General features: G+C 44.9%; 1 protein-coding gene across 1 annotated transcript; it reads left to right on the forward strand.

Annotated features, from left to right (window-relative positions):
- The first annotated feature begins 5530 nt into the window (after positions 1-5530).
- On the forward strand, positions 5531-50185 carry LOC147113826 (M-phase inducer phosphatase 1-B-like). Its single transcript, XM_085995188.1, has 16 exons — positions 5531-6586; positions 8938-9149; positions 11714-11796; positions 13099-13147; positions 15239-15272; positions 17911-18012; positions 21708-21815; positions 22803-22925; positions 23900-23983; positions 25642-25830; positions 30088-30177; positions 31760-31822; positions 38201-38299; positions 39568-39701; positions 43103-43214; positions 45080-50185. Exons 2-16 carry the CDS (start codon positions 8959-8961, stop codon positions 45218-45220), a joined length of 1602 nt encoding a protein of 533 aa, XP_085851314.1. The 5' UTR covers positions 5531-6586; positions 8938-8958; the 3' UTR covers positions 45221-50185.
- Positions 50186-72089: the final 21904 nt, after the last annotated feature.

Consider the following 72089-nt stretch of genomic DNA (forward strand, 5'->3'; position numbering starts at 1 on the left):
GTTGACCAGATCATAGAGTCATCCGAAAAGGGACAACCTACTCCACAACTCTATACGCCTAATGATGAAGCAGAGATACCCATAGGATCTACCTCCGATCCGGTGATACTGGAATCAGATGAACCCGACACTGGCATTCAAGCCGAATCGACCTTGCCAAAAGAACCTACTACACCACCGAAAACTACTACACCACCGAGGCGTTATCCGGACCGAGTCAGGAGGCCTCCGGAGAGACTGAATCTGTGAACTGTTTTTACATGAAGTTGTGTATATATGTTATTATGTTATGTTAATGGGGAATATATACTGTTAAGCTAAAAAGGGAGGATTGTGGTGTATGTAACCGTTCCACCTTTAAGAGAACTATTTTAAGAGTTGCACTACTTTATCTTGGCTGCTGTATACTGTAATACCGGTGGTGACCACACCGGTATATAAGTGCTGTGTAATGATTTATTGGGCAGTTCAGCCCGGACCTTCGGCTAGTAAAGACCTGTTAAAAGTTACTCTTGTGGTCTGTGTAGTAATTCTCATTATAACACACAGACTTAACAGAAACCAAAAAATCTAGGGCAAGGTAAGTATAAAAAATCAAAAACATAACAGACACTTTCATCCTATCAGCCTGGGTTGGATTTGAACACAGGTCAGAGAGTTAAAAGGCCAGTGGAATAACTATTTCCATTTTCCCCAGATGTTGCCCTTTAAATCAAACCTGGATTTAAATGCTCAGATTTTGTAAATCCTGATGATTTATTTTCTTTGAGAAACTATGGTGACAGGCCAAGACTTTTAGCACAGAACACCACCAAGTTTGAAAAGAGTGAATGAAATAATAAATTAAATCAGGAAATAGCGACTCGATGATGCTGAGCTTGGTTTTTAAAAACCAAAGGAGGAAGGGAAAGACTGAGGCAGATAAGGAGTTTCACAGCTCTGAGTTACTTTCAAAGAATTAGAGTAGAAGATGGTGTCATAACAACAACAATTTGCTTTTATGTAGCACCTTTAACAAATTAAAACATCCCAAGGTGCTTCACAGAAATGTGAGGAAAAAATTGGATCCCGAGTCAAAGAAGAGATTAGGAAGAATGATCAAAAGCTTGGTCAAAGAGGAAGATCTTAAAGAACAAAAGGGAGGCAGAGAGAGTCTGGGGTTTAGGAAGTCATGGCTGTCAATGTTGAGGCGAAGGAAGGGCGCAAAGCCATGGAGGGACTTAAACTCAAGGAGGAGAATTTTTAATTTGAGGCACCGGTGAACTAGGTGTCAACATAGGTCAGGAAGGACAAGGATGACAGGGAACTGGGTGTGAGATAGGTTACAAGTAGCAGAATTTTGGATAAGTCGTGATTTCAACAGTGTGAGGATGTTGAGAGGAGTAAGAGTGTATAGGACAACCTGTTTACAGTTTTGGGAGAAAAATTCAGAGGAGTAATGACCATTGAGGTATCAATAAAATAGACAAGGAAGGTTGAGAGAAATTGGGGACTGGAAGTGAAAGAGGGATTATGTAATTAACATTATGACTTTCAATGGTTTTAGTAATTTTCTTCTTACCCCTGTTGAATGTAGTGATTCGTACCAGCTCCACAAGCACAGACCCATACCTCACCCAGGTGGCTATTCTCCAGCTACGAGCAGTCGGTCCATGAAAAGAATGAGTCACTGTTTGAAAGACTGTGATGTAATCACTGCAAGTTTAGTGACTGACAATTGACTACCAGAAAACAAGATCAGTATAACAAACTGTTTAATTATTTAACCATATTACAGTGTTAAATGTGTTTCCACACTTAATTAGCTTTGGTTCACCTTCCTTATCTTATTCCAAACTAATTGTCCTGAGTGTCAAACTAGCTATTTTAAATATTTTCCTGCCATTTTGTTTCTTTTTATCCCCTTTCTCCTAAAGACAATGGGGGAAAAATTGAGTCGTGCCCCCTTTGGTGCGCTAACTTCGCTGGGGCACTACTTTTAGCGCCCCAAAAGAATTAGCGCCCCCACGGTCGTAATTGAGTGGTAGCGCCCCAAGAGGGAAGCGGGGTGCTACTGGAAGCTCCCCACCTCCATCTTGGGGTACTGTGAGGGAATATCGCGGTGCAACGTGCTGGAGCGCATGGCGCTGCGGCACATTGCGCCGCGGTAGTGCAGGCCTTCCTCCCCTTCTTAAAGGGGAGGGGCCTTGCGCAGCACGACCCGGGGCCCAGCTGGGCCACCGTATTCGGAGTACCGGCAAAAGAGCCTGGAGGCAGGCGCTGGCAGGCGGCCAGCAACAAAAATGGTCGCCTGGCACCTCGCCTTTAAATAGCGCTCTCATAGGGCACTAACGGGAGGCGCAAAGCAACCGAAGTTTTCCCCCAATGACTCTATCTTGGGTAGGAGCATTCCTTGGGCACCAACAGCCCCCCTTCTTACTTCACCCAAGTAGTTAATTCTTCAGTTGCAAGCCTACACAGTCTGAATAAACGTTAGTTAAGAAAAGTCTGAACATCGCAGTTTAAAAGTTTGTACCGCAGCAGGTAAGCATATCTGCAGTAGCACAGACTATTCTGATGGTGCTGTCTCAGCAATCAAATCTGTAAGAAAATGCTGCAAAATTATGGCATATGTTTGGGGTCAGTTGACTTTTGTGCCAGATGGACCACCCACTAATATTTTTACTGCTAAACGTTTCTTGGCATCATACATCTCCATCATACATCTTCGCACAGACCCTCTGCTCCTTGTTCCTCCATGAATAATGTTTGTTTCCCAGTCCACCATTGGTGGCTGCACTTTCAGCCACTATCCTCTGGAACTCTTTATCTAGATCCCTCCGGTTTGCCACCTTTCTCCCTGCTTTCATAAACCTCCTCAACTTTTTCTTTGGCTATTCCTTTGCCCCCAGTAACCTCTCACTACAATGGGGAAGAATGAGATCATGGCTTGAGAATTCTGATGTTTTCCTTGAAACATTGATAACCAATGCTTCCTAGGGGAATCAAGGGGAATCAAGGGATATGGAGATCAGGTGGGAAAGTGGAGTTGAGGTTGATGATCAGCCATGATCTTATTGAATGGCGGGTAGGCTCGAGGGGTCATATGGCCTACTGCTGTTCTTATTTCGTATGTTCTCATGTTCTACTTCACAAGGCATACACATATGTGGGTAAATGTACTTTGATGCTTTCTTCCCTTCCTCCTACTCCAGCCCCCAATTGCCCCTCAATCTGCCACCCACTCTAGCTCAGGACCTTCTTCTCTGTGCAGTTTCTTGCCCAGTTGCCCCACCCTATCCAAGCTCCCCTCATCAATTAGATCTAATTCCTGCTCCACCAATGCCCTCCCCATTTAAGTACTGACTACTCCACTTCCCTTCCTGGCCTCCATGATAGCTGACATTGTTAATGGCTCCCTTTCTTCAGGTATTTTTTGTTTTCCCTTCAAATCTACTGTCATTATTCCCTTCCTTATAAAAAACACCCTTCACCTATCCATTGTCTGCCTTTATCTCCCAATCCCTAATCTTCCTTTCCTCTCTAAGGTCATCAAAAATGTTGTTGCCTGGCAGATTGGTGCCCTGCTTTCCAGAAACTCCCTGTTTGAGTCTCTCCTGTCTGCCTTCTGGCTTTCTCACAGCACTGAAAAGGCCTCAACCAAAGTCACAAATAATATCCTCGGTGACTGTGGTACATTATTCATCCTTGTCCTCCTTGACCTTTCTGCATCATTTTGATCCTTCTCCCACACCTCTCCGGTCACCAAGTTATGTAGGACTGCACTTGCACAGTTCCATTCCTAACTATCCAAACACAACCAGTGGATCTCCAGTATTGGCTTCCCTTCCATCGCCTGCACTGTCAACTCTGAGGATCTATCCTTGCCTCCCTCCCTTTTGTTATCTACATACTGCCCTTTAGTGGCATCATCCACAGGTACAGGGCCAGCTTTCCTATGTACACTGATGATATCCAGCTCTATCTCTCCACCACTTCTCAATGTTCCACCCACCCCACATCCCCACCCTCTTATGGCCTTCATGCTGTCAGACTCATTGTCCAACATCAAGTCTTAGATGAGAGGAGCCACAACTTCCTCCAGCTCAGCATTGGGAAGACCAAAGCCATCGTCATTGTCTCCCACATTAACTCTGCTCCCCTGTCACTGACCGTTTTCCTCCCCAGCAACTCTCTCAGGCTGAGTCCGAGAATTCATAATTATGATGTCCTGTTTGTCCCTGAACTCAGCTTTATGTTGACATCCTATCTTTCACCAAAACTGGTTCCTTCCATCTCCGTAACATTGCCCAGCTTTACCCCTAATTCTGGCCACCTGCTTCCATGTCTTTGTCATAGCCACATTCAAGTATTTTATCTTTCCTTGCTCTCCCCCCATCTTCCATAAACTACAAATTGTCCAAAATTCTGCGAATGTATCCTTTCCCACACTAAATCCTGCTTGGCCATCAACCCCATCTCCACTGACAGTCCCTGGTATATTAAATTCAAAATCCTGGTCCTCATCTATAAATTCCTTCATTGTCTTTCCCCACTGATCTCTGTAAACTCCAGCAGCCCCATATCTCCTCCCAGGTGCTCCTTTCCTCTGACTCTAGCCTTCTGTGCATCCCTCCTCCCTTTGGCCCAATATTTGTGACAGAGCTTTTAACTATCTCAGTTCTACTCTTTGTAACTCTCTACCTCTCCATGTTCAAAAAACCTTTTCAAAATCTTCCATCGAGCTTTCAGTCACCCCACCTAATCTCTCCAATCCTGGATCGGCATTGATTTTTCCTTACATCTATTTAGGAAGCACCTTGTGATGTTTCTTTATATTGAAAGTTGTTTTTGATTATTTTTAACAATGGACTTTTGGTGTCCAGTTTACCTTTTAGGAATTTTTAAACAGCCAATTCAAAACATGTATGGCCCAATCCTGTACAGGGCTGTGGCAAACCTGGGAGAGATGTGTGTGGCACAGGCTGCACTCGACAACAGCCTGCTGAGACTTCACCACCCTGGATGTCAGTGTAATTTTTGACTCCAGCAGATGTTGTAGCTGCATCTGCTGTAGTGCTAACTTTTTGGAATTATTCTTGCTTCGTTCATTCTAATGTAGTGTTAAGCACTTTGTCCCAGATCTTTGGTGACATGATTGTGTCTTTTTCCCTATGCCATCTACATCATTGCATGTGCTTTTGTTTTCACATCTACTAAACTGTTTTTTCAAGAATATTTCACCACACAGGGCGAGGTTTGAGAGGATATAATAGGAAGTCACCAAACTACACTCAAAAGCCAATTCAAAAATGATTGTACAAGTACACCTTTAAGGGAGCTGAGGTTTGATTAGCATTCACGTTATCCAATTATACAGCAACGGGAAGCCCATCAATGGCCAATCAGCGAGTCTAAGAGGCGGGTCCACAGCCTCTATGACGCACCCATGCAGCAGGCCACGATTGGCGGCTTCCGAAAACGGAGACGACATTGGCTCCTGGGGTAGCCGCGTCATTACGGTAGATTTAAAATCCATTTGAAGCCGGAAGTGTGGAAGCAGGGGCTGTTGTTGGGCAGGATGGTAATGAATGTACCAGCAGCTGGGGGAGAGATATATATATATATACACTAGACACTAGACCCTGGACCCTGAGTACTGGGCTTTAGGGTAAGAGAAACAGAGTGGACCCTGGGTGAGAGAGAGAGAGAGAGAGAGAGAGAGAGAGAGAGAGAGGGGGCTCTGAGATTATGTGCTGAATTCGGATAAGAGAGTGAGAGACCCTGTGTACTGGGTAAGAGAGAAAGACGCGATCCTGTTTCCTGGGAGTTGGGATAAGAGAGAGAGAAAGAGACTAGACCCTGTTTACTGGGAGTTGGGTGAGCAAGAGAGAGACCCTGTGTGCTGGCAGTTAAAGTGGGAAAGGGAAAGACTAGACCCTCTGTACTGGGAGTCAGGATAAGAGAGCGAGAGACTAGACCCTGTTTCCTGAGAGTTGGGGTAAGAGAGAGAGAGAGAGAGACTAGACCCTGTTTCCTGGGAGTTGGGGTACGAGAGAGAGAGAGAGACTAGACCCTGTTTACTGGGAGTTGGGGTAAAAGAGAGGCACACACTAGATCCTGTACATTGGGAGTTGGGGTGAGAAAGAGAGAGAGACCCTGTGTGCTGGTAGTTACAGTGGGAAAGGGAGAGACGAGACCCTCTGTACTGGGAGTTAGGGCAAGGGAGAAACTAGACACTACTGGGAGTTATGGTGGAAGATAGAGATTAGATCCTCTGTGCTTGGTGTCTGGAGGAGACATAACTGAAACCTTTTAACTTTTAGGAATGTGGGTGTGAGAGAGGGGGGAAAATTCCCTTTTATCAGGTGGTGGACGAGCGGGAGCAATAGGCCCTCTGTACCAAGTGTTGGGTGGATACTATTCAGGCCAACAACAACCCTTGACTGTTCCAAGCTGTGCCAGCTTGGCTTGGTGGATCATATAGATTGGGGGAAACCATGTCATCTGTCTGAGCCAGGAGGAAATCCGTCCTTGTAGTTGATAGTCCTGTAACCTAAATGCAGCCTTGACATTTGCCCGCACCCTACTTCACGAATCTGAAGAGGTAAGTGATTTTCAGTGTTAAAGTAGTTCTATTTTAAACACTTTGAAATTCAGAGAGATGGACCGACTGTAATGTTGCACAGTGCATTGGAACATCAGTGTCTGGTGTCAGGACTGTAGGATCACAGGTTCAAATGGCCCCACACAGCTGTCAGAGCTGTTGTACATGCTCATCACGCATAATAAAATTTGACCATCTTTGTTCTCCAAATAAGGTTTTATTAAAGGTTAAAAATAACAGAAAATGCTGGAAAAACTCAGCAGGCCAGGCAATAGCAAAATACTGCGGATGCTGGAAATCCAAAATAACAACAGAAAATGCTGGAAAAACTCAGCAGGCCAGGCAATAGCAAAATACTGCGGATGCTGGAAATCCAAAATAACAACAGAAAATGCTGGAAAAACTTTATTAAAGGTTATCTGGACTATACATATTTTGGACTGGTATAGCTAAGTTCTCATCTGACTGAGCCTGTCTCTGCTGTTGCTGATCATTTCACAAGGCTATGTCTGTATTTATACATCAATAATACCAGCTTCTCTGGTGAATCTTCCAATCTAAAATGTTGGTGACCATGTTGGTAACCAAGTAAATAGCCCAAAGGTTCCATTGGAGACTCTACAGTTTAAAATTTTTTTTTTTTTTCCAGTTTTGCCCCCCTGTTCTCCTGATCATGCCTCATGCTGAGATACTGTTCCACCTGCGCTGGCAGTTGTCCAGCACTTTTCCCAAATTGCCATTCTTCATGAGTGAGCTCAGTGTTGACTGGCTATTTGATTGTGAGAAGCACCAAAGCTGAGCCCAACCTTGTCCTCACTGAGATCTGCACTTGCTGTGTTTTCCAGTGGAGGTTACTGGCTACTGTTCAGGAACCCTGGCTCATTTCATGCTCCAAACCCAGGGGCACTGAGGAAACCATTGCACTCCCACTGCCACCCCCAGCTGAGATCTCACAACTCAGTAATTTGGTCTCTGTAGCTCAGTTCCAAATTGGGTCCTCATTTACTTACTGAATCATCTGACAAGTTTTTTTTCTCTCCTCCGTGTTCATTCAAAATAGGTTTTTATTTTAGATTTAGCTGTGGGTTTAACTTGTGATTTAAAAAAAGCTGGCTCAGTGTCTACTGCCCTTGTGGCACCTTGTCTTCCAGTGTGACTGAAATACATTAAATTAAGTTGCTTCCGTTGTGCCAGCAGCGCACATTTCTCCTGCTGATTTTGAAACTTGCAGTCTGTCACATCTGTGTGCACAATTGTATTGCAAGTTTAAGAAGCTGGAATGGACAGTACAAGCTAGCCCTATGTCCATTTTTAATTCTACATACCCAGCGCATTGTCTAAAGAGTCAAAACTTGTGGAAGTCGATGGGTACAAGTGACTGCCGTGTTACACATTATGAAGTGAGCTAGATTGTGGGATACTGCCTTCGCTGCTGGCTACTACACAGGGCAGGGATGGTATTTTTATTCCACAACTGGATGGTCAGAGCTGTTGGGATTTTCATGCTACATTTATACTTGTAGTTTAAAAAAAATAAACAACCAGCCATCTTAGACTACCATGTAATTGCAGCCAGCAGTGATCCATCTCCAGAGCAGCAAATAGCTGCTCTGTGTAGATACCAGGATAAAGTAAACAAACTGGTGTCGGGAACCAGGTGGAGGAATGTTTGTAGAGAATAATGGATACCAGCTGAGAGATGCAGCTGTGATATAATGGGAGGGGTTCAGATGGTTTATTGGGAATGGACAGAGTCTGAATTCCTCTCCTATGTTGTGCATCTCTCTGTGTCTTGGGGGATGGGGTTTTCTGGGATATGCCAATCCCAGCCTGTAACCAGGTCCTGGGAGGGTGAACAAGTTGTCCAGAGTGACCAGCCACACCTTTTTGTTTCTCCTTACGGTGAGTGCTTGTCCTGAACTTGGTTGAAATAGCTCATCACATGGGATGACCGTGAGTGCAGATGTACATCTCTGTCTGGTGCAGTGATTTGGAGCCGCCTTGGGATGTGGGAAGGGAATTACTAAAAATTCCTGAATTCATCCCCAATTATTTCTTATTTCGGTTAACCACATTGACTAACCATTGCTTTTCAGTATCGAGCACTGTTGAGCGCTGCTTAATCTTTTACAGAATAACATTTTTAAAGGGTGTTGTGGAACTACAAATCCAGTATATGTCGACGGTCACATCCCAGGAAATTTTGGATGAATCCATTTCATGGAGAGAATGGAGAAGGAATCATACCTATAGAAAGTAGTAAAGCATTTCTACCTATGTGACTGAATCTCAACTTGCATCACTGGGATAAATGAAAGTTCCCCTCACTACTTTGCTTTTTCCTCTCCCAGGTATTTGGGGCCTGTATTGCAATGATGGATGAGTGTGAAGATATTTCCATGGCTCTCAGTCCTGACTTCTGTCCAAGTTTCCGACTAGGATGCAAGAAGTTGCTGTCTATCATCCAGGACACCAACTCTTCGATGTCCTTCTCCCCAGAGCCGATGACCTCGCCTGTGCCTAATCGTGCACTCAACATGAGCAACCTTAGCTCCTGTGATGGGTAAGCAGGTAGGGTGAGGGGTGCTTTCACTTCTAGCAAGTCATCCCATGATGGTTGAGTGGAGAGGGAAGATTTTGTCTGATGTATTGGTAAGCTGGGGTGAGGAGGAAGCCCAAAAATCTCCTTTCAATGGGGTTATGAGAAGTCTTAGGAAATGGGGAGCTGGATGATATCTCTGCCTGTTGGATTCAAGTTTTGGGCACATTTAGGAAATGTATAGGATTGTGCCTGCTTTGTGCATCCTCCTGGCATTGGCTATAGTTCCGGGATTTGACCTGCCAGAGCTGTTGACGTCAGGAGTATGTTCAATGGAAGAGTGGAGTGGACAGGATGCTTCCTGTTGTGTGGCTGAGGATCTTTCCTCTTGGAGGTTGATCCATCAGGACCCAGCTGGGAAAAGTCAATATGGAAGACCATGGCCGGAGTGAGGAAGGGACTGTGTATGATGTAATGACATCTGATGGGCTGTTCACATTCTGAATTTTCAAATTTCTCCGTGACCCAGGTGACACCCTCCCTCTTCAATCTTCTCTAATCCTGTGACCTAGCTTGCTCGCTCTGCTCTTCTGACTCTGATCTACTGTGCGTTCTTGTCCCCCAACCCCCTCGCAGAACCCCATCAGCAACCGCATCCTGTATTCTGGAATTCTCATCCTAAATTCCTGATCTTGCTACCCTTATCCTTGCCTTTGGAAGCCTCCTCAAAATTTATCCCATGAATTGTGCTTCAGCTCACCCCTCGTAACTTCTCTCCCACTTCCTGTTCGGTGTCGAGTGCTCTTTCTGTCGAGAGTTTTGGGGATTAGGGTTATGTGAAAGATGCTATATAGATGCACATTGTGTTTTTGTTATACAGGCTGTGCGATTTGACTCCTTTGTTAGACAGTCAGTCATAGCAGCTCCATACTGAAACCCTTTTGTCATTGTGGCTGTTCGGAGCATCCCTCACTCAGAAGGGTAAATACTGGCCCAAGGCCAAATGGGAATGCGGTGGTTTAATGCAGTAAGGATGGTGTTGAAGAAAAGAGAAGGAGGGAGCTTACTGCAGTTGACTCTAGCAGACAGATTCTGTTTTTAACTAAATAAATAAAAAGCACTCCGGTTTGGAAGATTTGATTTAAACTATAATTGAGTTTCCTGAAGACAAGTCCATTTTATGAAGTGAGCTTCAAAAATGCCCAGCTGTTAAGAGTCCTTTGGGACCGTTTTAATGGAAAAAAACCAGCAAAGAAATGTTTATTACATTCCTGGTGGAAACCCTATTGGATAGGGAAATGACATTTGTTACACTAAAACTGTACAGTGGAGAGGTACACAACACTTGACACTGAATCATCACCACCTGTTGTGGGGTAGGAAAATCGAAAATTCAATTAGCACCTGATCCCAAGTGAGCCGGGCTCAGTTAGACACCTCCTGAGTAATATTACTTTTGGCTTAGTTCAGGGCTAGGTTATGTATCTGGGAATGCTGAAATTTTGTTGGAACTGTGGACAATTGGGTCGTTTGGTAGCTGGCAATCTTTGGCAGTGTTTTAAGACTGAAGAGAGTGGTAGGAAATGGTAAAAGGAAAGGTCAGATTTTAAGGAGAAGGATGTTTAGAAAAGAGGCTGCAGCATTTGTGTCATGTTGGAGAGATGAAATAAGGCAGTTAAACAGCTTTATAGAAAGAAACAACAGAAGAAAGCTTTCAAGCTACATTGCACAGGAGATATAGCTGGTGTTTTTATAGGCAAGCATATGTGATAATTTCTGCAAGGTGGTAGTAACCACAGTTAGAAAATTATCTGCACACCTTTTAAAGGTAAGCTTGAAGATCTGAGGTCCTTTAGAATTGGATAGAGAGGCTGATGTCCGAGAAAGTGGAAAAAAATGACAATTCCCCTTGGGCTGAAGTTAAAGTGTACCCCAAGCAGTGCACTTGTTTAAAAAAAATTTTTTTTTTAAATGATGCGAGCAGATGGACTTTGGATGACATTTAGATCACTGTAATTGGGATAGTATGGGGATCTAGAATGAATATTCCAGATGTGAAGCATTGGCTTTAGGGGAGTGGGCAGAAGAATCCAGTGTTAGTATTTTTTTCACTTAAGTCAGAAGGAGTCAACCTTCATAGCAGTATCGTTTAAAGATGTTTCTCAAACTCCGGTAAATTGGCTAGAAGTACAACCAAGTTGAGAGGAAAAAGATATTTGTGTGTAAAAGGGGAGATATGGTTCAAAATAGTTGAAGCATTTTGGAGCTGTAATTTGTTGTAGCTGATGCTGGATTAGTCCCATAGACCAGCCAGGCCCATCCAAGCGGTGTCTTCCTGTGTCTCTACGCAAGAAGTAAAGAATAAAATTTAGAATCTGTTAATTACCAAGAGGTGCTGCTGACCTAGCAAAATTATATAGTTTTGATCCCCATTTTGTGGCGCAATTCTCTGTAGTCCAAAGGCCCAAATGAAAATATACTTGGCCGCCTTTTACCAGTAAGAATTAAAAGTTAGCGATGATGCTCAAAAACTGAGTGGTGAAGGCATCGTATGAATTGCAGCTAAGTGGCTCTGGTTCTCTTTTCAGTGACACACCGAAACGTTGTCTGGACATGTCAAATCTGAGTAATGGAGGTGAGATGTCAGCATCTCCAGAGATTGTACACAGGGGTCAGTAACACTTTTTTTTCTTCAAATTTATTATTCTCATTGCAAAAGCCAAAGTGTGTCTTTCCTTGGGCTATAACTATATATTTGAAATAAATACAGAGAATGCTGGAAAACACTCAGCAGGTCGGGCAGCATCTGTGGAGAGAGAAAGTGTTTCAGGCCGATGACCTTTCATCAGAATATATATTTGAGTTCTTTGTTTTTCTGAATGCTTTGAAAAGAGCTGGATGATGAATATTACAACTTTTTGAGGTTAAAACTTTACAAGAAAAATCATTTTTTTTTTAAAACTTCAGTGAAAGGCTGGTTCACCGAAAGCAAGACGGGGGATAAGTGCCTTATTTCTCAATTCTCAATATAAACAAAATAAGGATTATTTGCATCAAGATTTATTTCTGCAGTGGTGCTGTCTATTTATCCAGCTGTGGTGAATAGGGTACGAATTATTTGTTTTCCAGAAGCAAATCAAAATATCCTCGCTTCACTATTTTTGAGCAGAAGTCTTAAACTTCTTTCTAAATTCTTTCTCTGGAGATGTGCACTACTTTCACACTCTGGCAACCCCACCCCTGAGTCAGAGGAGCAACTTGTGCTTCACTGTGAGTAACACCATGGCGGTCCACCAGTTTTGTATTTAAAATGGTGCATCTTGCATGCACAGATATCTCACTTCTGTTACAAATGCAAATCAATCTTAAAATACCGGGTGTCTTCTAGCCTCTGGCCTGAAAAAGGCCACGCATTCCAATCTGCAAAGCCTCCTGACACGCAACTAACCTGTGATTGATCTGAGCTTTTATTTACTTCACAACAATTAAGTGTCTCTGTCCTTTGAACTTCAGTAGTTTTAAAGCAAAATAAAGATATGCAGAGGTGTAATTGTTTGATTGGCTGCTGCCATCATGCGTCAAGTTGTCCTGCACATTGTGCTCATTGAAGTCTTTGCTGGAGTGACATGGTTACAATGCATAAAGCTGGAGATTTCATTGAGGGGGTGAATTGATGGTTCCATAGGTTAGAGCTGTGCACTGAGCCGGAACTAATGTTCACCTCTGACCTGAAGTCATAAATATGAATGCTCCATTTTGGCCTTTGCTGGCCCTCACCTTCTCCAAGGCTAGTTGTGTGATGGTTCTGGCTGTGCCTTGGCTAGAATGAGGGGAAGAGGTAGGAGAATCTGACTCCGACCAGCTCATTCTAGCAGAAGTGCGTCTGCTGACAGGCAGTGGAGGAAATTTCCATTCGTTAGAATGGTAATGAGGGAATAACTATATACAAGACAGTCTCTTTTTTTAATTTCAGTTTCGTACCTTGACTCACCTGGTCTAACAAACGCACAATCCGGAGAATCGTAAGTAACGTTCAAAAACTCTGCCACTGACTCGATGAGCCCTTTATCGGAATACACTAGAGAAATCCACAGATTGGATAATGAGAGCTACACATAAATTCTTGTGGATGCAGCATTCTAGACTGGAGAGCTATCAAAAATGCACTTACAAAGGGAAAAGTATAACTTTTTTTTTAAACAACACGAGAAGCTAAAGATGAGGAAAGGTGATTTAGCCCATCCAAGTTTCCAAATTTACTACTTGATTATAAAGTCTTGAATTTGTTTCAAGACTCACCCCTGCATGCATACCAAACCCTTATCCCTCTGTTCCCTGCTGAATCGGGCATCTGTTCATCTCGTTTCTGCATGATTGATCCAAGTCCATGTGATGAGAAAGGCGATGTGGGTGGTTTGTGTCCGTTGATCTCTTTTCCCCTCACCCTGCCCATTTCCAGAACGAGATGGACCATTGATCAACAATGGGAGTGTGAAGATGCCAATGGTCGTGTGCGATATAAACCGTTTCCGCCCTCTCTCCCTCTCGATACTGCTTGCTGGCAGCTGCATTATTCAGATAACGTCGCCTCCGAGAAATCAAATGCGATCAGTGATGCTGATTGTGTTAAAATTGGCCATTGCGTTACTTGTTTAATATTTGGAAGAAATTGTGTTCTCTTTCCATCTACCCACATCCCTCCCCAAAACATGGCAATTGAGTGGAAAGACGAACTCCTAGGGACATGTTCTGGGAAGAACTCTCCTCTTCCTAGACTGCTGATTTATGTGTGCAGTTACTTGGTGAGCTTGGGGCTACCATTAATTTCTGCTCTGTGGCAGCTGTTCAGGAGAGGCATGTTCTCCTGGACTGTTGTCCCATTACTACATGAGCGCTAACCATTGACACTGCCCTTGCAGGGATTTCTGTTTTGAAAATTGTTGTGTAATTTCCTTTTAGGCTGAAGACCACGCCTGATTTGAAGAACATGAAAGCAAATGAATGATGTGTGTCGTTCTAAATTAACGCACTCGATCCTAATAGGCCTCCGCAAAGCGGTGTGGACCCCCAAACCAGACTAAAATCCTCCTTGGTTTGGGGTCTGCACCTCTTTGGAGATTCCTATTGGGATTGAGTATGGTTCATAATTAACTTTGGGACTGTTCTGCCCCACTCCCCCTCCCCTTCAGTGGCAGAGGCACTCTGGGTCAGGCTGGACAATGCAACATCAGCTGTAGCTACCACAATATCTCTGTAGATTGTGGGGGACAAAACCGTACTTGATTTGGCCACAGCTGCTCTCGAACCACCTGCCAAACGTGTCTCTCCAAAAGAAAAGAAAGACTTTATTTATACAACACCTTTCATGACCTCAGGATGTCCTAAAGCGCTTTATAGTCAATGAAATACTTCTGAGGTGTAGTCACTGTTGTAATGTAGTAAGCGTGGCAGCCAATTTAGGCATGGCAAGATCCCACAAAACAACATTGAGATAATGACCAGATAATCTGTTTTTAGTGCTGTTGATTGAGGGATAAATATTGTTCCGGGCACCAGGCAGAACTCCTGCTCTTCTTCGAATAGTGCCATAGGATCTTTTACATCCACGTGGGATGGATGTAAATTGGTTTAACGTCTCATCCGAAAGTCGACATCTTTGTCAGTGCAGCACTCTCTCAGTACTGCACTGAAGTGTCAGCCTAGATTATGTGCTCAAGTCTGGAGTGGGACTCGAACCCACAAACTTCTGACTCCGAGGTGAGTTCGTTCCCACTTGCTGTGGGGAGATGCTGACCTCTTTCTGAGCTTCCTGTTGATGCAGGAGAGATCAGGAGCTTATGTTATTACCCCTGTGATGCAGGCATTGAAGCTGCTCCATTGGTCTTTACTGGAAAAGCTGACAATTCAATATGGAGCACTCAAAGATTCCTATTTGTATGATGGCGCTTCTTACCCTGGACAGTTTGATTTATTGTAGAATTTGATTCTCTGAATTTGCCTTTGTGGCTTCAGTTCCTGCCTCTTGTCTCCCCAGTATTTAAATGGCCCTACCGCTGGCTGTTGCTGTCTCTGTTGTAAAGTGTAACTGTCTCCTCTGATTTTTTTTTTTACAGCAAGCAACCCATGGGAAGAACCCAACCACTTCTGGTAAGAACCTGCATTTCCAGTGAGAAGTAACTCTTCAGAGTATGCAGCGTGACAAGGGGCAAGGAACAGAGCTGTTCATTCTTGGAGTTCCCCCCCCCCCCCCCCCCCCCCCTAAAAGTAACTGGCACAAGAGCTGTCTAATTTGGAGAGCACACTGTTTAGGGAGATGAACACGGGGCTCTCGGGAGCTGTGCTTAGCTGTGGTGAGGCTGTTTGTAGCATCTCAGTAGGAGAGGGGTAATATGCCAGGGGGAGGGAGATGGGGAAAAGGGGTTTTTAACATTCATTTCTATCTTGTATTTAAATTTTCCCAAATTTATTTATTGTTTTGCATATTCTCAATCTGTGAAAAGAATTTCCAAGAATTCTAATTTTACCATGGATTTTGGAATGTCGGGTTAACTGAAGTAAACCAGCGGTTTCAAATTTCCCCAAAAATTGGTTTGGAAACCTTTGAAATATTCCCAGCCCTTCCTTCCAAAAAAGAATCAATTTAATAAAAGCCTTGGTTATCTGTGCGTGGTCCCTCGCCCCTTCGGTCTGCGGCCCCCTCGCCCCTTCGGTCTGCGGCCCCTTCGGTCTGCGGCCCCCTCGCCCCTTCGGTCTGCGGCCCCCTCGCCCCTTCGGTCTGCGGCCCCTTCGGTCTGCGGCCCCTTCGGTCTGCGGCCCCTTCGGTCTGCGGCCCCTTCGGTCTGCGGCCCCTTCGGTCTGCGGCCCCCTCGCCCCTTCGGTCTGCGGCCCCCTCGCCCCTTCGGTCTGCCGCCCCCTCGCCCCTTCGGTCTGCCGCCCCCTCGCCCCTTCGGTCTGCCGCCCCCTCGCCCCTTCGGTCTGCCGCCCCCTCGCCCCTTCGGTCTGCCGCCCCCTCGCCCCTTCGGTCTGCCGCCCCCTCGCCCCTTCGGTCTGCCGCCCCCTCGCCCCTTCGGTCTGCCGCCCCCTCGCCCCCTCGGTCTGCCGCCCCCTCGGTCTGCCGCCCCCTCGGTCCTCCGCCGCCCCCTCGGTCCTCCGCCGCCCCCTCGGTCCTCCGCCGCCCCCTCGGTCCTCCGCCGCCCCCTCAGTCCTCCGCCGCCCCCTCGCCCCCTCGGTCCTCCGCCGCCCCCTCGCCCCCTCGGTCCTCCGCCGCCCCCTCGGTCCTCCGCCGCCTCCGCCGCGCTCCGCCGCCCCCGCCGCCCCCTCGGTGCTCCGCCGCCCCCGCCACCCCCTCGGTGCTCCGCCGCCCCCTCGGTGCTCCGCCGCCCCCTCGGCCCCATGTTACTGTCCAGCCAGAAGGTGCCAGCCTCTGCCACTGAAAGTTAGGCCAGGCAGCCCAGCTAGCTTTCATTGCTGCCCTGATGACTCAACCGATTTTAGAGGGTAAATAGCTGAGTCATATGGAGCAGGAAGGCCCTGGGTTCAATTCCCATTCTCTGCTGATTTTAATTCATTATCTTGATTGAAGGTTGACATTTCTGGCCCATCCCTAAGGTTTGATACAACTGAGTGGCTTGCTTGGCCACTTCAGAGAGTAGTTAACATTCAACTGGAGTCACATATAGGCCAGCCCAAGTAAGGATTAGTAGCTTTCATTCCATAAAGGACATTAGTGCACCAGTTAGGTTTTTATAACAATCCAACAGCTTCGTGGTCACTTACTGATTTTAGTTCCAAATTAAAATTTTTTTTAAACTGAATTCAATTTTTCCACCTGCCGTGGTGAGATTTGAACTTGCGTTCTCGGGATTAGTCCAGGCCTCTGGATTATGTACAGTCCAGCAACATAACCACTACACTACCGTACCTGATTACAGCTGAAATGGGACTCTGGGTGCAACAATTGACCTCGGCACCCCATGGTTAGGTAAGGAAAAATCAGGCAGGGTTCCCGCTTCTCATTGATATCCAAGTTGCCCATGCTGAAAGTGGATGAATGTTCAGTGAGAACAGGCACAGGTTCACTGAGATGTGCCCCCTGCGCTGCCCCCCCCCCCCCCAACGATTCACATAGCTGTATAAGTTTTGTTATGAAGAATAACCACTCGAAAGAGGTCCTGGAGGGTAACTAGCAGGTGCAGAACTGCGCACAGGAGGAGATAGCACCTTTAGGAGAGAGAAAAGCCTTTGGGAGTGGGGGAGGAGGAGGAAAGGGAAGAAATTGAATCAGATCATTTTTTAAATTATTATTTGTGTATGCTAAACAGTTGCTGTAGTAACATGTATATACTGGAATTGTTCAGTTTTCTGTGACACAAACGCCTTGAATTGATACAGTAGCGTGGTGGTTATGACCCAGAGGCTGAGAGTTCAAATCCCATCTTGACCAGTTGAGAAATTCAATTCACTAAATCAAGTCATTGTGGGCTGGTATCAGAAATATAGCCCCTGAAAGCGGTCACTTTTTTAAAAACTCAATGGTCTCTCTAATGTCCTACGTGTAACCCTGACTTCCACAGCACGTCCCAAGGACAAACTTTTGAAGAAACCTGTAAACGCTGCTGACTGTTGAAGTGTAGAACTCCATTTTTTTCCTCGCCTTTCCATCCCTAACATTTCCCCAACACACCAAGTAAGATTGAGGAAAATAAGGTGAAAAAATACATTTAACAGAAATTCCACTTAAAAAAAAATATATACATTTACTGTATATAGATTTGTTGCCTTGCAGCCGAAGATTCTTTGCAGCAGTCCTATGTTCAGAGTGTCTGGTTCTCGGAACTTGCTCCAGGACCACATGGATTTCAGAAGCCTGGGCCACGACAAGGAAAATGTAAGGAGTGTGTTCATTTACTTTTTTTTATATTCTAAATTGGTTTCATTTGAAGCACCGCCTATTGCATCGTCTGTGTATTTTTAAATTATTGCTGCAGTTTGGCTGTTGTGTGTCAAGATGAAGGATATCATTTGGAATATTTTTTTGTAGCTGGTGTGACTGGAACGTGCTTGCTTGATAAAACTCCATCTGCATTTCACTTCCAGACCATAGAGATGTTGAATTTTACAGAACAAGAGGGTGCTCAGCCCACAATGCCCGTGCTACCATCTACTGAGTCCTAGATACAGCACTTATTAGGTGCACAATAATGCTTGCTTTGCACTTCCCCTCCCTCCATCAAACACTAGCTGGTCCAGTAATAACATGGATTAGATACAGAGTGACTTGCTTTCTATTGCGCTCCAACCTATTTTCACCAGTCAGACATTTCTATTTCTTTCTGCATCCATCCTAATCGCCTCTGAGATGTGGTCAGTTTTATGCTGTGGGTTCATTCTCAGTAAGAACTGGCTTTGGAATCCACGCATGAGCCTAATTTCATTTAAATTCCTCCCTCGGAAATCTTGTAGAGGCAAAAAAAACCCCAAACCTTTTTAGCATCCATTTTTTGAATGTTTTTGCGTAAACAGTAACTGCTGGTGGGAAAATTGAGCTAAGTTTAGACATGCAGTTGATGCTGCAGCTATGTTAGATAGTCTCCACTATTGTTAATTCCAAACCCCTCACTGTTACATGACTAACATAGACAAGCTGTAGAGGCCAATTAGTCTGTTGGTGTTTAACTTTCACTTGAGCAGTTGTTCTAATCCCATGTGTCCGCCCCTTCCATGTCCCTTAAATGTTGACACGGTCTCTGTTTCAGTCACTAACTCTGGCAGTGCATTTCACAGCCTCACAGCTCTCTTTTTAAAAAAAAAAAATTAAAAAAAATTAAAAAAAATAAAGTTTCTCCTACTTTTACTCCTTAGATACAGGGGTGGTGCCAGAGGACTGGAGAATTGCAAATGTTACACCCTTATTCAAAAAAGGGTGTAAAGATAAACCTAGCAAATACAGACCAGTCAGTTTAACCTCAGTAGTGGGGAAGCTTTTAGAAACAATAATCAGGGACAAAATTAACAGTCACTTGGACAAGTGTGGATTAATTAAGGAAAGCCAGCATGGATTTGTTCAAGGCAAATTGTGTTTAACCAACTTGATTGAGTTTTTTTGATGAGGTAACAGAGAGGGTTGATGAGGGCAATGCGGTTGACGTGGTGCACATGGATTTCCAAAAGGCGTTCGACAAAAGTGCCACATAATAGGCTTGCCAGCAAAGTTGAAGCCCATGGAATAAAAGGGACAGTGGCAGCCTGGATACGAAATTGGCTAAGTGACAGGAAACAGAATAGTGGTGAACAATTGTTTTTCGGACTGGAGGAAGGTATACAGTGGTGTTTCCCAGGGGTCGGTTCTATAACCACTGCTTTTCTTGATATATATTAGTGACTTGGATGTGGCTGTACAGAGCACAATTTCAAAATTTGCAGATGACACAAAACTTGGAAGTATAGTGATAGACTTCAAGGGGACTTAGACAGGCTGGTGGAATGGGTGGACACGTGGCAGATGAAATTTAACGCAGAAAAGTTGAAGTGATACATTTTAGTAGAAAGAATGAAAAGAGGAAATATAAACTAAAGGTACAATCCTAAAGGGGGTGCATGAACAGGGACCCCTAGGGGTATATGTGCACAAATCATTGAAGGTGGCAGTGCAGGTTGAGAAAATGGTTAAAAAAGCATACGGGATACTGGGCTTCATAAATACAGGAAACTCTTTGGTATCCGGCACCGACGGGCCCGGGATGGTGCCAGTTGATTAAAAATCCCGGATGACAGAGAGGGTTATCTACCGAGGCTATTTTTAACAAACAAAAATTAAAAAATCAAGAAATGTGCAGTATACAGTAGTTGGGTACTTGCCTACAAATGTTGTGTAAATGGATGGTGGAAGATACTTGATTAAGTACAGTACTGCCAGTTGAGGGTAATCCATAACTACCCCCACTGACTAATTCGGCCACTGCAGGAGACTCGGATTCGGCAACATTTCCGGTTATTGAGGTGTTGTTTTCGGCATATGAATTTTGCCAGTTAATAGCACATTCCGGATATTTAGGTGCCGTTTCCTGTAGATGCATAGAGTACAAAAGTGAGGAAGTTATAATGAACCTTTTATAAAACACTGGTTCGGCCTCAACTGGAGTATTGTGTCCAGTTCTGGGCACTGCACTTTAGGAAGGATGTGAAGGCCTTGGAGAGGGTGCAGAAAATATTTTCAAGAATGATTCCAGGGATGAGGAACTTCAGTTATGTGGATAGACTAGAGAAGCTGGGGTTGTTCTCCTTGGAGCAGAGAAGATTGAGAGGAGATTTGATAGAGGTGTTTAAAATCATGAGGCATGGGCAGAATAGAGAGAAACTGTTCCCATTGGCAGAAGGGTTGAGAACCAGAGGACACAGATTTAAGCTGATTGGCAGAAGAACCAAAGGCGACATGAGGGGAAACTTTTTTACTCAGTGAGTGGTTAGGATCTGGAATGAACTGCCTGAAAGGGTGGTGGAGGTAGACTCAATCACTGCTTTCAAAAGGGAGTTGGATAAGTACCTGAAGGAAAACATTTGCAAGGCTATGGTGAAAAGGCAGGGGTTGGGGGACTAGCTGAAGTTCTGTTGCAGGGAGCTGGCACGGGCCGAATGGCTGCCTTCTGTGCTGCAACCATTCTATGATTCTATGATTTCTGTTTTAAATCTCTTGCCTTTAATCCTCTATCGATGTCCCTTGGTCTAGGCCCCTCAATCATTGGAAACAGTCTGTTTCTGTCTACTATCCTTCTATATAATTGTAAACGGCTCTACCAAATCATTCCGTAATTGCCTCTGTTTTAAAGAATAGTCTCAAATTTTCAAGTCTATCTTCATATTTTGTTTTCTCAAACCAGGCAGCAACGTAGTGAATCAACACCGTACCCTTTCTCTTGCCTCAATCGTTCCTATAGTGTGGATTCCAACACCCCACACAGTACTCCCAAATGTAGTCTTGCTAAGGATTTATGTAGATTCACCATTACATTTATATTTTTATATTCTGTATCTCTTGTCATAAACCTCCTAATTTCTATTAGCTTTTTTTCATGACCTGATCCACTTGAGGTGCTGCATTTAATGTCTTGTGAACCTGATCCCCAAAATCCCTCTGCGCATCCACATCACCCATGTTTTCCCATTCATGGTATAATTTTTTTTTACCAAAATGTACCATCTTGCCTTGAATTCCATCTGCCACTTTTTTCCCCACTGCACCATCTTATCAATATCCTCATGCAGCTTCCTTTGGTCCTCCCGAAGTATTTACTGTGCCTTTTTTATTTTGGTATCATCTGCAGACTTTGACACCACTCACCAATAATCATCTTTGTTGGCCTTGGTAACACAATCACAGTAATTACTCTTGACATTGAATATTCAGTTAGAAAACAAAGGATATTAATCACAAAGTTCACTGAGACTGGTTCATGTGCGGTGATTTGGTTTGTGTGTACTGGGGGAATCGGAATGCTGAGGTAGCAGACCAGTCTTGAAGTTGACTGCGATGTACAGATTTCACCAACAATGTCTAATGGAATTCTTGTGCTCTCTTTCCCCTAGGAAGGAGACTGGTTTAAAAGACCCATTTGCCCAGCTCCCAGGATAACTTTGGTCCCTTTACAAGACCCAGAAGTCTGTGGAACAACATCTTCCTCCATATCCTCTGTGGTGAGTCCAACTTAAACAGGTGTGTTTAAGGGAATTTGAGTGGTGTTTTTACATCTTTAAATTTGGTGTTTGTTTTCCTTGCCTCTTTTCCCATCTCTGCTGCTATTCTTTGGATGAGTGCAGTGAGTATCATTGGATTACTCAGCTCTTCTTAACTTTGCACTCCTCCTCCCCTTGAGGCCTGAGGACATTTGAGGCCAGTTGTGGCTGCTCTACTGAGATGCACTAATTCAGCACGTATCAAGGATGGAACCTGGGATCTTCCTGGTCAGGATGGGTCTGTGAGTAACCCAGGATCTTGTGGGTCAGTGAGTAACCCAGAACCTTCGTGGTCAGGATGGCCGGTGAGTAACCCGGGACCTTCCCAGTCAGTGTGAGTCAGCTGCACCCTACAGTGTGTTTAATGACTAAGCCATTGGGATGCCCTGACTAACTCCTGCAGCAATGTCTTGGGGCTGAGATGGTTTGCCTCCAAAAACCACAACCATCTTCCTTTGTGCTAGGTATGGCTCTAGCCACTGGAGAGTTTTCCCCCTGATATTCATTGACTTCAGTTTTACTTGGTGCTACACTCAGTCAAAGGCGGCCTTCATGCCAAGGGCAGTCGCTCTCTCCTCACCTCTAGAATTCAGCTAGTACAAGTTGAGCGTCCCAAATCTGGAGTTCCGGGACGATTGGCAGGGGTCGTAATCCGTAAAATGTTCTGGAATCCGGACACCCTGAGGGAGGCTTACCAAAAGCGCAACCTGGGCCTTTCCATTACTCTGCTGTCTGATGTGTCCATGTCAACTGGAAGGTTTGATTTTAAAAATGAGACGTTTTGCTGAATTGCAGATTTAAGATTGGGGGTGGGGTGGTGGTGTGGGGATCAATCTTGCTGCACAATGAGTGGGCTACTATGTTTAACCATAGATTATTCCTGTGACTCTCTCCACACAGAGGGGGAGCAATGTTGTATTCAGTTATTTTTGTAATTTTAAATTTTAGTTTGACTTTGAGATGGAGGGAGTCAGTCGTCCGACGTCAACCGAACCTCCCTGCCTAGATGATCCCATGAACGAAGACAGCACATATGATGTGTTTTCGGAGCTGATGCAGAATGATACAGAGGTAATGCGGAAATCCTCATCTTGGTCGTTCTTCCCCATGGACGATCTCCCTCTTCAATCTGTTTCCGTTTCGGCTGTTAACTGTCTACTGACCAGGGCACAGGTGCTGATTGTGATTCTAAATAGAAAACAGGGTTGGTACAGTTGACCATCACTCAAGTGAATGTCGCGAGTAAATATTTACTGGAAAGAGCAAAACTTGACTCTTTCCTCCCCTACCCCAGGACGGTCTACTGGGAATTGACACCAGCTGCTGTAGGATTAATCTATACAGATCAGAAAGTCCCAGGTACGAGCACCACCAGTTGAGTTGGCCAATCTCGGGTGGGGGGGAACAGTTGGATTGCTACAGTTGGCCTCCTGGAGAGAGTGAAAACTCTGATATACACCGACTCCCGCTGGAAAATGTGGTTGTGGGATGTAGAGTGAGAACAGGATGAGGCTCAGCTATGATGCCATCACAGCTGAATACCCTGCTGACATTCATTGCCTGGGTTTGCACATGAAGAATGACCCCTGGGCTGAGGTACCACCGGACTGCTGTTAACTGGGGAACTACAACTCAGCAAGGGTCAGTGATGTCATGATGGGAGAGGAGAAAATGGAAACATCCACTTTATAAAAATAAAAAAAAATTGGTCTCTACTGTTTGAAGAATTTTAAATGTAAATAATTTGATCTCAGATTTGTGATCATTGCAATTGAAATTGATTTATTTCTGTACAAATTATGACTTCTGATTCAAACATACAGCAAATAACAGTAATGGTATCGAAGATATTCCATTACAATTCAAACTGTAATGAGGTTTTAGTAACTTAATGTGTTGTGAATTCTTGCTTTGTGCTGCAAGGTTGCTTGCTCTGATCTCGATTTGCAGTCACTGAGTTGGAGGCCCCCTGCTGTGTAATGTACTATAAAATACTGTTTGTAAATGAGCAATTACAGTGTGTCAGTTTTTATATTGATTTACAGGGAAAGATGAACATGACTGTGTCTTCCAGCATGGCTGCTCTTCTCACCAGTGATCTCATGAACCAGGGAATGGACATAAGCACAGTAAGAATTTTGATTATTGAGGAAGCGCTACTGTATGTGGACAGGGGCGGGTAAAGATCCTCTTGTGTTTCCGGGTTGTTGAGGTCGAAGTGCATGAGTTTGTTTGAGCTGTGTGATTTTCACTGATAGTGGGCTGATTCTTCCCAGATTGCAAACCTAATGGTACTTGTAACTCCCCCATAAGATCACCTCAAGTCTATGCTCTGCTATGCAATTTCTAGCTAAGTTGCTGTGAGATTCTGTGATCTTTCTCTAGTGCTATTTAATGGATTAAAGCACAAGGCAATTTGTGAGGCTGCAGCCTTGCTTCCAATAGTGTTTTTTTAATTTTGTTTTTGGAATGTGGGCGATGCAAGACTGTATTTATTGCCCCTCCCCAGCTGCACTGAAAGAGCAAACCTAGCACCTTTCATAGCCTTGGGATGTCCTAAACTAATTCACGGCCAATTAATTACTTTGAAGTACATTCACTGTTAAGCAGGCGAATGCGGCAGTGCATTTAATAATGCTGGTTGAGGAATAAATGTTGGCCAGGGCACTTAAAGAACTCCCCTGCTCCTCTTCAAATAGTGCCATGGGATCTTTTATGCCCAACCAAAAGGGAATATGGAGCCTCTGTTTAACGTCGCATCCAAATGACAGCACCTCCAACAGTGCAGTACTGCCCTGAACTGTTAGCTTCGGTTATATGCTCGGGTCTCTGGAGAGCGACGTGAATCCACAACCTTCTGACTTGCAGGTGAGTGCTACCCCTTGAGCGAAGGCTGGCACCTATCCTGAGGTTATTAAAAGTTAATCAACTAGTGTGGGACTGGATTTCCATGTCAGCCAGATCAGGTAGAGGTGGCAGATCCCTTCCTTGAAGGACGTTAGTGAGCCAGTTGGGTTTTTATGACGATGCAACAGCTTTCATACTCCTTTTTATCTGGTGCCAGCCCCCAAATTCTGATCTATTAAATTCAATTTCACAACTTGTCATTGTGGGATTTGAACTTATGACCTCTGGTTTGCTGGTCCACTGCCATAACCAGTAGGGCCTTTGTGTGCTTTAACTAAAGCCAAAGGGAGTTCTTATCAAGCTGGGGATGAGGGAAGAGGAGGAATGGCCTACCTTTTGGGCAAGTGCCACAAGTATTGTACAAGACCCCAAGCACCGTCTATTTGCCTGAGCCTCCTGCTGATATCGTGCCCAGGATCATTCCCTGTTGGTTACTTGTTATAGTAAATGTTCTTCATTTTAATATTGGGACATTGTTCTGTGTTTTGTAGCAACAGCAGCAGTTTACACTGATGACCGTGCTCTCTCTCCGAGGCGTGACAACATTCACATACTAATTAATAGTTGTTCCTTAATGGCGCTTTGGTAATTCCAACTTAATTTGTGGGCAGTCATTGGGAAGCTCTGTTCCTGTGTGTATTACTGTATTAATCTCTAATTAAAAGTTGGATAGGAGTTTAACGCCAACAATTTTGAGTTGAAAGAGTCATCTCATGATTCAGAAGGACTTGAGGCCTGAGCTCCACAGATAGCTGCATGAAGGAGAGATATGGGCTGAATGACTGAGATCTGCCTCCTTGGGAAGACTCTGCAGAAGGTGGGGACATGCTAAGTATTCATCAAAATCGTTCCTACTTTTAATTACTGTTTGCTTTGTTAGGTGCCAGTTCGCAGGAGTAGGCCAGGCCTGTTTCGGTCGCCCTCTATGCCGGAGAAGTTGCACAGACCTTTCCTGAAAAGATTGGAGAGATCTCAGGAAATAGACACTCCAGTGAAGACTAAACGGCAGAAGAGTTTCAGAAGCCCCTCACAGGATGAGGATCAGAAGAGGCAGGAGAGCCGATTCATGGTAAAGAAGCCTTCTGATTGCTTGCTCAGCTTGAACTACAGAAGTTCACAGCACAGAAGGAAGCCATTGTGTACATGCTGGATCTTTGCTCGTGCAATCCAACACTAATCCCACTGCCCTGGTCTCTTCCCATAGCAGTGTATTTTCCTCTGCTTCAAATGTTTATCTCATTTTCATCTTGGATACAATGCTCTTTATCTAAATGTAAAAAAAAAAAAATGCTCCTGACTCCCGCTCACACTCTAGGACCATTTTAAATAGCTTCCTCACCATTGATTTCTTAAGCAGAGGCAATAATCATTCAGTTAATGTGCTTCACTCTCGTGATTCCCCATATGTTAAGTCATCAATCCCCACCATGCTGTCTGCCGTTTGTTGAGGGAGGGGATGTGGTAAGGGGATTATACAAAGCAAGCCAAGAAAAAGCAGATGGTTGCACTTATTTTGCTCTCCCCATCTCCTTTCTTTCTCCCAACAAAATAAACTCTTTCCAGTACTATGTATCACTATCCAATTGCAGGGGCCTGGAGCAGTTCATCTATTTTTTATATTCATTGATGGGATGTGGACGTCGCTGGCAAGGCCAGCATTTATTGCCCATCCGTAATTGCCCTTGAGCTGCTGCCTTGACAACTGAGTGGCTTGCTAGGCCATTTCAGAGGGCAGTTAAGAGTCAACCACATTGCTCAGTTTTCCTTCCCTAAAGGACAGTTTTTTTTTAAATTCGTTTACGGGATGTGGGATTCACTGGCAAGGCCAGCATTTATTGCCCATCCCTAATTGCCCTTGAGAAGGTGGTGGTGAGCCGCCCTCTTGAACCGCTGCAGTCCGTGTGGTGAAGGTACTCCCACAGTGCTGTTGGGGAGGGAGTTCCAGGATTTTGACCCAGCGACGATGAAGGAGCGGCGATATACTTCTAAGTCAGCATGGTATGTGACTTGGAGGGGAACTTGGAGGTGGTGGAGTTCCCATGCGCCTACTGCCCTTGTCCATCTAGGTGGTAGAGGTCGCAGGTTTGGGAGGTGCTGCTGAAGAAGCCTTGGCAAGTTGCTGCAGTGCATCTTGCATACAGCTGCTGTACGCTGGTGGTGGAGGGAGTGAATGTTTAAGGTGGTGGATGGGGTGCCAATCAAGTGGGCTGCTTTGTGCTGGATGGTGTCGAGCTTCTTGTGGTGTTGGAGCTGCACTCATCCAGGCAAGTGGAGAGTATTCCATCACACTCCTGACTTGTGCCTTGTAGATGGTGGAAAGGCTTTGGGAAGTCAGGAGGTGAGACACTCGCCGCAGAATACCTAGCCTCTGACCTGCTCTTGTTGCCACAGTATTTATGTGGCTGGTCCAGTTAAGTTTCTGGTCAATGGTGACCCCCCAGGATGTTGATGGGGGATTCGGTGAAGGTAATGCCGTTGAATGTCAAGCGGCGATGGCTAGACTCTCGCATGTTGGAAATAGCCATTGCCTGGCACTTGTGTGGCGCAAATGTTACCTGCCACTTATCAGCCCAAGCCTGAGCGTCGTCCAGGGCTTGTTGCATGCAGGCATGGACTGCTTCATTATCTGAGGAGTTGTGAATGGCGCTGAACACTGTGCAGTCATCAGTGAACATCCTCATTTCTGACCTTATGTTGGAGGGAAGGTCATTGATGAAGCAGCTGAAGATGGTTGGGCCTAGGATACTGCCCTGAAGAACTCCTGCAGCGATGTCCTGGATCTCCAACCACCACAACCATCTTCCTTTGTGCTAGGTATGACTCCAGCCAGTGGAGAGTTTTCCCCCTGATTCCCATTGACTTCAGTTTTACTAGGGCTCCTTGATGTCAGACTCTGTCAAATGCTGCCTTGATGTCAAGGGCAGTCACTCTCGCCTCACCTCTGGAATTCGGCTCCTTTGTCCATGTTTGGATCAAGGCTGTAATGAGGTCAGGAACCGAGTGGTCTTGGTGGAACCCAAACTGGGCATCAGTGAGCAGGTTATTGGTGAGTAAGTGCCACTTGATCGCACTGTCGATGATGCCTTCCACCACTTAGCTGATGATTGAGAGTAGACTGATGGGGTGGTAATTGGCCAGGTTGGATTTGTCCTGCGTTTTGTGGACAGGACATACCTGGGCAGTTTTCCACATTGTTGAATAGATGCCAGTGTTGTAGCTGTACTGGAACAGCTTGGCTAGAGGCGCGGCTAGTTCTGGAGCACGTCTTCACGATAGCCAGGATGTTGTCGGGGCCCATTGCCTTTGCTGTATCCAGTGTGCTCCGCTGTTTCTTGATATCACGTGGAGTGAATCAAATTGGCTGAAGACTGGCTTCTGCGATGGTGGGGACCTCTGGAGTAGGCCGATGTGGATCATCCACTCGGCACTTCTGGCTGAAGTTGGTTGTAAACGCTTCAGCCTTGTCTTTTGCACTCACTTGCTGGGCTCCACTATCATTGAGGATGGGGATATTCTTGGAGCCCCCTCCTCCTATTAGTTGTTTAATGGTCCACCACCATTCAAGACTGGGTGTGGCAGGACTGCAGAGCTATAATCTGATCCGTTGATTGTGGGATCGCTTAGCCCTGTCTATTGCATGCTGCTTTCGCTTTTAGCATGCATGTAGTCCTGTGTTGCAGCTTCCCCAGGTTGGCACCTCATATTTTTAGGTACGCCTGGCATGCTCTTCTGCACTCCTTATTGAACCAAGGTTGGTCCCCTGGCTTGATGGTAATGGTAGAGTGAGGGATATGCCAGGCCATGAGGTTGCAGATTGTGGTGGAATACAATTCTGCTGCTGCTGATGGCCCACAGCACCTCATGGAAGTTTTGAGCTGCTAAATCTGTTCTGAATCTATCCCATTTGGCATGGTGGTAGTGCCACACAATACGATGGAGGGTGTCCTCCGTGTGAAGACTGGACTTTGTCTCCACAATGACACTGTGGTGGTCACATGGGCAGATGCATCTTTGACGGGTAGATTGGCGAGGTCGAGGTCAAGTAGTTTTTTCCCTCGTGTTGGTTCTCTTGCCACCTGTCGCAGGCCCAGACTGACAGCTATGTCCTTCAGGACTTGGCCAGCTCAGTCAATAGTGGTGCTACCGAGCCACTCTTGGTGATGGACGTTGAAGTCCCCTACCCAGATTACTTCTGTGCCCTTGCTACTCTCGGTGCTTTTTCCAAGTGGTGTTCAACATGGAGGAGTACTGATTCATCAGCTGAGGGAGGGCAGTAGGTGGCAATCAGCAGGAGGTTTCCTTGCCCATGCTTGACCTGAAGCCATGAGACTTCATGGGGTCCAGAGTCAATGTTGAGGACACTGTTGCAGCTTCCAGATGGGTTTTTACGACAATCTGGTAGTTACATGGTCACCATTACTGATGATGGCTTTTTTTTCCAGATTTATTTAACTGAATTTAAATTCCCCAGTTGCCGTGTTTGGACTTGAACTCTTGTCTCCGGATCAATAGTCCAGGCCTCTGGATTATTAGTCCAATAGCATTATCTCTATGCTACTGTTCCCTTATCTACTTACCCTCTTGTGTTCTGTGGATGAGGAGAGGATGCAATTTATTATTAATAGGGAGGGGGGAGATTTGGAGATTCAGGAAATGTTTTGAGCATGGAGGGTGCTTTAACTGTCACATGAACTGCCATTTGTTTCCAGTCTGGATTGGACTGGGCACCATCTTGAAAATAACAGGATTCCATTCATAGGACTGTTTGCCCACTCCAAATCAAAAAAAATAAACTGCTGTTAAATCACTGTGGACTATTCGGGGAAATGCATCAACTTCATCTTTTCAGCAGCTCTGAAGGTTGCCATTTGTTGCCTGTTGTATGTAATTGAAATGGCAGGTGGTTGGTTTTATTTCCCTTCAGTATCTGGTGTTTCTCTTTAATTTTATATTGTTGAGGTATTGAACTTGGGCTAGCTGGTGAGTGACCTTGTTTTTCATCGTTTGATTCTGAGGAATGTGAACAAGGACGGGGGAATGAGTGGGAGAATTATGACTGCCATAGGTTCTTCAGCTCTTTCATAAGGGCACTGAGATGCAGCATCAGTAGCAGTGCATCTTATTATTTAGGAGGTGAATACTTCAGTCTTTATTACAATTACCTTTTATGTGGTTGGGGGCGGATGGACATCCTGAACATCTCTTGGCAGTTGGTTCTTGATCTTCAGGGGTGACTTGAGAATCCTTTTATGTTCAATTCTACATGGTTGAAAAAAATGCATGAAAAATCTCAAACAACTGTTAAATATTTTTCCCTCCTCTGCAGCGACGAGCCATGACCAGCTGCAATATTGACGTGACAAATGTTTTGGATGAGGAAAGGAACCCCATGAAGCTGATAGGAAACTTTTCCAAAGTGAGTTTTTTAACCCTTAAATATTCTTTGAAATTTGTCTCTTTACATTATCTATTTTTTTTTCCTCCCCTCCTGCCCAGTGGCATTTGCTGGATATGGTTCAGCGAGTGCCAGATGGCCCTCCATACCTCATCCGAATGGTCACTCATCAGATGCGAGCCTGGAGTTGGGCTACTGAACTATGGAGTCATCAACACATGCATACACTTCCTCTTTTCAGCAGGGAACATAAGAACATGAGTAGACAATTCAGCCACTCGAGGTTCCACTATTCACTTAGATCATGGATGATCTGTACCTCAACTCCATTTACCCGCCTTTGATCCTTATCCGTTGATCCCCATACCTAATAATTTGTCGATCTGAGTTGTGAAAATTTCAATTGACCCAGCATCCCACAGTCTTTTGATAGAGTTCCAGATTTCTACTGCTCTTTGTGTGAAACAAATGCTTCCTGATTTCACTCCTGACTGGCCTAACTCTAATTTTAAGATTGTGCCCCCTTGTTCTGGATTCCCCTGCCAGAGGAAATAGTTTCTGTATCTACACTAGCGAATTTATTTTATTATTTTAAACACCTCGACCAGATCACCTCTCAACCTTTTAAACTCAAGGGAGTATAACCCAAGTTTATGCAACCTGTCCTCATAATTTAACCCTCAGGAAAGGGCACTCCAGCTGATTTACCACCCTCTCCCCGGCCCCCCAAATCCCAGGAGCACCGAGGCCAATTATGTTGCCCCAATTGGTGCCCTGACGGCTGACTGGGCAAAGCAGAAATTGACCCTGGAACCTTCTGGTCGGTATGTTTTAGTGCTATTCTAGGCACTATCTTTACTCACTAGGTTGGAGGTGTCCCACCTTTTTGATTGGGTGTCAGATATATGTACTGCATCTGGTGAGTGGGCTGTGTCCGACTTAAATCAGTTTTGGATCAGGCAGAATGGGGAGTAAACGCCCAGGTCCATCGTGGTCACTTGCTTATTAAACATTTCACATTTATTGGAGAAGAATTATAAATCATTCCAAACACTGGATTTTAGGTATACTCCAACTCTTCCCCCTCCCACCCCACTTGCCTCTCTCCAGTGGCGCACTCTTTAGCTATTGTGACCCAGCAGTCTGGACCTCTCCCTAAACTCCACCTCCCCTTTGAAAGCCACTTAAAACCTATCTCTCTTGACTATACCCAGATGGTGAGTTCCTGCTCTCGGTTGTGCTGTTGTGTGAGTGGATGTCAAGGATTTCCATTCCCACCCACAGGGAGGGGAAAAAGGAAGGAGTCACCCCATGGAACATGCCTGATGATTCCTTTGGTCACCCCACCTAGCTTGCCCCCAATTTCTGATCGGTGTCTGTTGCCAACCTTTGGTGAAGTCCTTGGGCATTTCACTGTTAAAACAGTTGAATAAGTGTTGTTGCTGCTGCCTATGATGCTTTTGTACTATCTGAGGGGGTATGGTAATGAGATCATCACTAGATAGCCTGGGTAAGACCAGGATCCTGGCTGATGTGACATTACAAACCTGACCTGTTTTGTTGAAGTGCTTGCTCTGGTGCTAATGATTTATTTTATTGGCAGGCATATGCATTGCCCACTGTAATGGGTAAGCATGAGGATCTGAAGTACATCACACCGGAAACGGTGAGTTTCACTGTTTACCTGGTGCTGCTTATGTTTATAAAGAAAAGGAACTTGTATGTCGCGCTTTCCATGTACTCTGGACATCCCAAAGCGCTTCTCAGTCAAAGAATTACCATTGAACAGAAGTCACTGTTCATGTAGGCAAGCATGGTAGCCAATTTGCCCACAACAAGGTCCCACAAACAGCAGTGAGATAAATGGACAGTCGATCAATTTTGCTGGTGTTGGATTTAAGGTTAAATGCAGGGAACATAAAAACTGACTGTAAAAGCTTCTATAGATATGTGAAGAGAAAAAGATTGGTGAAGTCAAGCGTAGGTCCCTTGCAGTCAGAATCAGGGGAATTTATAATGGGGAATGAAGAAATGGCAGACCATACTTTTAGTTCTGTCTTCACAAAGGAGGACACAAATAACCTCCCAGAGATGTCGGGGAACATAGGGTCTAATGAGAGGGAGGAACTGAATGAAATCAGTATTTGTAGGGAAATGGTGTTCGGGAAATTGACAGGACTGAAGGCCGATAAATCCCCAGGGCCTGATAATCTACATCCTAGGGTACTTAAGGAAGTGGCCTGAGAATTAGTAGATGCATTGCTGGTCATCTTCCCAAATTCTATAGACTCTGGAACAATCCCCATGAATTGGAGGGTAGCTAATGTTACCCCACTATTTAAAAAAGATGGTAGAGAGAAAATGGGGAATTCAGGATGTAAGCCTGACATCGGTAGTGGGGAAGATGCTAGAGTCCAATATAAAAGATGTAATAGCAGATCACTTGGAAAACAGTGACCGGATCGGACAAAGTCAACATGGATTTACAAAAGGTAAATCGTGCTTGACTAATCTACTGGAATTTTTTGAGGGTGTAACTGGTAGAATAGATAAGGGAGAACAGAGGATGTGGTGTATTTGGACTTTCAGAAGGCTTTCAATAAGGTCCCGCATAAGAGATTAGCGTGCAAAGTTAAAGCACATGGGATTAGGGGTAAGGTACTGACTTGGATAGAGAACTGGTTGGCAGACAGGAAGCAAAGAGTTGGAATAAACTGGTCTTTTTCCGAGTGGCAGGCAGTGACTAGTGGGGTACCGCAGGGATCGGTGCTAGGACCCCAGTTATTCACTATATATTAATGGCCCAGAAATTCGGGTCTCCACGGGTGAGTACGCACAGGGCACTCACCCGTATGCCCAATGGAAGTGCCGTTCCCCCTGAAAGAAGGGGTTCAGAGTTCGAACGCGTGCGCAGGAGAGGCTGTGCGTGCGCAGCGAACTGACTCTTTTTTGCAGGTTTTCCCGGGAGGGTAAGTCTGCAGAAGTTAGACATTTAAAAAGCAGTCGCAAGGTTTTTTTTACAAGGTAAGTGGTGAATTAATTAAAATTAAAACATTTTTTCCACAAGTTTATTATTTTTAAATACTTTAAAGAAAGGTAAGTTTATTTTTAGCCCCGTTAGAAAATAAAAAAAAATTTCAAAAATTTAAGTTATTGTTTAAAAGTTATTTCATGTAATTTATAGTTTATTTATTTAAAAAATGTGATTTTTAAAAAATGTATTTGAAAATTTAGTGATGTTTTGGGGCCCGTAGTATTTCCAAGTTTGACAGCCCTTCCTGTCAAACTTATGAATGGAGCATTCCCTGCTCCGATTGGCTCCTCATGACCCACATGATCCCAGGGGACGCATCGAACTAACTGCGCCCCTGGGACACGCAAGCACTGTGCGCCGGCAGTTGGAGCAGGCCCAGGATCGTAATTCCACGGGGGCCCACAGCTCAACGGCCGGTGCACTAGGTAAGTGCAGGTTGGGGGCTTACACCCACGGGAAGCCCCTGACCCAAATTTCTGGGCCATTAATATTAATGATCTAGACGAGGGAACTAGATGTAATATCTCCAAGTTTGCAGACGATACAAAGCTGGGTGGGCATATGTGCTGTGAGGAGGATGCCAAGAAACTCCAGTATGATTTGGACAAGTTGGGTGATTGGGCAGATGCAGTATAATGTGGATAAATGTGAGGTTATCCACTTCGGTGGCAAAAACAGGCAGATTATTATCTGAATGGCAATAGATTGGGAGAAGGGGAAATGCAACGAGACCTGGGTGTCCTTGTGCACCAGTCGCTGAAGGTAAGCATGCAGGTGCAGCAGACGGTTAAGAAGGCAAATGGTATTTTGGCTATCATAGCGAGAGGGTTCGAGTACATGAACAAGGATGTCTTGCTGCAGTTGTACAGGGCCTTGGTGAGACTACACCTTGAGTATTGTGTGCAGTTTTGGTCGCCTTATCTGAGGAAGGATGTTCTTGCCATGGAGCGCATGCAGCGAAGATTCACCAGGCTGATACCTGGGATGACCGGAATGACGTGTGAAGAGAGATTGGGTCGATTTAGGCTTATATTTGCTAGAGTTTAGAAGAATGAGAGGGGATTTCATTGAAACTTATAAAATTCTAACAGGACTAGACAGACTAGATGCAGGAAGGATGTTCCTGATGGCGGAGGAGTCCAGAACCAGGGGTCACCGTCTAAAGATAAGGGGTAAGCCATTTAGGACTGATGAGGAATTTCTTCATCCAGAGAGTGGTGAACCTGTGGAATTCTCTACCACAGAAGGCAGTTGAGGCCAATTCATTAAATATATTCAAGAAGGAGTTGGATATATTTCTTAAGGCTATGGGGAGAAAGTAGAAACAGGGTACTGAATTTGGACGATCAGCCATGATCTCATTAAATGGCGGAACAGGCTCGAGGGGCCGAATGGCGTACTCCTGCTCCTATCTTCTATGTTGGCTTGGACACTGGGTGAATTCCCTTGCTTTTCTTTGAATAGTGCCATGGGATTGTTTGTGTGCACCTGAACAGACATATGGGGCCTCAGTTTAACGTTTCATCTGAAAAATGGCACCTCCAACAGTGCAGCACTCCCTCCATAATGGGCTAAAGTGCCAACTGAGAATATGTGCTCAGGTCCTGCAGTGTTATTTGAATCCATCAATGTCTGAGTGGAATGAGAGTTCTACCACTGAGGCCTGTAATATCAGTTTACCTTCCAGAGCTCCAAGTGCTGTCTGAAGCGTCCAGTCCAGCTATTGAAGACTAGAATCCAACTTTCTTCTTCTCATTTGTATGGAGAAGCAACTAGCATCTGCTTGGCACTTCTGCCAAATGGCATGGGTGAGAATGGTGAAGGCATCTGTGAGCAAACACATGCCCCACCTCTTCATGGTGGTGTATTGTGGCTGTAACTATTTGTAACAGTTATCAGGGGGTGGGGGTGGGGAGGAGAAGGGAGCTTTTTATTAAAAAATACTGCATTATGGAGGAACTCTGCAGTGTTGTTTTGGTCTGATGTAGTGCATTTTGTTATATACTGCAAGAAAAATTGCAGTTGAGGCAAGAAGCTTTGCTATTATGTGAATGCACTTTCCTGTGATATGTTAAGCAACTGTTATACTGCCGTTTTCACACAGGTAAATAAGCTTCAGGTGTGCTTCGAGGCAAAGTGGCATTATAACTCAGCAAGTAGTCTCTCACCATGTGTAATATAAATCCAGTCTGAGGTGAAGCTGGGTTTAAAAGTGCTCAAGCAGTTTGTTCGCTCTGCTGGGCACTTTAGGAAGATACAATTAAGTTTTGTATGTGAGAGAGAGGGGATGCTGCCGCATGAGCTCTGACATTAAAAGTAGCTGCTGGGCGAACATGCTAGCACAGGGCTCTCACCTAGGGGAGAGAATGTAAGTAATAGTTGGGCACAGGTCGCAGTACCCCTTGCCATTGGACCAAGACCTTGCTGCCTAAGATGATTTGTAACACCAAAGTTCTGATTGGTCCCCTTGGCGGACAAGACACACCCAGCAGTTTACTGGAATGTGTAATTAGATCCTGCCTGAGTAATCAAGTACTTTGCAACGTGTAATATGATCCATTCATTGATGGCCCGCTCCAGAGCTCAACAGTGCAAACACAATGCTGAGTTCAGATAGGAAGGGGTGAGGCCATGGAGGGATTTTGACATGAGGATGAGAATTTTAAAATCAAGGTGTTGGTGGACTATGTTCCTCCTAATACAAAAGCAAAATACTACAGATGCTGGAAATCTGAAATAAAAACAGAAAATGCTGGAAATACACAGCAGGCCAGGCAGCATCTGTGGCGAGAGAAACAGAGTTAACGTATCAGGTTGATGACCTTTCGTCAGAACTGTTCTGACACCGCACTGTTTAGTACTGCACGTGCGCGACCGGGTCGAGTGCGCATACGCAGTACTAAACAGGCGCGCATGCGCAGAGTCAAAAATGCGTTGCAAATAATCACTCCATATTATTGCCGTCAGATCCTTTAAATGTTTGTAACTGCTGGAAATTATATTGGCTGTTATGGTAGTTTAGTACTTGAGCTGAAGTATGTTTGAGTGACACTGCAATGAGCCAGATTCCTTATTGGAGGACTGCCTCTAGGTAGGTCCATCTCTGTTAATAAAGATGACAGCCTATTGGGTGTGATGCTAATCGCTATTACCAGTCAGAACAACCAGGATTATCAGTACACAAGTACTGCTGTGCACAATCTTCTACTTTCTCCCCACGTCCTGGGATGAAAGACTAATGAACCTTGTCCAGACTTGAACCTGGCATCTTTTGCCCATGAGTCTGATACTAATTTTACTGAGCTGCCCAACTTTGTGAAACACTGCAATGTCAAAGGATTCACCGAAAATAAAACTGGCTAGCATGCTTGTTTTAATGAGATTTATTGAAGTGACTAGTCACAGTACACAATGCTGCAGCACAGGATAGAAATGCCTGGGTCGATTCGTGGATCTCAGTTGTGCTGTCTCATGAATGGTTGCCAGGGGTTTCCATTCCCACCCACGAGAAGGAAAATTGGAAGGAGTCACCCCATGCTACACTTCTGACCATTCCTTTGGCCATTTCCCCCCCCCCCCCGCCCCCCCCCCGCCGTCCTGGCTTGCTCCCAATTCTTGAATAATGTCTGTTGCCAGCCTTTGGTGAAGTCCTTGGGCTATTTCACCACATTAAAACTGTTGTATAAATGTTTCCTGCTGCCTGTGATGCTTGTACTTTATGGGGAGGTATGATAATGAGATCTCCCCTAGATAGCCTAGCCAATACCAGGATTCTTTACTTGCTCCGAATGACCAGCTATAGAACTGAGTTGGTGGAGGTCTGGGAGCAGGTCATTATACCTCAAAGGCTCTGACTCTGACACTGAATAGCATTGCTCAAATGCCTTGGTGGAGTTGGGGCCATGGATCCTTGAGGTAAGTCCTTATAAATGACCTACTTACTGGCAGCAGAGTACCAGGTTCTAGCAGGGCATGTCCAAATCCCTGCCAACTGTTCTAGCCAAGCTCCATGATGTTAGTATCACCTTGTTGCTGATGAAGTGATGGTTTGGTACAATACTTTGACATAGCTCTATTCCTTTGAGTATAAGCCATCAATCTGCTTCACTATCAAAACAACTCACTCAAGCTCTTGGTCAACACATGGCTCTATACTGACTTTTGGAAGAATGTATTGATGCTATTATGCACACAAATTCATTGGTGTCGTTAATTCTTCTTTGCTGTTTTCTTTTGCCCAGCTCCGATGATTGTGTACAGTTTTGGTCTTTTTCCCTAAGGAAAGATATACTTGCCATAGAGGGAGTGCAACGAAGGTTCACCAGACTGATTCTTGGGATGGGGGGGATTGTCCTATGAGGAGAAATTGATAGACTAGGCCTATATTCTCCGGAGTTTAGAAGAATGAGAGGTGATCTCATTGAAACATACAAAATTCTTACAGGACTTGATTGGGTAGATGAAGGTAGGGTGTTTCCCTTGGCTGGGAAGTCTAGAACCAGGGGTCACTCGGAGAGTGGTGAATCTTTGGAATTCTCTACCCCAGAGGGCTATAGAGGCTCAGTTGTTGAGTATGAGATCGATAGATTTTGGGGAATCAAGGGATATGGGTAAAGTGGAGTTGAGGTAGACGATCAGCCATGATCTTATTAAATGGCGGAACAGACTCGAGGGGCTGAATGGCCTGCTCCTGCTCCTATTTCTTACATTCTTATGTTGTATTTTAGACACTGATTCACTGGCACAGAGATGGAGTTGCCAACATAGAACATTGCATTTTCCCACCCCACACCCAAAGGTCAGGATTTGCCTTTCCCATCCTTCAGTGATGGGCAAAACAAAAATGATTGGTCAGGTGTAGAGTAGGTCTGGCCTACTCTGTAAATGCTACACATCTGTCCCTGGGAGCTTTCAGCTGGCAGACCATGTAAGGGTGTTTGGGTATTTAGTTGCAAGAACAGAAAGTAACCATAAAGGGTGCATCTGTAAAACCTACTGACTTTTGCACAGATGGCCAAGGTACTACATGGAGAATATGACCGTCTTTTAGAAAGAGCCTATATCGTTGACTGCCGCTACCCGTACGAATTTGAAGGAGGACACATCAAGGTATGTGCAGAGGATACCAAATAATCAAGTATTTTCTTTTTTCTTTCTTTCTTCCACCCTACCTGCACTAGCACCATTCCTCAGAAGAAAGGGCAGTTGGGTAACTTGCCACCAATCGTAAATCAACACTTCCTTTTTTTTGTTCCAAACTCTTCCCCCCCCACCCCCCCCCCCCCCCCCCCTGCTACATGAAGCAAATGGTTTATTATTGAATGAGAGATCTGTTCCTCCTTGTGAGCAGCCAGTGTCTGCTTTCTCACACATCCTGGTTTTAAACTCCTGACATAAGCAGGACTTGGAATTAATATACCCAATTGTGCGAGGATCTGAATTAATTGCAGAAGTCCAATTATTAACCTGGGTGCATTTCAGCGGTTGTGTATTTTTAAATTGCGTGTTCGGCTCCTTTGCGAGTTTTAGAGAAGTCCCAGTCTAGGCACAATGGGCCGTAGTTTGCGGCCCCTACGGGTGCGTACGAGGTGTGTCCGCGCCCGTAAGTGGCCGTGCAAGTTCCGGGTTTAGGCATGCGCTAAAACCCGGAACTTGCGATCTGTCAAGAATTTTCTTGACAGATTCTCTGCATCCCCGGGAAAAGGGCATTCGCGGGCGGAGAGTTGTGCTATTTGCCCAGTGAATGTCTGTGAAATTCCTACGCCTGGTAAAAGCAGGCATAAGGCCTGCTTTTACCAGCGTAAGAGTTTTAAAAAACAGAAAAATAAAATTTTATCAATTTATACATTTAAAAATCTGTAAAATAAGGCAAGCTTATTTTTAGCCCCTTTAAAACGTGTAAATTTATTTTTCAAAAAATTAAATTTTTGTTTTAAATATTTAATTAAATGCCATTTTAATTCATTTTAAATGTGATTTTTTTTTTTCCCCACTTATTTGAAGTGTAGAGGTATGTTTTGGGGTATTCCCATTTATACTTCTGGGGTTTCAGTACATACGGAATCCCCATAAGTATGAATGGAGATTCTCATATGCCATTCATTGGGCCGGCCCACATGATCCCAGGGGCGCTTGCGAACTGCATGTGCTCCTGAGATATGTGAGCCTCTTCCCGCGGGTACCCGGAGAGGACCAGGGACTGCGAGTCTCTGTACCTCCTGGACAACCAGGTATGCGGGCATTTTATTTGCGGATTGGAGGCATTTCCCCGTGGGAAGCCTCCGACCGCAAATTCTGGGCCAATATTTCTGGTTGTAACTAGTCCTGCTAATTCTCTATCCAAGCTGACATTCTTGCTGTTTCTCCCACTTTCCTAGGGTGCCCTGAGCCTTCACAAAGCAGATGACGCTATCGACCATTTCCTAAAGAAGCCCATTGTTCCCAAATCCAAAGACAAAAGATTGATTATAATCTTCCACTGTGAATTTTCGTCAGAGCGAGGACCAAAGATGTGAGTTGCATGAATTGTTTTCTTAATCGCCATTGAAAGGGTATTAAATGTAGGCTGAAGGTTGGGACAGTGGTGAACAATCTAATACTTTCTGGGACCTAGAAGTGAAGTGAAATCCAACAAGGAAGGAGTTGCTATTGGACCTAGTTATGGGGAATGAGCCAGAGCAGGTAAGAGAAGTAAAAGTAGGGGAACATATAGGCAATAGTGACCATAATATAATACACTTTAAGGTGATAATAGAGAAGGAAAAACATAGAAACATAGAGCAGGAGTAGGCCATTTGGCCCTTCGAGCCTGCTCCGCCATTCAACAAGATCATGGCTGATCATCCAAACCCTACCATCCAGTCCCTACACCGACAGCCATCCCACACAAGCCCTATCCCCGTAACCCCACGTATTTAATCACCCCCTAACACTAAGGGCCAATTTTTGTCATGGCCAATCAACCTAACCCGCACATCTTTGGACTGTGGGAGGAAACTGGAGCACCTGGAGGAAACCCACGCAAACACTGGGAGAATGTGTGTGGAGTTTCCACAGTCACCCGAGGCCAGATTTGAACCTGGGTCCCTGGCGCTGTGAGGCAACAGTGCTAACCACTATGCCACCGTACATAAGTATGACAAAAAACAGGCTAATAGATTGGCAAAAAGCTGATTTTGAGCGGCTGAGAATAGAACTTGGGAAGATAAAATGGGCAACAATCTGGGCAAACAACAATGGGAAACATTTTAAACGGTGTTCAACAGATGCAGGAAAAATATATTCCGCTAAAAGGAAAGAACAACCTAAACACTAATGAGGCTCCATGGATGAATAAAGACATAAGGGAACAATTGAGGGTAAGGAAAGAGGCATACGTTGAGTACATAGACAGCAGAGGAGTGCATGATAAGAGAGAATACAAAGGGATTAGGAGAGACATCAAAAAACAATTAGGAAGGCAAAGAGGAACTGAGTTGTCAAGGAACATAAAACAAAACTGTAAAATATTTTACAGGCACATCAATTTTTTTTTTAAAAAAGGAAGGTTGGGATGGGAATAGGGCCATTAAGGGATAGACAGGTTAATACCACAGGTAATGAAAGGGAGATGGCAGAAATATTAAATCATTATTTCACTTCGGTATTTACCAGGGAGATAGAACAGGTGGATGTGACATTGGATGATATGAGTAATGAGAAGTGCATTTAAAAATTTTAAAAAGGGGATATTAAATAAACTAATCAAACCCCGAGGATAAAACCCCTGGTCCGGATGGATTGCATCCACACATTTTAAAAGAATCTAGGGAAGAGATAGCAGAGGCATTACTACACATATTTAATAATTCATTAGGAAAAAGGTGTAGTGCCAGAGGACTGGCAGATAGTTAATCCACACCTATATTTAAGAAGGGGGATAGAACATGTCCAGGGAATTATAGACCAGTCAGCTTAACATCGGTGGTAGGAAAAATAATGGAATCCCTACTAAAGGAGAAAATAGAAGAACATCTAGAAATGAAAAGTATAATATTGAATAGTCAGCATGGATTTCAAAAAGGAAAGTCTTGTGATCGGCAGATAATTGACTCGCGTAGAGGCTAGAACCAGGTGAGCTATCCTCATTGACAAGGGGCCGGTTGGTACAATCTGTTAAGCCTTGTACTCTGTTCCATCACTCAGGAAAGATTTGTTCATTTAATGAGGGTAGAACGAGGTATAATTTCCTCTGGCAGATAGTTTTAAAGGGTGTTCTCTCTAAAATGAGTTTTGGATTTTCAATCTTGTCCCAAGTAGACAGAGGCTCACTGTAGAAATATAGAATCCGTTACTGTAGTGCTGTCACAGTCAAAGGCCAGGCCACAGATGTGAATGGAATTGCCCCATTGATGCAGTAGGGAAGAATCCTGCAGTGGGATGGGTGGTACAATGTAAGGGGGACAATACAGTATAAAAGATTAAATGATCACGGTTCAGAACAAGGCGGCGTTGTGCAGTAAAGATTTTGTGATTAACGTCTTAGAAGAAAATTTGAGGAAATCCCCTTTAGAAAATACTGTAGGGATTCTCTAATTGCTTGGTGGGCAAGTGTACTGGCCAATGTGCTACTTAGTTGCACAGACCAGTAATGACCTAGGTTCAACCCCCTTTTTATTCCTGGGTCAAGGAGCGGGAAAACTGCATTGGTTTTGTTCCTGATTTGCTATTCGCTAGCATCTTCACAAAATTGGGTGTATGTAGATTTGGAGTGAGGATTGAACCAGGCTTGGTTACGGTGGATCCAGAGTCTAAAAAGTATGTGAAACTCGCTGTCCAGGCTCTTGAGGGAAGGTACTGTAGGTACCTGTTTACATAGGATATACACCACAGAAACAGGCCATTTGGCCCAACCAGTTTATGCCGGTGTTTATGCTCCACTTGTGCCTCCTTCAGTCTTTCCTCATCTAACCCTATCAGCATAACCCTTTACTCCCTTCTCCCTCATATGCTTATCTAACTGCCCCTTAAATGCAACTATACTATTTGCTTCAACCACTCCCTGTGGAAGCATGTCCCACATTTTCACCACTCTCTGGGTAAAGAAGTTTCTTCTGAATTCCCTATTTGATTTCTTGGTGACTATCTTATATTGATGGCCTCTAGTTATGCGCTTCTCCACAAGTGGAAACACTCTCTGCATCCACTCTATCAAAACCTTTCATGATTTTAAAGACCTATTAGGTCATCTCTCGCCTTTCTCTTCAAGAGAAAAGAGACACAGCCTGTTCATCCTTTCCTGATGGGTGTACCCTCACATTTCTGGTATCATCCTTGTAAATCTTCTCTGCACCCTCTCCAGTGCCTCCTATATCCTTTTTATAATACGGTGATCAGAATTGCACACAGTACTCCAAGTTTGGTCTAACCAAGGTTTGTTACAAGTTTAGCATAACTTCACTACTTTTCAATTCTATCCCTCTCGCAATAAACCCTAGTGCTTGGTTTGCTTTTTTTATGGCCTTGCTAACCTGTGTCGATACTTTGTGATTTGTGTATTTGTACTCCTAGATCTCTCTCTTCCTCTACCCCATTTAGATTCTTATTTTCCAAGTAATATGTGACCTCCCTATTTTTCTTACCAAAATGTAATCCTGCACATTTATCTGCATAGAATTTAATTTGCTAATTCTATGCCCATTCTACAAGTTTATTAATGTTGGGTCGAATGGCCTGTTTCTGTGCTGTAAAATTCTATGTATTGGAGGTTTGCCAGCACCTATAGAACTGTGCCATAGTGCTAATCGCTATCTTAAGGAAAGGAGAGGTGGAGAGGAAGCACATCATCACAGAAAAGTAAATTAACTTAATTCACAAGTTGAGAGGCTTTACATGAGTACTGTACAGACCTGTCTGGTCTCCTTTTCCTTGAAGGTGTCGCTTGGTGCGGGAGGAGGACCGACGTATGAATGAGTACCCAAATCTATACTATCCAGAGCTCTACATACTGAAAGGAGGGTACAAGGCTTTCTTTCCTCAGTTCATGGTAAGAAATGGCTTGTCATTTCCCTGGGAAGTTGAAGGGACCACTTCTGTAGTGCACTGGATGACCTGTCTCATCAGATTGTCAGGCAGCTGATTATCCAGTAAATTAACTCTGACTGAAGGGGAATGAATTCAAGAGCTTTCATCTTCTCCCTTTTTCAGCTTGGCTCAGTTGCTAGCCCTGTTGTCTGAGTTAGAAGACCTACTTCAGACTTGAGCACATAATCTAGGTTGAAATTTCAATGCAGTACTGAGGGAGTGCTGCACTGTTGGAAGTGTCTTTGCTGATTCAAGTGGAAGCTAAAGTTCTCCATTGTCCTGGACAACATATTTTATTCAATATACAGTGATTACAAGGTGAATTCTGATTTCTCCCACCGCCACCCCCCCCCCCCCCCCCCGCCCCTTCACTTTGATTCCAGTAGTTATCGACAAAGTGTAAATGAAAGGAGCCAGATTACTCTTGACCGCCACCAAGTGCCCTCGTTGACTTTGGTTCTTGGCATACTCCAACCCGCTGATGAGATCTGTAGCTCCGGGATCAGGAACGGGTGTAATGGTGAGATTGCAATAGCAAAACGGAACTTTACCTTTCACCTTCTACATACACCGGGGGTTCTCGACCTTTTTACTTCTGAGGCCCCCTACCGTGTTAAAAATTCCAGAGACCCCCCATAACACGCATTTTTTTCTGTATAAAAATTGTGGGTGGCCGGGGTGGGGGAGTTGAGAGAAGAAAGACAGTTGGTCCCGTCTGTGGGGGGTCAGTTTGCCCCTCAATCTGTGGGGGCGGGGTTCATTTCCGAGGTCTCGTCACACATTCAGTTGCTGCGCTTTTATGACGATGGAAGGTTCTGGAACCGCTGTGGGCCCGGCACCTCCGGACAGGCCAAGGAGCGGCTTCACCACCGAGCAGAGCCTCCCGGTAACGGTTTCAGGGGACTGCCAAGCCAGGGCCCAGACCCGGTAACCAGCGCCCAGGCCAATGAAGCCAGTCAGCCATCGTGGGGCAGCCGGTGACCCTTGCACCCACACTGTTGCTGCCCCCCCCCCCCCCCACCTGACCGCCGACCCACAGGCTGCTGAGGTGCTCCGTCCCCATCCAACTACAACCTCCCCTGCGATCAGTCCGCCAACCTGACCAAGGGCCCGCTTGCCGTTCCCCCAGATGGGCCCCGCCACGAGAAACCAGCAATTCTCTGGCAGACCCCTTGGAAACCTTCTCGCAAACCGCACCCCCCCCCCCCCCCCGGACTGAGAACCCCTGCCCTACACAATTGTCAGGAAACCACTCCCACCCCATGGCCAGCATTGATTCCTTTCTCCGAGAACTTGGTAAGTTGCATGAATATGGAGCAGCTTTACAGGCAGGTACCCAGATTCATGTTGGTGTTACTTGGCATTAACCAGCTTTGTGGAGGAAATCTTTACTACTCCATCTGATTGGGAAATTTCGAAAAAATATATCTATTGGTAGCTAAATACTGCAAACGTTTCTGAATGAGAGGAGCAATGACATTTTTAAGGTAGCATTGCTGCTCTTGCGACTTTTTAAACATAATTTACAGAAACGCAGCGTCCAGGAAACTGAAGTTGCTCTGCTGCTTGCTCGCAAGTTTTCTAACTGGCAATGAAATGGCTTTGATTAGTGCTGGTTTACAGAGACGCCCATTGCTCAAGGTGTATTCTCTATTGAGAGGTCATTGCTTTTATGTTGGGGTTTCCCAGACAATGGGGCAGGGATTTACTCAGAAATATTTTTGATGTCTTGGTGACTTGCCTCACCATGAACTGACTAGATATGGTCTCTTCCAATGTTATAAAACTATTGTCTGGCTGATTTTGCTCCCATTTGCTGTACTGCAGAATCACTGTGACCCACCTGAGTACTGTCCCATGGATCATGAAGACTTCCAGGAGGAGATGTTGAAATTGCGGAAAAAGAGCAAATCCTGGGCGGGAGAGCGTCGGAGGCGGGACCTAATCTCCAGATTGAGGAAGGAGTGATTTGGATGTGCGAAGAAGGCAATGGGACTCTCTCCATTTAATAGGCACGGTCTTTCTCCTTCCATCCAAATCTTGGAATGTTGCAACATCAGAAAGCATGAAGACTAACTACCACATGCAGAACTGAAAAATGGAGTTAGAATGTGAAGAGGTTTTTTTAACCACTACGCTTTTTGAAGAATTTGTTTTAAGGATAACTGACTTAATTTAATAGAAGCTCCCTCGTCTTTTTTTTGAGAAGTGATTTGACCTTCTGACATCCTTCTTCCTCCCTCCACCCCACCCACCTAACATGAGCATAGATGGACAGCACAGATCGCTGGTTTTACCATTCTGTTGCCCTGCTGAATGATAGCTGCCATTAATGACGTCACCAAGAAATCTCGCCCTTCTGTGCATACTGTGAAACAATCCATTTGTGTTGCCATGTAGTATTGAAAGCTGTATGCTTGTGAAGTGATCTTATGTCACTTCTAAAGAACAATTCCATGCGGTGCTTGCACCCAACCCTCCCTCTGAGCTAATTTGGGCAGTATTTAGAAATGTTGATGCAAAATGTAAATTAGATTGAGATTAAGGAAGAAGTGGAGACCTGACTGGCTAAGAAGCATTGAAGAAGAGGAGACCGCCGGTTGATGGTTTAGTCTGTGAACCTTTTTGGTTATTCATCAGAGCTGGTGCTGGTCAGTAGATAGTGACATGGCCATCAGACAGAAGGATGGGCAGCTAGCAGAAGTCGTAAGGTTCTCCTTTAAGATCCACAACACGAGGGCACAGTTTTACTCTGCATTAGTCGAGATGGGCAGGCGGATGTTGGAGGCAGGTTTGAATGTAATACGGTGAGCATCGACCAGCATCAGAATGCTTTCACCAGTCCCACTCTCCCTGTCGCACGCCATTTCTAAACTAGCTATTGTCGGTATTTGACCCCTCTTGAAGCAAAGGATCGTTCTGTGGAAGTTGGCATGGAGTTCCCTCTGTTGTGGATGCCAAGCAAGACCAGTATCAGGCCAAACAGCATGCTGGCACTAGTGCTGTGATGGCTTTGCGCATCGAGTCCCAGAATATTGTTTGACCACGAATGGCACCACAGCATGGCCTGATCCTGGTCTTGCTTGGCATCTACAGACGTTTGCATTCCAGCAGGGGTCACTGGATAGTGGTGAACAGTGAATTCTGCAGTGTTTTATTTTAAACCCCTCCCAAATGTAGCAGTCCCCCTCTCTAGTGCTGCCTTGGCTGAGATGAGCTAACATAATACAGACCAGGAATGGAAACCCAGACCTTCGGGTGTTACACCAAGCGATGTCTTTACTCACTGGATCATCAAGGAGTTCCATCTTCACATATTGGGGTACTGTAGATTCTCTGTATGCAATACTGCATTAGTATCTGTATGAGGGCTTAATGGGACACCTGGTACCACACTGGCTTCAGCTATTTTAATATGAATGAAATCACTAAAATCCTGATTCCAATACACGCCTAACTGTAAGGCTTGTGTATTTATACTGGAGACTCCTGAAGTGGGTTTGCTTTCAGGTCTAGAGTACTAACGTCTCCAACCTTCAGTAAAAAATCAGTAACAAGGCTTAAATTCTTTAAAACCAGTTTTTGTTCTTCCCTCTCCTTCTGAAGATGCTGACTCTTGCTTGGAAAAGGTTCTATGGTGCCGTTAGCCCTCCATCATTTAACCTGTTCTCCCTTTGAGTTTTCAGGGTGAGTGATTAACGCCCCATTCTGCCAGCAACTATTGAACTATGGATGGCATCATATCCTCCACAGTTGAATAGCCTGACTACAATTACTGTCAAAACTTGTGTGCAGACTGATCCTGTCTTCATCTGTTCTCCATGCATGCATCTTCCAGCAGGAGTCACTGGATAGTGATCATGGACAGAACCCCTGGCTGACTTCCCCAGCACCCTGCTAACCCCACCCCACCCAAAAGTTGAAGGTTCAGGCTAATTGTAGAGGTCGATTTGCTGCCCCACCGAAGATCAACTAACTGGGGTAGACAGAATGTAATGTTTTTTTAACAAGGATAAGCTGGTTATGTCGGGAACCCTTTTTTTTTTCCTACATCGTTCAGGACTTTTGGGAAGCTCAGGCTTTAGATATTGCACTTGACCCCATGTGACCTTTGCTTCCATTTTGGTGACTGGCAATTTGGTTCTGTTTTTTGCTGAAACTGGACACAAAGGAATTAGAGGGTTTTTAAATCAAGAAAAAAAGTTGATGTAATATAAATATTTCTAAATGTATTAAATTTAATTTTTTTTTGAGGGGTATATGCAGGAATATTGTAAAATGGATTCAAATGACAAAGATATTGAAAATTTGAGGAAAGAGAATGTTGCTTATGACTAACCAGTCAGAGAAAGCGCATGTAGATTAGATTGTGATGAGGTGTCTTCACCCAGGCAATGTTGAGGTTTGTGGCTTGGTTGATGGGAGTGCTGTAATTTTTTTTTCTCTCTATATTGGTTTTCACGCCGAAGAAAACCAAATTAGATGTTTGCAAATGAGCATAAGCTGAGCTGCCAGCACACCAGAGCTACTGGGAACCCATCCCGCAGACTGATGGTCCTGTGGCTCTTCCTATCAAGATGGTGTTCCTTCATTTACAAGAGAGAAAAAAAATCCCTATCATTTTGTCCTTCTCCCACATCACTGGAAAGCTGGCATTCTGAACCCTTCAATATGTGATTTTGGTCACAGCTGAGAATAAGTTGGATGTGGCATCGTCCAAACCTGTGCATTACAGCTCTGGCAATGTGCACTGGTGTGCCAAGCCGAAGGAGGAGAAAACTTAAAGTAACTTTTTTAGTAGAAATGTGCTTTTAAAAATAAGTACGTAGTAGTGCTAACCAATACAGCAATAGAGTGTGTGGGAGGGCTGCACAGGGTGTGGTTTATACCCAGATTTGGCTAAGATTTTGTTGTAAACTGAGTGTGGTGTGTAGTGCACGTTACCTGTATATATTTTAAGTGCTTACCAACTGAGGATACAACATTAAATCTTTCATTTACTCGTGACCTGTTCCACAAAGATATAAAACGTGTAGCTCCCCTCCCTTCTGGGTTTCTTTTTACTCTGGTAATCAAATTTGTGTAGCTGACGCCTCCATAACTGTGAAGCGCATAAAGCTGCGATGCAGTAAGACATCAGGGATGCAGATACTGGTTGTAAGAAATAATCAGAACACTGGACTCTGGTTGTGTCCTTCATGCAGTTGGGAAAGTGGGCAATGCATCGTTGAGTGATTAACACCCTATGGTGCCAGCAGGTCATACACAACTGGGATTTGATCAAGTGCATCTTGGATTACAGGGCCAAGGAAGATCTCCGCCTTTTCAATGGAAATCAAATCATTGCCATGCGAGGGAGTAAGATCTAATTTCTGTGAAGTGACTCAATTATAAGAAGCATTTAGGACAATCTTCCAGTTTAAACCTTGCCAGCTATTTTTACCCCTCTCTTTCCACCCTGTACCACATCAAGATAAACTGCTCTTGGGGGCCCCTAACAATACTGGCTGTAGCTGACACTGTCCAGGTTGGGTTCTTTGTTTACAGTTCCCTCCACTTTAAAGGTATCATGAATGTTCATCTGACGGTGCTTCAAACAGCACTGCCATTCCTACCTATCCTTTCACTAGCTGAACACCAATAATCTCAGCTAAGAGTTATTCACTGGAAGCTCAGTCACCAGCTCTTACTTTGAGCTGCCCAACCAGTTGAAGTGTGGCTCTTGCCATGGCGAGTATTAATAAACTTGCCACAGCGAGGTGATGTGTCACTTAATGGTGCAATTACTGGCACTGTCAGGATAGCAGTGTTGCTTTAACTTTGTTGGTTTGTGGTCAAATTAGCTCAAGGTTGAAGATGATTACCAGCCTCTGTGTGGCTCCTGGTGGTGATCTAGCCAAGGAGCACCATTTTGTGTGTGTGTGTGTGTGTGCGCGCGCGAGTGTATATCGTAATAACATAGCTGAAGCCTCTGGGATGCGTCTTACAAATTCCCATTTGCAGAACTTCTCTGTAGAGTCTGGAGTACGTTGGTTCCAGGATTAAGTGGATGCTTTGAGACCGTTTGGGATGGGGTTCCCTTCCCTTGGGTTGTCCTAACTGTTACTGTGCGATTGGTCAGTTTACAGAGTGCGTGCGTTGTGTTTTTGAGTATCTTTTTCAAAGCAGGAGGAATAATTGTAAAGTAGGTCTGTCTGCACTGCCTTTCAACTGAGATGGTGACATCCCTGATGGGAGGGGGTGGGGTGGGGGAGAGTCTCCAGATTCCCCTGGTGGGCCACCGATAATGAAAAGCTATGGAACGGAGATACTTGTCCCTTTTTCTATGACAGGACCCTCCCCCAAAATAAAATAATCACCAGTTGTGTCATTGTGAAGATCAACCTTTTTCCTAACAAAAATTGAGACAGCTACAATGTCGTCTCTTAATGTGTTTGGGTGTTAACTACTGTCCCGGCAATGTCATTTTTACATTTTAAAAAAGAAAAGGACACCTGTATCTGGAATTGGAGTGGACATCTTATTCCAAATGTACTAAACCTTTATAACTGACTTCACACTGTTGCTGACTCTTGATATTGCTGCCTATGCAGTGTTGAATTTTTTTATATTGTGTTCCAGCTTCTAAATTTTAAGCTGTGCTACAATTTTTTTTATGTAAACATCATTTGTTAAAGTTTCTTGCACCGATTTTTAAAGTAGTTTTGCTCTCATTTTAACTTTCACTGCCTTTTAAAAATAATGAGGAACTAATAATCTCCAGTGTTCCTGTTTGGTGCGATTCTGAGCCCATTCGAACCACCAGATGATGCCTACCAGTAATTCAATTCAATGTCTGAGTCTAAACCATTGTAATTTCAATAATGTAACTTGCTGCCTTGGGGACAGTAATACGTTTTAATCCAACACGTGTAATAAAATCTGAGCATTCAACAGTGCGTCTGTTTCATTTCGATGGTGAGTTTTAATGTGTGTTATAGAAAATCACTTCAAGAACGCTATTTGTCTCCTCTCCACTCTCCTGATTCTTGCCATTGAGTTCACTTAATTTGGGGGAAGCTTACGGTGGTGGAGCGGAGGTAATGGCAGGGAGGAGGATTTACTAGTTTTGATTGCCTGGGGTGGGATACATAGGCGGGCGGGGGGTGGGTGCACGGGGTGGTACAGAATTTAGGAAGTCCGCGTTTCTCCGCACACTATGCAGTTTTTAAACTCCACAGCGTGCGTCATATTTGGCTCTGACGGGTTCCCTGCCCGAGGGGGTCACAGTCTCAGGATATGGGGTAGGACATTTAGGACTGAGATGAGAAATTTCTTCACTGAGGGTGGTGAACCTGTGGAATTCTCTACCACAGAAGGCTGTGGAGGCCAAGTCACTGAATATATTTAAGAAGGAGAGAGATTTCTAGACACAAGTCATCAAGGGGTATGGGGAGAGAGCAGGAACATGGTACTGAGATGAAGGATCAGCCATGATCATATTGAATGGTGGAGCAGGCTTGAAGGGCCGAATGGCCTACTCCTATTTTTCTATGTTTCTAAGTCAGCCTGATTGACTGACTGGCTTGGCTTCCAGTCGGGCAGGGGGGCCATTGTATGGATGGGGGTTTGGTGGGGGAGAAGGAGAAATGTCTGATTTTTGGGGGGGCGCCAGGTGGAAGCACTCCTGCTTCTCCTGGCCTACAAGCACTGCAGTGAAGGCACTTACCTTCTCCCCAAAGCAGTCCTCGCTTCACTTCAGCTGCCAGGTTTCCCGAGACCTGAGAAACCTGGCTGCCCGCTGTAAAGCCGGTTAAATCTGAGGCTGCCAGCCTCATTAAAATATTTAAGTTGCCAACCTGCTTCCTGTCCCACCTCCTTTAAAACCCAGAAGTGGGTGGGTTGGGGTTGGGGCTCAGGTTTTTAAATTTTCACATCCCACCTGCTCCCAACCCATCCGTTTGTGAGCTAAAATCCCTCCCCAATGCCACTGCAAATTTACACTGTGCTTGCTTTGCATAAGAATCATTACCTCCTAGCCTAGGAGGAGTGTGAGGTCATTGTGTTTGAGTTAGGTGTCCTAATGGGCATTTGGTATTTTAATTCTACACCATAGAAGTTACATTAACTTGAAATTGGTCAGGCTGTTTCCGTTATAAATTTGCATTATTGATTTGCCACTAGCATGCTTGGCGAACAGTAATTATACCGTCTCAAGGAATTTCAAGCGCGTGTTACGTCCAGTGCAAATTGAGTTGCCGCAATCCTTTGCGCTGGTTTAAAAAAAAACTAGTGCTGAAAACTGGCCACTTCTGCAGATTGAATTGATCACTGAGTTTCTGCCAATTGCCCCCATTTGTAGCCCTTTGTGGAGGCCTTTAAAATTAATCTTTATTTTTTTGTGCACTAATGGGCATCTTTAAGTTTTTAAAACTTAAATAATTTACTAAACTGTCTAGTGTACACCAATGAAACTAGTAAATTGTTCATTATAATATTTAAAGTCATTATCAGTGATGTTAAATCTGGTTACTCACAGGTGGCGTACTGGACACAATTTTATTAAAAATACTTATTTTTGCTGATAAACCCATTTTCAGCTGTATTAGTAAAACTACACCAGGTTACCACTCCTAAATACATTGAGGAATACTTTTTAATGGAAAAATATAAAAAAATAATTGTTATTACTCTACCCGATTGTGCTGTTTCATGGAAGATTATGCAAATGAACTTGAGTGGAAACTTGAACCATAACTTCACTTTGGAAAACTAACGCAATTTGCGCCTGGATTACCGATTGTGGCATAAGCGGAAATTCTACCCCATTGTGCTCTTCCATATTGTTCCAGGTTATAGAGGTGTTGCCCCTCAGCTCGAGCTAATAGTCTAAACAGTACAATTGAAAAGATGGGGGTACAGCGTCTTGTCAGTCTGTAGTCTAGTCATATTTCTCAAGTAAGGGATTCAGTCTAGTTACATTATTGGTTTTAGAGAACAGATGATCCCTCAATCACTTCTGCCATTGTTGCCTTGAGGAAACTAAAACAGAATGATTTTGTATTGATTGAAACTCCAGAATAGACACATGACTGATGCCACCACCTCTGTTCTGCACAGAGGTAGATGTCTAGAATGTGGTTGATGGCTGTGGTGTAATGACACGCTATGTCTTGAAGGGCTGGGATGTGCATAGCTGAATTCTCAATCTCATCTGTGTTGTCTGAGAGAAGGATGAATCCTGTGCTGGGGGAATCATGGAAATTTTCCTGGAATGCATCTTGTCAGGTATGAATAATATGGATGGTAATGTTAGTTTGATGTGAAGTTCAACTAGATTATCTTCAGGGATCAACATAGGATCCTGGATTCCCTTCCTACTAACCAGCACATTCCATTGATGTATCCCCTTCCTAATAACCAGCAGGGGAGCTGATGACAACCTATATGTGGTCTACTTGTGTGTGCTAGTTCACTGAGAACTTGCCAGCTAATGTCATCGAGAAGATACCTGAAAGCAGCCTCCCAGTCTTAAAAGCATGAAAGCATTGAACATGTCAACCAAAGGTCCCTTTCAGGACCAACCAACCAAGATAATCGGCCCAGCACTCCGCATTTATCACCTCGACGTTGAAGGTCTAGCTAGAGTGAAGTGTGAGGTCTTGTCAAGGGGACTTAGAATGCAAATGATCTTGCCCTCCAAGAAACCCACCTACCTGAACCTAACCCATACTGGATGCAGATCCATGGATTCCAGATGATAGTGTGCTGATACCACGCAAAATACGATATGTCCACATACGGCCGGGCCAACCTAATTACCAAAGCTGAAGAAATCCCACTGGTAGACAACTCACTGTTTTCTATTGCAATCAGTGGGCAAGCCGACCGTCGTAAGAGTCTACAAGCTGCTGACGGGAGACATGGCCAATCATCGTCCTACCAACTGCTAACCACCTAGCCATCCGCATCGCTGATTTCAATAGCCACCACTACTGGTGGAGCTACCAAAAAGTAGACGGAGTGGGCGAGCAGCTAGAAGACTGGACACTGGCCTCCGATCCATCTTGTCTATGATGCCAGGCACCATTTTTTCTGCCCGCTGGCGGAAGGAATACTCACAGGACCTCTGTTTCATGACCAGTGACAGCAAATGACAGCCGCTCACCTGCTCCTGGAAGATTCTTAAGAACTTTCCCCATTCGCAACACCGATTCAGCATCGTACATATAGGGACCGAGGTGCCGATAGTCGCCTCGGTCCTGAAACCAAGATGGAATTCCGTAAGGCTTCATGACCCACCTTCACGAGCATTGTCGAGGGCACAACCTAGAGAAAACCGCCGTCCCCAAGAGCTAGGACCATTTTGCTTGACTGCTGAAAGTGGGGCCACCAGAAGCATCCAGCGTGGCTACAGGAAAGAATACAGTTCTTGCACACACTACCAGCATTGAGGCGGGTCCCAGGAGAGCGAGAGACTGCTGGCAGAGTTCATTGTCACTCAAGACCCAGATACAGCAACAGCACTCATAGATTCCCTAGACGAAGGCAGATTAGCGTGAGGGCGAGAAACTGCTGACAACCTGGATTTCTCACGCTCCAACAGGAAACACTCCGCTGACTTGGTGCCGCCTCACTGCCCCCACGTGAGGTGCCAAAGGTCAGTGCAGATGCCATTGTGGCCTTTCTTCTAACCAACTCAAAGGCAATGAATACCACCAAAAACAGAGTGAAAAAGCTGCTTAAGCTCTCTGTAAAAAGCTGCTCCGCACACCACCTTTTCGGGGGCCTTTACCACCGAAGAGTTGGACGCAGCGCTGACGGCCACCAAATCTGGGAAGGCCGCCAGGATCGATGGCATCTACCCAGAATTTTTCAAGAACCAGGGCCCAAATGGACGGATGTGGTTGCCTCAAACATCCTTGACACTGCGATCATCTCTGAAGTCGTTACCATCCTAAAGCCAGGAAAACCAGCCAATGACCCCAAAAGCTCCCCCCCCACCCCCCAATCGACCTTTTGTCTGCTGTCTGATGGTTGAACGGCTTTACGATAAAACCAGCTTTAGAAGTCATCCTCTCAAACAAGCAGGCCAGCTGAAGACTGGAGCCGCCTTCCTCAACATACAACACTGTCTGTCGCGAAGGCTTGTTACTGAGGCTTTCAATAATCCTTCAATGCCGCAAGACTCTGGCTTATCAACAACCTACCGAGCAACCGTAAGTTCGGCGTTTATCTTGGTGACAAGACCGGCCTTTTTCAACATCTAGATGGACCAGGAACCTCCGCCCCAATCCAGGGAAGACAGTTGTGTCGGCGTTCCATTTTGAACAACACCGCCGGGAAAGAACTCGACATTTCCTTCTGCAGAAGGCGACTTACCCATGAACCCCACCCAAAATACCTGGGCATCACTCTGGACAGGAATCTCACCTATCTGCGTCATCTCACCACCACTGGCCAAAAAGTAAAAACCAGGATGGAAGCTCATTGAACGTCATGGGGGGAGTACAGCCAGAACACTTTGCCCTGCAATGGTGGCCCTCGTCTACTCTGCTGCAGAATACTGCTCTGCCTCATCCTCCTGCAGCCACCACACAAAGATCGTGGATGTGCAGTAAAACGTCACCAAGAGGACGGTATTGGGGACGATTAAGTCCGCTCTAACTGAGTGGCTCCCGGTGCTGTCCCACATTGCCCCGCCTGCCATTCGCCGTGATGCCACCGTGCTCTGTGAGATGGAAAAAATCAATGCAACATCGACCTTCCCATTCACGAAGACTTGGAAAACTCGCCAACAAAACACCTAAAATCGTGCCGGCCATTCTGGGAAACAGCAGCCAATATTCCTGCAGCTGGTATCAACCCACATTCCAGATGGACAGAATCATGGGATGCATGCAACATAAAGAACCGACACCTCATCACTGACCCAACAGCATAGGTCCCTGGCTTTGAACTCCCTCAACTGAATCCGCACAGGGCATGGACGATGCGGCCAACTCCTCCACAAGTGGAAGACGAAGGACGACCCAAAGTGCGACTGTGCCCACAAGTCCCAGACCATGGAACACATCATATCAACCTGCCTGCTAAGATCTGTTGTGGGAGGCACCTCATTTCTTCACTCAGCATCTCAGGAGGCCATCGAATGGACAGCTAATCTAGATATCCTATTATAAGCTTTTCCTGACATATGAAAGTAGTACCTGTAGTAATAACCAGCACACACACTCCTTCAGTGTATCCTCTTCTTAATAACACATACAATGCCCACCACTGCATCAACAACAACAACAACTTGAATTTATATGGTGCCTTTGATGTGCAAAAATATCCCAAGGCGCGTCACAGGGCCATTATCAAACACCATGTGATACCGAGCCACATAAGGAGTTATTAGGACAGAGATCAAATATTTGATCAAAGAGGTAGGCTTTAAGGAACGTCTTAAAGGAGGAGGGAGAGAGGTGGCAAGGCGTAGGGAGGGGATGCCAGAGCTTAGGGCCCAGGCAGCTGACGACACAGCTGCCAATGGTGGAGCGATTAAAATCGGGGATGTACAAGAGTTCAGATTTGGAGCAACACAGAGATCTTGGCAGGTTGTAGGGCTGGAGGAGGTTACAGAGATGGGGAAGGGCGAGGGCATGGAGGGATTTGAAAGCAAGGATGAGAATTTTAAAATTGAGACATTGCCGGACTGGGGGGGGGCAATGCATGTAAGTGAGCACAGGGGTGATGGGTGAACGGGACTTGGTGCAAGTGTGAATATGGGCAGCAGAGTTTTGAATGGGTTCAAGTTAATGGAAGTTGCAAGATGGGAGGATGGCTAGGAGACCATTGGAATAGTCAAGTCTAGAGCATCCCCTTTAGACAAATTGCAACAATTACCACTCCTGCCATGATGACTGCCGTTTAAAAAGAAATTGGTATGTGACTTTACCCATCTCCATATATATCAATGATGATGAAAGGATCCACTTTGTGGCCTTGGAACTAAAACTTCACTCCTGATACGTAGTTTCATTCCTGAGAACTTGTATCTGGATTTTATATAGATTTAATCAAAGTTATTAATTAAACCTTTTTGTTTTTTTCTTTAAAAATGTGGTGATTTGTGTTTTTGCTCTTTTGATAGCCAGAGGTAGCCAGCTGCATTATCCCAGTAAAAAGAAAGTTGACATCAGAAAAGGTTTGCTGTTGGGCGATGTTGCTGTGACTGTGTGAACTTTAGCAGTCGTTTTTTGTGTGTTTTTCTTTAAAATTCAATTACGTTCCCCTCCCCCCAAACCCCGCTGACTCTGATGGATTGATGATATAGGAATGCCATCACATCTCTCTAACCTCTTGGAAGATGGTGACTGGTAAAGGATATTCTATCCGAAGAAAGTCCCCTGTGTCTTCAGACGAGCATTGTCCCTGTACTGCTTCCTATTGATTTTCTCATACACTGCCGTAACTGCCAATCCTGGGATAATGGGGTGACTTGCGAGCGACCCTTGGGAAATTGCTGTCTACGAATAGTAAGGATCCCGCTTGATTAATTAAAAAATGTCAATTGACCTCTAATAAAAGTTGCAGTTTTCCAAACAATGGTTTAAAGAGGAAGCTTCCATTACAAAAGTGCACTGCAGACAGGCTCCACACTGACATACAGAACGTGCCCTGTTAAGTATGCATCACTGTTACAATATTCTTTTCATCTTTACATTGTAAAATTCCATGACTTAAAAAAAAGACATGTACATTACATCACTAAGTCCTCGCTAATAACCAACAACCATGTATATGACATCACTGCATCCCTTCCCTAATACGCCCATGTACAGCCCCTCTTAGCCAATTTGCAACATATTGCAATTCCGTCACTATTGAGCCAGTTACGCTATCATTGCTGCAAGGATGCAAAATGGGTTCTGCATCCCCACAGACCTTGGCAATCGAGCCACCTGAGGAGGGAGCCTTGCTTGCGTTAGGTATTGAACCAGTATATAAAAAAAACTACATCTGTTGCTAGCTCCCATCTAGGATGGCTATTTTCCTTATTCCCTGCTTCCTGGTCAGCGGAAACACTGTGAAGTAATGCCATTGTGTTGAGCCAAACTGCCCCCTATCCTGCATTCACTTGCAACATTAGATCTCTCAGTCACTGAACAGGCAGACCTGGACACCTTAGGGTATCACTGTAGTACAGGTACCGGTCACGGGTTAGTACCTGTATATATGAGGCTGACAAACCAGTGTTAAAGTACTAGCTACGCATTGTTCTCTGCCCAGCAACAAAGGCGTCCTATGCATGCACACCGCTCTGGTCACTAGTTAACTCTCAGTGTTAGAAGGGAGTGGATGGGACAGTCACATTTAAGTTTTAAAAGTTCCAGGCTTCAGGCTAAGGCTACAATAAAGTGGGAGCCAGGCCAAAGAAGTCGTGTGGGGCAAGAGGGTGGAATTGGAGATTATTCTGGGTATCTTTCTGAACAATGTTGGTAATGGGTAATTATAGCCAGCAGATGGCAGTAATGCTTTACCACAGCAGGCAAAAGGGAGGGGGTGCAGGAACAGGCTGAGAAGCCACACAGGCCACTCCATTGTTAGTTGCTTTTCACAGCCTGTCGGAAGTGTCTCTATTTTATTCTGAGTTATAATCAGTCATTTGCTAGGCTGCTGCAAATAGAGGACACTTGCAGTTCATTACAGGACTGGAAGATTTAAGCCTAAGAACGATCTCTTCTCACTGCTGTAGGGTTCTCAAAATTCCCACATTCCCCAAAAGGTTATGGATAAAGGGGCCCTTTATGGACAAGTTATTAAAAAGGGTACCCAAAATGGTTTCTGTAACCTCGTGACCAAAAGTACAGGATTTTAAAAGCAAGGCCCTGCAAAAGTGCAGGCACTTTTCAAAACCTGAAACGAAACCTAAAATGTATGAATCTGTGAAGAGACTTTGTGGAGCCAGACAGCTAAGCAAACACAGAATATGCATTCATTCACCTTGGAACAGATCAGGTTAGAATGGGCCTAAATCGAGGCCATTAGGTTTCTGCATATTTAATCGGTAACAGCTCACAGTAGCCATCAAGCCAGGATGAGGACAATTAAGTTTCAAAAATGACAAACAGCCAGGACATCGAGGCCATTAAGCACGGAGACAACCACTCCAGAAGTCATTAAAGTAAATGGCTGTAATCACTTTAAACGAGCCCGCCAAAAGTTAGACAAAGGACTGACCTGATTTGGCACGCAGATAAGGGGTGAAGAACCGAGTATAATTGTAGGCCCATCAGTGGCGATCGCTCTCTTGCTCCTGCCCTCATCTTTTGGCCTTGGCCTCCTGCCTCTCGTTCTCGCGCCCTGGCCTCGTGGCAGGCCCTCTTCTTGCTCCCCGCGCTGCTCAACACCAAGGACGCCCATTACACCGGGGCCAAATGCGGGAGGAGAACGGAACCCAATTCGAGAACACACAGGACACACAGGCCACAAACGGGCAGACGAGCCGAGACGAGACGAAGAATACGTTAAACCTATAAGGGCAGAGAAGGGCAGCGGAAAGATGCGTTGGGGGACAAACGCCTAGTTATAAGCTGGTGTTTGATGGAATAAGTTGGCGTTACATGCATGGACAGTAATAGCCCAGTTTAAGAATAAGCTGGCGTTCGAAGGATGGGTAGCAAAATCAAGACAAACGGCCTAGTTATAAGCTGGCGTTTGTTGCATGGACAATAATCACCCAGTTTAAAAATAAGCTGGTGTTCGAAGCTTGGATAGGAAAATCATTAAATGGTAAAGACCGCCAACCGACCCCCAACCGCAGCAATACCGTCGACAACCGCCCAAGGAAGAAGAAGACCCATCACGACTCGACGACGATGTTAGCTGAGGAAAAGGAGGGTTCTTCGCACAAACAACTTCAGCGCCGCGCCCTGTGACCACGTGGCGACGAGATACCCCAAAGGACAGAAAGAGTGGACCTCAAAACCCCACCAGTTAAAGCAACAGGTTTCAGATTGGTGAGCATGAATTCCTGGCCCCTCATAGCTTAATCTAGTTAGGTACAGTATAGGGGGTGGGATAAGGATAAGGGGATTTTTAATGTATTTGTTTCCCTTGATGTGCCGTGTGTTCCCCATTCCCATATAAGTGTAATTGTTTATGCCTGTATTCATATCAGTAATTCTCAATAAGATTGTGTTTTATTCTGCTTTTAATAAAATTTTGGTTTTCTTGCACCAAACCACTTGTCTACTCGATTTTCTGTATCACCGCCTGTACCTAAGTCCGGTGTCTAGAACCCAGGGGTGTGGGAGCGATTCGAACTGCTCAGAGACAGTCAGAGGTGAAGCTGACTGGGCACACGCCAACCCCCTACACTGCAGGTGCAGCTAGCGACTGGACATCCTGTCCTTCGAGGGTGGAATTAACCCTTTCACCCACCTGCATAGGCACAACCATTAGGGGTGATGAAGGGGGCGTGCTTATGTTTTTTTTTGACATGGGTTATGTGTGCCACTTGCTCCAAATCTTAGAATAGCCCTTGATGTTAAAAGTGGTCACACCCTGATCTACCTGTTTCATTTTACAATGGCGTGAGGAAAACAAAGTAATATTGTAGGAACTATTGACAAGTCGGGCAGGTTGATACCAAGTAAGGCAGGGACTCACACTGTGATCATCACATGCAGATTTCAGTATCCCAGATCAAGGGTAGTGGGCGAGGGAGAGACAAATGGGAACAACCAATTTAATGGCATTAATGAGTGACTTTAATGAGTTGGGATCAGACTCGAGTGTGATTCTCCCCATGGCCAAACATCCATTGTACATTTGAGCAGATGCTGACCAAGCCTGGGGAGGATCCCATGTCAACTGCTGTACAAATGGACACACCCAAGAAAGGAACGCTCTGTGTGAAGCATCACATGGTGTAACCCAACATTCTGCTTTTCTGTGGTGCTGTAGAACATTGGTGCTGCCTTTAACACAACGTCTCTTACTGCTTGCCAAGCTGACAATCCACAAGCGTAATGAACTTTTAATGGAAGGTATGAGTGCGTAACACTGAGCAGAGACACCGTAACACTGGAGGCAACATTCAGCATGCACCATTAACCACAGCGCTTACAGTCCCCAAACTAAATAGCAAAGATCAAGGCAGCTCTGTCGACTGGACTGTGTGCAAGCGAGCTCGTGTGCACGTGCAGATATCAAGGTAACTCTTCAGAGGCTGCTGTGAAAATGGAAAGGAAGGAGATGTCATCACTTGGCGCAGATAGAGCAGCTTGCAGGAAGCACGTCAGTCAACAGGCCGTGTCAGTCTGGCACAGGCAGTTTTCCGCTCTCAGCTCCATTGTCTGACTTTCATTGACACCGAGCTTTATCCTAAGCTTCATATTGCTGCTGGCCCATTGCCCATTTTAAAACAAGGATATCTGGCTGGTGCAGCTCCTGATGAATCAGATTTACTGCAAAGCGTGGCATAGTTTTAATGCTGCAGTGAGGAGTATCTCTTTACACTGAGTCATCTTGGTGTTGAGCCAAGAGAACTACAATGTCCGGTTGTAGCACTAAGATTGGGATTTTCAAAGGGATTGTCCCAGTGCAGCAGTAAGATTGCGGTTTTCAAAGCTACATTGTCAGCTGGTAGGCCAGCTCTCATCCTTCCTCATTGCAGAGCCCAGAAGGCGTGACCTCATGTGGGCCTGTTGAAATAAAGCTTGATATTTGAATAAAAGGATGGAGTCAGAAAATGCTGGAAATACTCAGCAGGTCAGGCAGCATCTGTGGAGAGAGAAACAGAGTTAATGTTTCAGGTCGATGACCCTTCGTTAGAACGGGAAAAAGTTGGAGATGAAGGGTCATCGACCTGAACCATTAACTCTGTTTCTCGCTCCATAGAAGCTGCCTGACCTGCTGAGTATTTCCAGAATTTTCTGTTTTTATTTCAGATTTCCAGCATCCGCAGTATTTTGCTTTTGTAAAAGGATGGAGTCATTTGGAGCTGTGTAAAGGAGTGGCGACAACTATGGACAAGTCCACAACCAGCATGAGTGCAGTTATGCAGGAAGGCTTGTTCGTGCTGCAGTCCACTATGGAGAACATAGCGCCTCCATTGGCATGTGTAGCAGAGCCCCGTGACAGAGATCCTGAGCACAGTGGGAGCATCTCCCGGTGGATGCACAGATTGCTGCTATAGAGGTGTTGGGCTCTGACTTACAGCAGGCTCTTCTGTCCAACATTACCATGTTGGTGGATCAGATGAAAAGCTATTATGGAGGGGTCTACTCCAATACAGATCACTGGACATGCTGAGGGAGTGGTCAGCAGCAGGGGTATAAAATAACTAATAAAAGTAAGACTTACATTTATATAGCATCTTTCATGGCCTTTGGACACCCCAAAGTGCCTCACAGCCAATTAAGAACTTTTAAACTGCAGTCACTGTTGTAATGTCCACCTAAGAGGGCAGACGGAGCCTTGGTTTAAAGCCTTATCCAAAAGACAGCACCTCCTACAGTGGAGAAATCCCTCAGTACACTGAATTGTCAGCTTAGATTTTGTGCTCAAGCCTCTGGAGTGTGACTTGAACCCACCACTTTCTGAGTCAGAGCAAAGATTACCACAGCTGGAGTAGGCACAGTTGAAGCTGTCCTCTCTCTGATTGGGCGTCGGACCATCTAGTCCCCCCATCTCAAATAACAGTAGATGCGCCAAAACGCCAGGAGGACCAGTCAGCCACCGCAGCAGTGGACAAAGCAGAACCATCTTGTGACCTGCTACAAGGAGGTAGAGGGCTACTTCTATCTAATGAGTGTCCCACAGACATCCAGTGGTGAGTCGCTTTATGTACTCCTACCAAGAGGGAAATGAGGAGAATTTCTTTTATGCAGTAAGTTGTTATGATCTGGAATGCACTGCCTGAAAAGGTGGTGCAAGCAGATTCAGTGGTAACTTTCAAAAAGGAATTGGATATACACTTGAAAAGGAGAAATTTGCAGGGCTATGGGGAAAAAGTAGGAGAGTGGGACTGATTGGCTAGCTCTTTCAAAGAGCCGGCACCGACACGATGGGCCGAATGGCCTCCTGCTGTTCTGTATGATTCTATGATTCACGGGGGAAACACGTAGAAGGAGCACCATACTAGGTTCCAGAAGGCACATACCATCTACTGTCATCAAAGGGAATCACAGGCATTAGAAACACTCAACACACATCTTCAGGATGCTCTTAGAGAAATAAATTGTTTGCACTTCTATTTCAGCTTTGTCCAGAGAGTTTCTATCAGCTGGGACACGACACCGCATCAGCTGGTGGAGGAGTGGGCTTCCATAATTTAGCTCGAGGACGTTGTTGGGGGTGATGTTTTGGCCCACTACCTAGTGCATTGGTGGGCAAGTCTGTTTGTGAAATGAGCGGGTTGGATGTACAGTTATACCCTGAAATTTCAATAACCTGTCTTCTCTTTGCAGGTACCAACTGACCTGCTATTTGTTTCAAATTTCCAGCATTTGCAGGTTAGTTTACTTATTGTCCCCTCTAATGACAGCCTGGTGCATTAAGCCTCCTGGCGGCAAAGCTGTTTCTGCAGTAACCATTATCAGGTTATTGTCAGTCTTGTCCTCACTGTGCTGGCTGTCGATGGGCCTCTTTCTCCACCCCCTCCACAGTTAGGCCTCTTTGGATGGTGAAATCGTGGGCCATGCAACAGACAATGATAACCTTGGCGACTCGGGCTGGGCTGGGCTGTCCTGCAAGATGTTCCTTGATCTGTCCAGGCATCTGAAGCACTGTTTGAAGAATGTCAATAATCTGTTCTGTATTCACCCTTGTAGCTATGAACATATGGAAATGTCAGTCAAGGAATGTCTATTTAGCCTGTCTCATATAGTTGTGATGCCTTACCAATCATGACTAAGACACTCCCTACCCACTAGGGGCCATGTAATCTCCTGAAAGAGGAGAAAAAACAGATAAAAAAGCCCAAGGCTAATTAGGGACAAAAAATCTGGAAAATTCCTCCCTCAGCATTCAAACCTAGTCCAGGAGACCATATGCACAGACAATGTTGTATCTGAATTCACTTTCTGGCTGTACATTGGTTTGACCTGAAGCAGAGTCTTATTTGCCAGCCGTGGCTCAGTGGTAGCATTCTTGCTTCTGGTTCAGCAGGCCATGGGTTCAACTCCCAGTCCAGAAACATGAGCATGTACTCCAGGTTGACACTTCATTGCAGTACTGAGGGAGTGCTGCACTGTAGGAGGTAACGTCTTTCAGATGAAACTTTAAACCTCTCAGATGGACATAAAAGTTCCCATGATGCTTTTTTGAAGAAGAGTTGGAGAGTTCTGCCTGGTGCCTGGCCAATATTTATCCCTCAACCAACATCACTAAAAACAGACTCTCTGGTCCAGATCACATTGCTGTTAGTGGGAGCTTGCTGTGCACAAATTGGCTGCCAGGCTTCCTATATTGCAACAGTGACTACACTTCAAAAGTACTTAATTGGCTGTAAAGCGCTTTGGGACATCCTGAGGTCGTGAAAGGCACTATATAAATGCAAGTCTTTCTTTTTTTTCATCTGGCAAGACAGCCCCTTACTGCTCTTTGACCTGTCCAGGCACCTGTACCACTGACCCATGGCTGACAAATAAGATTCTGCTTCAGGCCAAGCAAATCTACAGCTACAAGGTGAATTCACTAACAATGAGCTCAGTTCCCTCTTACAGTGGCAAACTTGCATATATCATAATTTCAGAAACCTGAGTAGCGTAAACAGAGGTGAGTCCCCTCCCCACGAGCGATCAGCTATTCTGCAAACAATGCTGTCTGCTACTTAAACTCAAGCCCCTACAGGAGTAGCTAACAGAGTTTTATTTTAAAATTCACAGTACTTGGACGAGCTAGAAATTTCACATATAAAGATATACAGAAATGTTATAGTTTGTAGTGAGATGGCTTTCATCACAATTCTAGAATTAAAAAAAAAAATAAACAGCAAAAGAAATAATGTGCTGGTAAATCAAATACAAAAATACACAATTCTCACCACACTGTTATTGTGCTACATACAACCAGGCCAGTTAGACGAAGATCTGATGACTCATAGGCCTGAAATATGCCATCAGCGATGGAGCAAAGGCGTTCCCCGCTTGCCCGAAGAAAGCTGCCCACAGAAATCTCGCGATCGATCCCTGTGGTGAGAAGTTTGCCTTTTTCGATGTTCATTTGATTTCAGCGCTCTGTAGTGGGAATCTCTAGTGCGATGCTGCTGTGATGTCAACAAGCTGTCTAAGCAGCCAATCGCATTGCAGAATTCTCACAGACAGGAAACCAGAAAATGAGAAGCTGCTTTTATCCAGACTTTTAAAAAAATGTTGCAGAGAGCGAAATAAAAATTCGGACTCTCACATGGGGATAAGGTAAAATCTGAAATATCATGAACAAACTTTAAAAAAAATTAAGTTTTTTAAAAATTGTAATTTTTATCATAATGGAGAAATTTGACATTCCACAAATATAAAAATTAGCTTTTCAGGACCAGAACGTTTGTTACCAGTCAGTACACTGTTAAAACCCCAGTTACACTATTCCAACACAGCGATATTACCGCGGAAAAGCCCAACTTTGCATCAGTTTCATTGATTACACTGATAGCCGGCAAAGGGGTTGGGGGGGGGACGTCCACAGCGCAGCCAGTGTCGGAGCAGTGAATGACTGACCCCAACTTCAGGATTTCTGCGTTTAGATGCGCATGCGCTAAATCCTGAAGTTGTGGTCAGTTTCAAAGGGGTAAGAACGGCGAACGCTGTTAGTGCACTATTATTACCCACCCTGCAAATTTCAGCCCATTTTCCCCGAGGGTCTTTCTCTCACCCTTTCTTATTTCTTTGTCTCTCACAATCTGTCTTATCTTTCTGTTTTTCTCTACACCGTCCATTTCTTATGCTGTAGGAACATAGGAACAGGAGTTGGCCATTTAGCACCTCGAGCCTGTTCCACCATTCAATGAGATCATGGTTGATCTGTGACCCAACTCCATATACTTTCTTCTCTCACTGTCGCTCTCTCTCTTTATTCTTCTTTTGTTTCTCTTTTGCTCCCATTCATATCCTGCCTTCTTTCACTTTCTTGATTTGCTCCTCTTTTGAGGTAAGGGGACAGATGGGAGCAGATCCACTCTTGGACATTTGAGAAGTGCTGTCAAGTGTCAAAGATACTAACTTTAAAAGGCCTCACTTCTCTCTGAGTCTTTGTATGGCCATGCTCAGACTTTGATGGTGGCATCTTTGGGGCCTGGAATGTCAACATTAGGCAAGGAACTGTGGACCTTGCAGGCCACTGGGATGTCATTCTTTTTTGTCTCAGTGACACTGTACACAAGTGACTTGATGATGGGTTTTGACAGTCTCTATATTTCTGTAACTTTTGTTCCTTTGACATCAGAAGCCTGTTCTCTGCACTTGTGATGTTACCCAACCCGGGGAGGCAGAGAAATCGGCAGGAAGACTGAAAATGGGTGGTTATCAGCACAGAGGGTTAACACACTTTCTCTTCACTTTTGGAACCTGATTTAATTTAACCTAGACTGCCAGCAGTTAGAGTCCAATGCGAAATGAATTTGGAGCTGCCTCAACCTAGTTCTTCACGGGCAATAGTCCACAGCACAAAAGTCTGTGCAATTTGGCAAACGCACTCAGAGAAGCTGCAAGGATGGCTGAGACAGGAAGTAGAAAATTCAAACAGTGAGGTAAGGGCTACTCTGTTCAGGATAGAGTCAGTGTAAAGGTAACCTTGGTCTGAACCTAATATATGCTCCTTCTCATCCAGTAGTGAGTGATGGGACTTTTGAGCGAGTTTTACTCTGAATTTATATTGCATTATAGCTCATTTAGGAATATTTGATGGTCAACATTGAGGCAGTTCTGCTCTGTATCTAAACTGTGCTGGTTCATTCCTAGGAGTGCCTGGAGGGGCAGTGTAGAGGCAGTTCTACTCTGTATCTAAACTGTGCTGGTTCACTCCTAGGAGTGCCTGGAGGGGCAGTGTACAGACAGTTCTACTCTATATCTAAACTGTGCTGGTTCACTCCTAGGTGTCCCTGAAAGGGCAGTGCAGAGGGAGTTTTACTCTGCGCTTAACCTCTCTTGGTTCACAGCTGGGAGTGCCTGAAGGCGCAATGTAGAGGAAGTTTTACTCTGCATCTACCTTGTGCTATCATTCACCTGGGGCAGTGTGGAGGTGGTTTTACTTGTGCTGAACTTGATTGGGATTATTCATTGCTGACACTAGGTATCAAAAGTGGCAAAATTTCTCTGGACAGTCATCCTTGAACATGATGTGCACAGAGAAGAAAAAAAAATCTTCAGTCTTTCAAATTTAAATTATTTGAAAGTTATTATCTGCAGTGTGTAAACCTATGGACACACTCCGTCATACACACCACACTAATACGCAGTCCTGGATCAGATAATAGTGTGAGTTGTTAATGAATGCATTATTTCCCTGTGTGCAGAAACCAGTGTAATTGGTAGATAATGAAAATTAGACGATAACATTACTTAGTTAACTGGAATCAATACAGGTCTGCTTGATGTGGACAGATATTTTTTTTAAATTTCTGTTGCTTAGCAAAAGTGGCCTTTTAATCAGGTGTTCAGATAAGTGTAATCAGCTGCGTAGAGGTTCAAACAAAATGGCCTCCCCATGTCACTAACCCATTCTCTAACTCCCTCTGCTGAAAGTCAAGCAGTTAACTTTAATTGTCCAATGGTGTGTTTTGTTTGTGTGCAGATTTTTATATTTTATCTGCCCACTGTTGAGATTTTTGACTAGCTCACTGGATGATTGTGGTTTTAAAAAAAATGAAGGACTTGAAAGAAAACAGTCGTAGTGAGCCATAAAGACGATAAGGCCTGAGGTTCAGTTCCCTGGCCTGTGTTGAGTTTGCTGGTCTCTGAACTGGGACGACAGTTGGGAGAGCTAGGGTTAGCCTCAGCACGGCTGGGAAAGGAAAAATCAGTCAGGCTTCCTGTTCTGGATCGCTGTCCAATGAGCCTGGCTGAAAATTGCATGTGTGCAGGTTTTGGTTGATGAACGGATTGGGTTTGGATGTGATGCCCTGCACGGTCAAATAGCCTGCCGTCACTCACCATATGTGCTCACACTCTGGGGGTGAGGTATGGAGGGCCAATTGGGCTCATCAGGAAGAAAAGCAAAGAGGGGAAGAGAGGCAGATGGAGGTTGCAGTCTTCATTTGAGCACTGCTCCTCCGTGATCAACTTTCTACGGTAAAAGTGGGGTAACTTCTAATCCTCTTGTCCTCACACCAATGGAACAGCAACATTTATCATCCTTGAATGGCATTTTTTCAGTTTACATTTTAATTAGTTTCTAACAATGTGCAACTAGGCTGGGAACAAAGCTTCCCTCTGTGCCTTTCCGTTTTTTCATTGCTCTTTGGCTGTGCTTGGAGTTGGATAATACAAAGGTGATAAAATGTGCTGTTTCAATATTGTATCAGTGTTGTTTGTGTACCCAGTCTCCCAAGCAGAGCGTGCGGGTAAATATTGGCAGTAAATGAGGCAGCTGACTGTGTCCCTGTTTACATAATCACGCTTCACCTTCTGTGCTCCCCTTCTGCACGCCTTATCTTTTACAAATGACACCAATCGCCTTTAGATGGCTGTTGACACCTCGTGTGCACAAAGCAAACAACGGGATTTCCAACTCATGGCGAAAAATATATATAATTACTTTAATAAAAAGGTAAGGAAATAATTAGGAGCAGCTGTCAGTCGGGAGTCTTAATAAGCCGGGATGTACATAAGGATCATTGAACGAACGACAATCTCTAGCAAAGGGTGTGCTGGTCTCAGTATAAAATAATGGACTCCGTAAACGGCCTGCATAATAAGAGACCCTGTAACACAGCTTGAGGGCATCAGCGGTTCACCCACACTTGTCCCCTGCTTACTGCAGGCTGATGTACCTGCTTAAAATGTCCCGATACTGCTGCTGTCCCAGTGCTGTAAAGGTTAAAAAAAATCTAACAAAATTATTTGAATTGTAGAAATAAAAACAGGTATTGCTGAAAACACACAGCTGCCAGTTTATCTGTAAAGAAAATAGGCAGGTTAATGTTCAGTTAGCGGCGTTGTTCTGGTGAAGGGCCTCTACTTGCAAAGTTGACTTTCCTTTCTCTTTTGTCCTGGCCAACATCACTAAAACAGATTATCTGGTCGTTATCATATTGCTGTTTGTGATAACGACCAGATATTCTCCACCACCAACCGCCCTTCCTGTAACATTTGCAAGTGAATTATCATTGGCCCGCAGGCATCTGTAAGGAATACCTATTATATTCACATGTGATCACATGCTGAGTTGTCATTGGCCTGCAGGCATCTGTAAGGACTGCTATTGTTTTGGAAGACCCAGGCTAGGGGTCCTAACTCCATCTTGTCCCCACTGTGCTGTATGATTGAGATCACAGACCTAATGCTTCATAAAAGAGTTTAAACTGTAATACTGCATTGTCTTGCAATTTATTATTTTTGTACAAAGTGTGCAAAACAAGACATGGTGTCAGAACAGGGATTTGAAATGGACATCGTTGGAGCTCCCTTACCTCGAATGAATTGGGAATCTTTGAACTTACATAGAGAATGGCGCAAGTTCAAGCAACACGTGCAGTTGATATTCTCGGGTCCACTGAAAAACAATGGGGAGGAAGAAAGATGCAGCTACCTACTCCTGTGGATCGGAGAAAAAGGGAGAGACATTTTTAACACATGGTCTCTCACCGCGGATGAAGCAAAGGTATTGAAAAGTTATTTTGACCGTTTTGAATCATATGTGATGCCCAAGACAAATATGATATTCGCTAGGTACAAGTTTCAGGAGAAAGTACAAGGAGCTAGTGAATCATTTGAACAGTTCGTGACTGAGTTAAAACTGCTGGTAAATGACTGTGAATATGCAGATAAAGATGAGATGGTCAGAGACCGCATCATGTTTGGAATACATTCAGCTAAAGTGAGAGAGAAACTTTTGAATGTTGGGTCCGGGCTAACACTGGACAAAGCTATGGACATAGCTAGATCGCACGAGATAGCCCAAGCACAGTTGAAAACCATAACCGGCACCACGAGCAGCTCAAGTGAACAGACAGTGCACGCAGTTAATAGACACACACCAAAGAACACCGCCCAGAAAGCGTGTTTCAGAACAGAAAGAAGAGAGAGTTCTAAAAATGAGCGACACAGACATAAAACACTTCAAAAACTGTGGATATTGTGGAAACAACTGGCATGGAGAAAAGGAGCACAGCCCCGCCAAAGGAAGGCAATGTGCTAAATGTGGTAAACGGAACCACTTTGCTAAAGTTTGCAGGACTGTTTTCGGAAAGGCAGTACACACAGTGAGTGACAGCCAAATGCCAGATAGAGAGCCAAATGCAGAGGAACTGTTTATCGATTCTGTGTCACAGAAAAAACAGATTTCAGAGACTGAGCAAGCCTTTGCTGATATTGAGATAGGAAAACAGGGCACAGAGCTTAGGTTTAAACTAGACACTGGAGCTCAGATTAATGTAATTCCTCTGAATGAGTATCACAGCTTAAAGGATGAGTGTGAGCTATAGCCCACCTCACACAGACTGACCAGCTATGGGGGTGAGCAGCTCATTGTAAAAGGCACATGCGTGATGAAATGCAAGTACAAAGAAAGCGACATGATGTTGGACTTTTACATTGTTGACACTCAAGCACCTCCAGTGCTAGGTCTAAAGGCATGTTTAGACATGGACCTCGTCAAGCTAGTGCTATCATTGACAGCACCAGTTGAGAAGTAGTCATGGAGGAGTTTGCTGATGTTTTCAAAGGAATCGGACTATTCCCAGGTGAATGCACTATTCACCTTGACCCAGCAGCAACCCCTGTGGTTTGCCCACCGAGAAGGATACCCCTTGCTCTACGTAGTCGCCTGAAGGAGGAGCTGCAGAGCATGGAGAATACAGAAATCATCGTCCGGGAAACAGAACCGACAGAGTGGGTCAACACGTTAGTAGTAGTTGAGAAACCACGTACAGGCAAGCTCAAAGTCTGTCTCGACCCCAGAGATTTGAACAAGGCTATCACGCGCCCTCACTACCCTCTACCAACGCTAGATGACCTCACACCCAAGCTAGTGGGAGCACGTTACTTCAGTGTAATGGATGCACGATCAGGATACTGGACTATCAAGCTCACGGAAGTCATCTAAGCTAACAACGTTCAACACACCATTTGGACGCTACCGATTTCTGCGCTTACCATTTGGTCTTATCTCAGCTCAGGATGAATTCCAGTGGAAGATCGACGAAACCTATGAAGGCCTCGATGGAGTAGTCGCAATTGTAGATGACATCCTCATCTATGGCAGCAATAGAGAGGAACATGACAGGAACCTCCGTGCGATGCTACAAAGATCACGGGAGAAAGGTATCCGGCTCAAGCCCGAGAAAAGCATAATTGGATCCACCGAGATCAGTTATTTCGGGCATCGCCTCTCAACTGATGGCATTAAGCCAGATCCAGAGAAAATCTCCGCCATCAAGAAGATGGAGCCGCCGAAGAACCGCGCAGAGCTAGAGACAGTACTAGGCATGGTTAACTACTTAGCCAAGTTTGCCCCGAGCCTCTCCGAAATCAATGCACCCATGCGTCAGTTGCTCAAACAATCCAATGAGTTCCTGTGGGACGAACAACATGACACAGCATTTCAGAAAATGAAAGACCTAATCACCAGAGAACCAGGACCAGTTCTTGCCTACTTCAACCCCAACAAAGAGCTCAGACTACAAGTGGACACGTCAAAGTACGGACTAGGTGCAGTATTACTGCAAGAAGGAAAGCCCATCGGCTACGCTTCCAGATCTCTCACAGGCAGTGAAATCAACTATGCTCAAATCGAGAAAGCGCTATATGCAATTCTGTTTGGATGTAAGCGTTTCCACCAATACGTCTATGGCCGACAAGTCATTGTGGAATCCGACCACAAGCCCCTCGAGTCAATCATGAGGAAACCACTAGCCGCAGCCCCACCAAGGCTACAGAGAATGATCCTTCAGCTACAGAAGTACGACTTCACAATCATTCACCGTCCAGGCAAAGACATTCCTGTCGCAGACACGCTCTCCAGAAAGTCTCTTAGCTACCAGGACAGCAGCCTCAGTGAAGGCATGGATGTGCAGGTGCACATGGTGTACAACAGCTTACCTGTGAGTGACTCAAAACTGAAGGAGATCCGAGCAGGAACAGAGAAAGATGCACAACTCACACTGCTGAGCAAAGTCATACATGAAGGATGGCCTGAGGAAAGGAGGAAATGCCCTCAGAGCATATCTGAATTCTGGAACCACAGAGACGAACTGTCACAAATCAACGGAATCATCTTCAAAGGGGAGACAATCATCATTCCTACCAGTCTCAGAGAAGAGATGTTGACAAAAATTCATGCTGGACATATGGGCATGGAAAAATGCAAACAAAGAGCACGTGACATTATGTTTTGGCCTGGAATGTGCAAACACATTGAGGACATTGCCGGAAAATGTTCCATTTGTCTAGAACGCCGCCCATCAAATGTCAAAGAGCCCATGATACCTCACCGTATCCCAGACAGGCCCTGGCAGGTCACGGCAATGGATCTGTTCACATGGAACAACGAGGACTACATAGTGACTGTTGATTACTACAGCAGATTTTTTGAACTGGACAAGCTTCACAGCACCACATCTGCAGCTGTGATCCACAAGCTAAAGGCAGCCTTTGCCAGGCATGGCATGGTAGAGACTTTAGTCTCAGACAATGGCCCCCAATACAAA

The sequence above is a fragment of the Somniosus microcephalus genome, chromosome 8 (genome assembly GCF_052327205.1).
Source record: "Somniosus microcephalus isolate GS21.2 chromosome 8, FLI_Smic_1.0, whole genome shotgun sequence".
Lineage (NCBI taxonomy): Eukaryota > Metazoa > Chordata > Chondrichthyes > Squaliformes > Somniosidae > Somniosus > Somniosus microcephalus.

Bases quoted from the DNA above. Each gene is read 5' to 3' on its own strand.
- LOC147113826 (XM_085995188.1), top strand. From the start codon at position 8,959: ATGATGGATGAGTGTGAAGATATTTCCATGGCTCTCAGTCCTGACTTC. The intron at 18,013-21,707 runs GTAAGGAGTGTG...TCTTTCCCCTAG, and splicing joins TGGGCCACGACAAGGAAAAT to GAAGGAGACTGGTTTAAAAG. The intron at 43,215-45,079 runs GTAAGAAATGGC...GCTGTACTGCAG, and splicing joins CTTTCTTTCCTCAGTTCATG to AATCACTGTGACCCACCTGA.